Source organism: Thunnus thynnus, chromosome 14 (genome assembly GCF_963924715.1).
Source record: "Thunnus thynnus chromosome 14, fThuThy2.1, whole genome shotgun sequence".
In the NCBI taxonomy this organism is placed as follows: Eukaryota; Metazoa; Chordata; class Actinopteri; order Scombriformes; family Scombridae; genus Thunnus; species Thunnus thynnus.
In genome coordinates, this window is record NC_089530.1 from 30,899,941 (window position 1) to 30,957,902 (window position 57,962).

The window sequence follows — 57,962 nt, forward strand, 5'->3', positions numbered from 1 at the left end:
ATAAATTTTAATGTTTTAAAAAATTATATAAAAGCGCTGAAACATGTTACATTTCAGAAAAATACAAGCACACATCTGCTGAATGAGTTGCACAGATTGACAGTTAAATGGTTTTTAAAGCACAAAGTATGCAGCAGTTGAAACGCAGCAAAAAACGTACAGAAGACGGAATAAGAATAAAGACTGAGAAGAACAACGGATATATTTGGTTGAAGACTAAAAGACGTCTTAAGAGTTTTCCTGAGTTCTTGGAGGCCAGCTCAAAGAGGAATCTCTTTGAGGCTGTTTTTATAAGTTAGAATAAGATGGGAGGAGTTTTAGGGATGTTCTACAGGGTTTCATGCCAAATTATTGATGAATATTTGATTTCTTTGTCTTAGGGGCATTAGGTGTGGCTGGTGGTTTGCAGCCTGTGTCTCCTGAAATAAAGGAATTTGGGGAAATCTAATTCTGAGTTTTTACATGCAAAAACTCACTTCAAGTCACTGTTGCTTACCATTCCACATTAAAGCTGTAAACACATTCTTTTCATAATGTCCAAGCAGTCATGATATTTCTGATTAACAACGGTCCTGTCAGCTTGTATCACATTTGTAAAACTTATGTGATAAGATTATTTTCAGAAACACATTTAAATATAAGTTGCTAAACTCTTACTTCAAAATATATATATATTTTAAATATAACTTTAAAATATATATATTATTTTTTCCTGCTATTTACCACCAGGGGGATCTACAAGAGGACGGGACTTGGTTTATTCCTTGGATACTGATGTTATTTACTTATGTGGAGACTTTAATAGTCGCATCTCGGAAAAAGATGATTGTTTAAGCAATATTGATAATGTTTCATCTAGAGTGGCCATAAACCTAAGCATAAACAGTCATGGGGAATCACTCCTTGAATTTCTCAGGGACTGTAAATGTTGTGTTCTAAATGGCAGAATAAATCCTGCTGATGACAACTTTACATCTGTATCATCAAGAGGAAAAGCTGTTGTGGACTATATAATATGATTGTCTGGACACTTGTATTGACCTTAAAGTGATCACCTCATCTGAGATTTTGAACAATAACCCTGCATGTATTGACCTTATAGAGGAGAGATGCAGGTTACTAGACCATTCTTTGTTAATGCTTAAATTCAAAATGATTGCTACTGCTGTGTGTATTATTCTGAAGTTGATAGTAGGGTCTCTCCAACTAAAAGACGACCTAGATTATTTCCAGAAAATTTTCTTTCTTCTAATGTGTGCTGCCTTGCTTTGTTGGAACTTATTAATAAATTAGAAGGGCGTGAGAAAACACAAAATAATATTGATAATTGGTATGGATTATTTTGTGATATGGTGCTCAATGAAATGAACACAAAAACTGATGTTTCAAGCAGGAAAGGGGTATATCAGCAAATGAGTAGGACTAAGCCATATTGGAATTCAGAACTTAAAAAACTTTGGAATGATAAAAGACAGGCAGAGAGGGAATTTCTAAAATGTAAGGACTCACTGGCCTTACTTAGGGGACTACTTAGGGAATGATACAGGCAAACTCAGTTTACTTTTGATAAGAGTTTATGGATCTATAAAAGGCAATTTAGACGAGGACAAGCACTAGAGTTGGATCAATTACAAAGTAACAACCCACAACAATTTTGGAAATAAATAAATAAACTGGGCCCTAAGAAATTAAAGAAAATCCCAGTGGAAATTATATTAGATAATGATGATATTGAAAATAAAAAAGAGGCAGTGCTTGGAAAATGGGAGAAAGATTTTGCTGATTTATTTTCAGGAAATCATATTCCACCTGGTTTTGATGATACACTCTTCAATGATATTTGTGCTACAAAATGTAAGCTGGAGATGTCTATGAATACACCAGGATATAGACCAAATACATTTTTAAATCATGATATTACAATAGGAAAAGTTAAAAGGGCTGTAGATAAAGCAAAATTGAAGAGGGCATCCGAAATTGAAGGTATCCTAAATGAAGCTTTGAAATCCCCACATTTCTTAGAGGTCCTCAGGACAGTATGGTACAAGTCCATTATTAAGCCTGTTCCAAAGTCATCCAAAAATGACCCCAGGATACCCCTTAATTATAGAGGCATCAGTCTTCTTCGTACAGTTTATAAATTGTATTCTAATATACTGAACAACAGGCTCACACAACATTTAGAAATGGGACAGTATCTTGTCGATGAGCAGAATGGATTTAGAAAGAAACAAGCCTGTATTGATCATATACATTCAGGATCGACTGTTATTAGAGCTAGAATTGCCAAAGGTAAATCTACTTTCACATGTTTTTTTGACTTTCAAAAGGCGTTTGACTGAATTAACAGAGATCTGCTTGCCTTTAAACTTATGGACGCAGGCGTGGATGGTAGATTTTATAGAGCAATACAGACCTTGTATAGTTGCCCAGTTGCCTGTGTTGAGATCAATGATATGTTTACTGACTGGTTTGACACACCTTTTGGAGTAAAACAAGGAGACATACTTTCCCCAACTCTTTTTGCATTATTTGTGAATGACTTAGCCCTACAGATTAAGGAATCTAATTTAGGTGTATGTATAGGTGACATTAAATTGGGTATTTTAGTATACACAGATGATGTAATTTTATTGGCTGAGTCTGAATCTGATTTACAGAATATGTTAAACATGGTTAGTTTGTGGTGTTATAAATGGAGATTAGCAATAAACCAGAGTAAAACATAAATAATGCATTTCAGAAAGAAAGGTATAGAAAGAAGTACACAAATACTTAGTTTTGGTTCAGTCGCCTTAGAGTATGTTAGTGATTCACTCAATCTTCGAGGAAGTGGATATGCTGTATGGATATGTAGCTCTATAGGAATAACCTGTGCTGTAATGTTAATTCCATTAAAAATAAGCTTTTACTGAAATTTGAAGAAAAATGGTTTGAAAATGTTCTGTCAAAGCCAAAATTAAGAACATATATGAAACAGAATTTTGGCCCTTAATTATATGTAACATCTCGTTTATTTAGAGGCCAAAGATCTTTGGTTGCACAGTTGAGAGCTGGTATTCTTCCTCTGGCCATTGAGATTGGTCAATTCAAAAATATTCTGGAGGAAAACAGATTGTGTGAGAATTGTGATTTGGGTGAAGTGGAAAGTGAGTCCCATTTTCTATTGTACGGTACAAATTATGATGACTTAAGAGAGCTACTGTTTCATGAAATTGCTTGACTAAACCCTGAAATACTTTGGTGTTCAGATGAGCAAAAACTAGAATGGTTGTTTAATTTTGATGTATTTAAGTTGGCTAACTTTATCTCAAAAGCTTGGAAAAGAAGGCAATATAGATTGTTTAATTAGTGTATACCGAGGCTTTTCAGTAATATATGGTAAGCTTTTTACAGTAAATTAGAATATCTGTGCTATTTAATGACGGTCTCTGGATCTGAAGGCGAAAGATTTTCTTTTTACAATATATACGTTGTACTCTGGTTCTGGATTGTTGGGATTCATGGTGTCTTGTAAGCCCATGCGGGCTGGGCATACAGTTGTATGCATGACACAATAATAAAAATTTCATTTATTCATTCATTCATTCATTCATTCATACATATAAAAGCATTCAATGTGACTATTGTTTTACAATACGAGAAAACTTTAAACTCAAATCCCTCAAATATTATCTTTACATTCTTATTATTTTAGAAACTTCATTCTATCAACACAACTAATTTAACTACTAAAATATGATTGTCTATGAGGTTAACAGATCACAAGTTAAACACTTAAAATATAAATACATGATATACATTAATTCATGAACTCTTAACATAGGGGAATTTAGCCCTTGGCAATAGAAGGCAGTATGGTTACCTGTAGTATGAAAGGTTAATAAAATCTAAGTCCTGTATCTCTTTAGTAGATAGTCATATATATATATGAAAGTTATACCATCCTTCTTGTATTTACATGACAAATAACATGATATAAGTTGCCTAATGATCAGACATTTAAGTTACATGAATTTCAGGCTCGCCTCAGATTTACAGGGAAGCTTCACGAAGTCCTCAGCAATGTGGATTAGTTTATGGCGTTGTTGATAAGAGTCTGTGCTCCATCTAAGGTGGGAGTTGTTTTCCTCCGGTCCAGGTGGCCTTTAGGGTCAGTTCGTGCTCTTAGTTCGTGTCATAATTCAACTTATCGAAATGGTTTATTAGGTCTCTCTGAGTCTGTTGAGCATCACTGATCAAACCCCCCACTTAGGGTTACAAAGGTCAGTTCTGCAGGCCGAGGGTTTGCTCTTACAAACTTAGGAATCCAGGGAGCCTGTCTCTTATTTTCCTTACGAATCAACGATTGGTTAACAGAATTGAAGAACAAGCGGTTGTCCTCTTACGGGCGTGATGGGGTCAGGGTCAGTGACATCAACTGACATGTATCCTAGCGGTTTTGAGTTTAAGATCCCCTCTACTTCCACTATGGTTGTGTGTAGGACATCCTCTGAAACCGCTTGCAACTTGAAGACCAGCCTTGATGGAACAAACTTCCCTCTCCCATGCCACACCAACATGGGGAGCGTTCGGTGGGTTAAATTGGAAGTTGATCTGGTATTCTGTCAGCTGTTCTTTCAGTTGTGGTTCCATGGCTGCAAAGCTTTTCGGAGTTCCTGCTCAGCCCCATGGAAGTTTGTACCACAATCTGATAGTATCTCTTTTGGTTGGCCCCGTCATGCGATAAACCAATGACGAGCAAGGAGGAAGACATCCGCATCCATGGAGTTGAGGAGCTTGGAGTGAATGGCACAGGTCATGAGGCACTTGAAGATAACACCCCAGCACCTCTCCGTCCTCCTGCCTATCTTGACTAGGTAAGGCCCAAAACAATTGACACCTGTTGAATAGAAGAGTGGACAGAGAAGTCTGAGGCGCTGCAGAGACAGTTCCGCCCTCTGAGGAACCTTTGGCTGAGCTCTCCATCACTGGAAAGATGGACAGTTGAGTTGGTGATGTCTGACAGCCTGCTGTCCATGCAAGATCCAATCATGCCTGTGTATCTCTGCATACACCTGCTCTGTGCCTGTGTGAAACAGACGTTCATTAATGTCTTTGATGAGGAGAGGAGGGGTGCCTTGAGTCTAGCACAATGGGGTGGATCTCTCCTATGCTTGGGTTCTGCAGTCTTCATAGCCTCCCTCCCAACTGGAGCATGCAAGTTGAAGAATCCCACTCTGGAGCAAGACTGACCAGACAACTGTGGTTTGGCACAGGTTTCTGCGCTTTGAGGGCAGCAACTTCTTCTGGGAAGCTATGGGCTTTAAACCCTCTCAACAGGAGGATCTCTGCATCTCAGTGACTAATGAGCTGACTGTTTGTTGGGTCCACTGCCGCCCCATGAGCACCCTGACATACCTGCTGAGCTGCTTCCACTAATTCCCTCCACATACTGAATTGAGAGGCATCAGGAATGCTGATGTTGGGCTCTACAGTTGAAAAAAACAGGCAATGCTCAGCACTCTGCTTCAGGAATGGAGGCCCTTGACTCCAATGACTATACTCTACTAGAGCCAGGAGAGGCTTACCCCTTGTTATGCCCTCAGCCAGATGACTCTGGGTATCTATGTACCGCCTGTCTGTCAGTCAGCTCCTGTATCTCTGACACTCGAGTTCCAACAAGAAGTTTATATCAACAGGAGTATGATTGGAGCCACACCAATACCATGGTGGAGTCAGACCACAAGGTTGTCAGTTATATGGTGAGTGTCAACTCAGTCTCTATGAGCTTGGCCAGTTGAGCACCAGTCACTGTGGCACAGAGCTCCAAGTGAGGTACAGACTGTTGTCTCTTAGGAGCAAATCTTGACCTAGCCATCACAAAGCAAGTGTGGATGACGTCTCCTACTGGTATAGTGAGGTAGGCCACAGCCCCATATGCCCGTTCAGAGGCGTCACAAAAGATGGTCTGTCCTCAGGCAGGAGTCGGACCTGATGAAACATGGAGCGGATGTCTCCGCTCATAGCAACCTGGTGTTGCCTGAATTGTAGGAGGACACCAAGCAATGACAGACCAAGCGTAGGCCTGGGTAGGAGTAGGTCATTCATTGAGGTGGCCTTGTACCTGTAGGAGCAGTTGAAGACTAACCGTGATTTGTTATTGTGGCAAACAAGGTTATGGGGGAGATACATGCCTCTGTAGACTGATCCACCTCCTTAGGCCCAAGCTTATTGACATATTCTGCCTGGATAAGCTTGCTGATCTCAAATGAATACAGAGCTGCCTTCTCCGCATCTTTCTTGAGCCGCTTCTCTGTTGCCCTCAGATGAGCCATGACAGAATGTGGGACACTATTAAGCTTAGGTGCACCTGTCTTCCTCAAGAGAGGGGTGGCACAACGCTGGACTCCCTAAATGTTGACTTGCTGGGTTTTGGTTTCAAGAAGGTTCATGGCTTCCTGATCCTCACGAGAGCAAAAGAGCAGCACATTGCCATAACCTTTCGACGTTTCAATACAGGAGGTCATCGGCGCCAGCAACTGTGGTAAAGAGGCACTGCTGCACTGAGGTCTGTTCTGGTGCCCACCCGTCACCTTGCAAAGTCCATACGAGGGCAGTGGGTCCACCATTAGCTCCTCTGAGAACTGGCTTAGTGGCAGTAATGAGGTGTACATGATCTGACCCGAGTAACACCAGTGGAACGCACATTGATGAATGGCTGCAGTGGGACTCCGCGTAGGTGAGTGTGCTGTCTTTGCTCCACCAGGTCTAGACCTGAAGCGGTGAGTGCACTCTGCAGTTTGTAGCACTTCTGCGGATTACCTTTTGGGGGAGATTTCAAAGTTGACCTTTGACCCAGGGAGTTGTGTAATGTCTGTTTGCGTTGTGGGTAAGGCAAGAGTCTCACACTCGACTTTCTGAGGCTCTTGACTGTGGATCAATGAAGCGACATTGGGCTGCATCCTGTAGGACCTGGAGGTGTATGCCACCGCATTCGCCACAGGGCTTCTTGAGGTTACATGACTCAGACTCATGGGCTTGTGCACACTTCCAACAGCGCCTTCCTTCCTCTTGCCACTTCACCAGGGTTGTCACTGGCTGCTCTTTAATGTTGGGACAGTGGCTAATATATCACTCCTTGCTGTCACAGAAGAGGCAATGTATCTTGAATTGTTTCTTTTTATTGGATGGTTTGGGATTACTGGAGATGCTGGGTTGTGTGGGCTCTACCCCATGACATACAGCTACACTTTGACCTTTGCCCTTAGACAGGGTCTTCTCCTTCCCATTACTTGGAAGTTTCTCCTGTTGGTAGCGCTGCACCAATCAGTTGGACAGACGCTGCTGCTAGGCTTTAACCTGAAGACATCCATTCAGATCCTGCAGGTTGTAGGGGTTAAGGCTTGTGCTGTTGAGCTTGAACTGCAGCTGCAGCTGCGATAAACCCGTCTCTGTGCAGCTTGAGATGTTCAAGTAGCACATGATATTTGTACTTCTCACTCAGCTCCGAGTGAAGCTCAAGCAGGTTATCTAAGGCCATCTTCAAATTAGCAAACTCCTTTTCACTATCTGTGGAGAAGTCTGGGATTTTGGGTTGCGGTACGCCATATACGAGCGTGGTGGTAGGCCAAAGCTGAATGGGGGGACAGTGTGACTAGATCGCAGCTGTGGCTGGACAGCTAGAAGCAAAGTACCTACTTCTGGAGCAGATAATGGATGCCGAGGTGGTGCCATCGAGAAAGGCTCGGGGACATAGTGACGTGGGCCACAGCTTGAAGCCTGAGACGTCACTTGTGTTGGGTTATAGTGCAGTGCAGCAGGATAAATGTAAGATGCAGTGGTGGGCTTATAGGCAGGGGCCACTACTACTTACTACACAACCCAATCCCCCCCCCACAAATACACTCACTTTATTAGGAACACCTGTGCAATCTAATGCAATCCAATACAACAGCTCTGCCATATATTCTACAGTTACAAAGCTTTTACAATTTCAGTTTTTGTTCACATTTTCAGAAAGGTGATAATTAATAAACTGAATTGATACACATGCAAATTAAAATAAATAAATGTGAATTAAAGCTGCAAACAGCGTTGAATGGGCTTCTCGAAGGGCTTCTGTCCCGAGCATGTAGATGTCTTCAGACCCGGGCTGTTTTCAGACAGTGCGAGAAGGAAACAAACATCACTTCCTTTGTCCACTATTTTTCCTGCTGTTGGGGCTGCTTTGCTGAAATTTCATGGGGGGCGCTATTCAGCCAGTTTGTATCACTGATGGAATATTGTCATGTAGACGTATTCAGGACGGGACTCTTGCAACTTCCTCTGTCATGGCGAAACATCAAATCTCAACGGTGTGAGGATGAGAATTTTATGCAGGGTGAGACATGTCTGTCTTGCTCACACCTCTGTCATCAAAATTATGCACGTTTTTGGCCCTTTCACTTGAATTTCAATTAGTAAATTGAAAACCCTTGAGGAGTTCAGTTGTAAAAGAAATTAATTTCCTAATTTTCATCAAGTCTACTTTTAGAAAAGTAAAGACTTTTAACCCACATGACTTGGTCAAAGTTTGATTGACATGTGTACTGTCAGGTGTGTGGAGACAACAAGTAACTGCAGCTAGAGAACAGAAAAATACTCATTTATTTGAATGGAGAGTGTGAGTGAACCCACACCTTGCTGAACATTTAATGCTTCCACATAGTTTTAGATACAAACTTCATTTGAACTTTTAATGAGTCACGAGACTATGACCTACAAATCTTGAATTTACATGTGCTTTCTATCTTTTACTGTTTTTGAGATATCAGAGTCTGAGTTTTAAAGTTTTTTCTTGCTCCTCCTGTGATTTTATAATGAGTGTGTATTGCAAAATGTGTCACAGCACTGAGGGAGTGACATCACCAGGAGCAGTTGGAGAGGATTTTAGAGTACACGTCTTGTGAAATCTCCCCATAAATCCCATGACTTTAGCCAAATCTTACATTAAAAATCACATTTTTTTTGTAGGAAATTTCATCATTGATACAGGTTTGAAAGTGGTCAGACTTATAGTTTAGACGTCAGAAGCCTCTGTTTGACACAAAGTTCATGCCCATAGATTGCCTCCCCATTGGTTTACATTGTAAGGGTGATGTGGCACTGAAACTTTCAGAGCTTATTAAATCCAAACCGTTCAATTATTACAAAGTTTTTAACAGTTTTTGTTCAGTACAGTGTCATAAGTGATGTAAATAACCCAATTTATGTCTTAGATCTAAGGAAAAGATAGCCCTGTTGAACATCATTTTGTTACAATATGTTTTTATTACATATTTGATCTGTTTCAGGTTTGTAGTGCCTTATTTCCTATTTTGATTAGAAGGGCTTTTATTTTGAAGGCAGCATTCTGGTACTCGCCCAGTTCCTGCTTCATGCAACAGAAAAGATAAACAGTAAAGATAAACAGTAAGATGAAAGAACTAAGAGGGAAAAATGCAATGTTTTAGCACCCCCCGAAGAGGCACAAGGTTAGTATTTAGTGTAATATTAATGTGTGGTTAGTTCTTAAAGTAATTTACGTAACGTTATATTACTGTTTGTTTAACTAATTGAGTTAGCTTTAGCTTAATACGAGCTAATGTTAAGCTATGTAAGGTGGCTAATATATTGTTTGTTTTGTGATTTGTACCCAGCTCTTACGTTGGTTTTGGGATTGTCATTAAACCTAAAATCATCAGTTCAAGTGTCAGACCATCTTTCGGTGGGGTATGCTAAAGTAAGAGCTTCGCCTGTACCTGCTACACCATGCTGCCTATGTAATCCACGATATGACGGCACGACACACAGAGCAGCAAGTTGCAGCACTTAACGTTATGGTCAAAGGAGACGTTAAGGAATACAACTATGCTCAAAATGGATGACATAAAGGAACAGATACACAAGCTACAAACGGAAATACAGGAAAGTAGGAGCTTACTACATCAAGAGGAATATAAAGACATATCAAGGCAGGAATTAAAGGAGACAATTGAAAGCAGAGAAAAACGACTAGCTGAGCTTCAACACAAAATGGATGACACTGATGGGTTAACATTACCACGTCGTTCAGAACGTCCTAGTGTGCCCACAGAGAAAATGCTAGCCTACCAAAAGGAGGAATTGAGTAAAAAAGAAAAAAGACTGCTCAGCATGTATGAACAATGGAAAATTCAAATCAGAAAATCCAAAGAAAATTTAAAGAAAGACATATCAGAAACAAAATTGGCTGCAATAGCAGACACCATTGAAAAAGGAAAAGATGGACTCATGAGAGCTTACAATGAAATAAGAGAGCGTGCCACACCATCTACTGAATTAAGACGCAAAATAGATGCATGTGAGGCTGTAACTAAAGACATTATGAAAATAGTCTATGAACGCTTATCAGCAATAGATGGCTATTTTGATGCAGAGCGTGAAAGACACCAGCTCCATCAGCTACTAGCCCATGACTATGCTTACTCCATATATGGTACTGCCTCTTTGTCAGGTGCCAGTCACCACTCTGAATCAACAAGCATAGCTGCAAAAAGGGCTGATGCAGCCGCAGAGCTAGCTGCAAAGGAGGCTCAATACAAAGTAATGCAAGAAGAAAGAAAGCAAAAGGAAAAAATAAGAATAATGGAGGAGCACCATAGGAAGGAATTAGACATGCAGAGGTCTGAATTAGAGCGTCTACAAGCAGAAAGGGACATGGAGGCAGCTCGTGCCAGACTGGATATCTATGACAGAGAAATTAAACAGAGCCCCCCTGTATACCACCAAAACCCTTACACTGTCGCACCAGCACCCCCTACAGACTTGTCCTATCTGGCCCAAGCAATTCAAGACAGCATAGCCATAAACAGACTCCCGAAGCCAATGCCCACAGTGTTTAGTGGAGATCCAATCCACTACATTGAATAGAAGGCTTCATTCAAGTCACTTGTAGACAGAAAAGGTATTTCTTCAGCTGATAAACTTTAATACCTGAAGAAGCACGTCAGTGGCCCTGCTCACAAATGTCTTGAAGGCACCTTTTATCGAAACGATGATGAGGCATACAGAGATGCATGGAATAAGCTCAACCAACGCTACGGTCAGCCATTTGTCATCCAATGAGCTTTCAGGGACAAGCTGGCAAAATGGCCAAAAATACAGTCAAAGGATGCAGAAGGATTAAGAACATTCTCAGACTTCCTAAATGCCTGCCTGCAAGCCATGCCTCATGTGAAGGGTCTAGAAATATTAAGTGACTGTGAAGAAAACCAAAAGCTGATACAGAAAGTTCCTGACTGGTTAGCATCCCATTGGAATCGTCAGGTCACAACAGCCCTCATGGAAGGTAAGGAGTTTCCCACCTTTGAGGATTTCGCTAACTTTGTCTCAGTAGAAGCAGAGATAGCATGCAATCCAGTCACTTCCCTACATGCTCTTCACTCTTCTAACTCATTCCAGGACAAAAGAAACACAAAGGAAGTAAAGGGAAGCAAGGCCAATGTCTTCAACACTCAAACTGCCATAAACAGTGTTAAATCAGTATCAAGCAGCGGAAAATCAAGAATCCCCTGCATGTGGTGCAAAGATGACAAGCATCAACTCCCAAAGTGCCCAGACTTTATGGAAAAGTCTCTGGAGGATCGGCGAAAACATGTGAAGGACAATAAGCTGTGTTACGGATGTGTGAAACCCGGTCACACTGCCAAGGAATGTCGTCACCGCCACACTTGTGATATATGCAAGGGAAGACATCCTACCTGTCTCCATGATGAGAACTACAGAGGACGTGAAGGTAGAGAAGGGCTTGTAGCTAATGTGAACACAGCCTCAAACACAGTAAACGAAACCACAGCAGCCATGGCACTCAATGTCACTAGAGGGGGTCAGTCATGCAGCACTTCCATGATCGTCCCTGTATGGGTGTCCTCTGCTACAAACCCATCTAAGGAACAGCTTGTCTATGCATTATTAGACACTCAAAATGACAGCAGCTTCATCGACAATGGAATAAGTAATGAATTACGAACAGATTCCCACCCGGTGAAACTGAAACTTACCACTATGCTCGGAGAGAGCATGATCATGAAGAGTCAAAGGGTGGCTGGACTCCGTGTGAGAGGCTACAACTCATGCTTTCACATCGACCTTCCTCCTTCATATACAAAAGACTGCATTCCTGGGAACCGTGACCATATACCCACTCATGAAACAGCAAAGAGATGGCCTCATTTAACAGCAATCACCGATAAGGTGCCACCTCTCCTTAGCTGTGATGTAGGACTCCTAATTGGATACAACTGTCCCAGAGCACTAACCCCCAGACAGGTATTAACAGGAAAAGACAACGAACCCTATGCCATTCTTACAGATTTGGGGTGGAGCATTGTTGGCTGCTCAACACCATGCATTAATGAAACAGACTCTCATCTGTGTCACAGAGTCACAGTAAAGGAACTCCCTCCAGTAACACCGATGGATGTGATAAGTGTCCTGGAGTTGGACTTTAAGGACACTAAAAGAGACGACAAGACTGTCTCACAAGAGGATCTTCTTTTCCTGAGCAAACTAAATGAAGGCATAAGGAAAAATGACCAGGGACATTATGAGATGCCTCTGCCCTTTAAGCAACGGCCACACTTACCTGACAATAGGAAACTCGCTGAAATCAGGCTCAGTCATCTACGACGGACGTTCTACAGGGATGAGAAATATAAAAGAGACTACACAACATACATGAAAGAAATCATTGAGAGAGGTGATGTTGAGGAGGTATGCGAAGATGGAACTCCCGGTGAACGATGGTACATTCCCCATCATGGCATCTACCACCCTAAAAAGCCTGAAAAACTGCGTGTCGTGTTCGACTGTTCTGCAAAGCACGCCAGCACAAGCCTCAACGAACACCTTCTTCCAGGGCCAGACATGATAAACAACCTAACGGGCGTCCTCATACGGTTCAGACAGCATCCCATAGCTCTCATGTGTGACATAGAGAAAATGTTTCACCAGTTCCATGTTCAGGAGGATGACCGCAACTACCTGCGTTTCCTGTGGTGGAAAGATGGAGATACAAACACACAACCTCAGGAATACCGAATGAAGGTACATCTTTTCGGTGCTGTGTCATCCCCTGGCTGTGCAAACTATGGCCTGAAATATCTAGCCAAGGAAAACAGTCTTTCACATCCAATAGGATCCCAGTTCATCACCAGAGACCTTTATGTGGATGATGGAGTCACAAGTACAGACACGGTGGAAAGGGCCATTCAGTTGGCACACGAGGCAAGAGAGATATGTGCCAAAGGTGGTCTCCGTCTTCATAAATTTGTGTCAAACAACCATGCTGTTCTACAGAGTGTACCCTCGTCAGAATGTGCAATAGACGCTAAGACAAAGGATTTGACCTTCAACGTTATACCACTGGAGCAAGCGCGAGGGATTCACTGGAGCATAGAGGGGGATAGTTTCAGATTCAACAACACCTTGAAAGACCAACCAGCAACACGTAGAGGCATACTGTCTACTGTTGCCTCCATATATGACCCCCTCGGCTTCCTTGCGCCTTATGTTCTCAAAGGAAAGAGGATCTTACAGGAAATGTGTCACCAAGGTATTAGCTGGGATGACCCCCTACCAGAGATGCTGAAGCCACGGTGGGAGAGCTAGCGTCACGACTTTGCCAACCTGCAGAAAGTAAACATAGCTCGATGTTATGTACCTGCCAATTTTGGAGAGGTCATAGATACAGAGTTGCATCACTTTTCAGATGCGAGCGCCAGTGGATACGGACAATGCTCTTATCTGAGAGTCAGAAACCAAAGAGGAGAGATTCACTGTTCTCTTGTGATAGGAAAGGCCCGTGTTTCTCCCACAAAGTTGACTACAATACCAAGGCTTGAATTAACTGCAGCAGTGGTTTCAGTCACCATCAGCAATATGCTCAGAGAGGAACTTGGTTATGCTGATGGGAAAGAGTACTTCTGGACAGACTCAAAGGTAGTCTTAGGCTACATAAATAATGATGCACAGCGCTTTCACACCTTTGTCGCCAACCGGGTCCAGAAGATCCGCCATAGCACAAGTCCCCAGCAATGGCTTTATGTCCCCACAGATAAGAATCCAGTGGATGGCGCATCCCGGGGAAAAACTGTAAATGAACTGCTCACATCCAACTGGTTTACTGGTCCCATGTTCCTCTGGGAAAAGGAAATACCTGCACCTAGGGATGTAATACCAGACCTAAGCGTAGGAGATCCAGAAATCAAAAGGTCACAAACACTGCAAACAAAGACCACAGAACCAGTGAGTCTTGCCAATCTGCCACCTGCTGCCACCAGCCTTGCAGGCAATTTTTCCCAGTGGCCACTCGTGGTATTGCAGCAAAAAAGGAAGCTAGAAACCTTTTTTGGCGTATGCGCCAGGCGAGCAACTCTTATAGGACTGAATGGGCGCCATTTTTAGTCCAGTATCCAGCTCTTATAATCATGGGCTGAACACTTCGCATCGTCTCCGTCCTCTCTACAGACAGCCCCCCCTAAAATCTGTCCTGGATTCACTCACAAAGTAAATCCATGTGAATTTTTCACATCAGTTTCAGTTTTGGTGATCAATAACAAGCCGTCCTGACAAAGCTGACCTGTGAGCGGACGGAGAGCCGGAGAGTCAAAATGGAGGAAGCCATCGTAGCTCATTAGCTGTGTTGCTAACATCCAGTTTTATTGAAGCTCTTCTGTTTGAGTAAAAACTTTCAGACTGTTTACACACAGACAGGAGGCCATGATGCTAATACAGTTTTAATAAACTGTGTGAAGTTGTTGTCCCATTAGCGACTTAGCTAAGTTTAGTTTGGTAACTCACTGTTTGTTATTTTTTCCCTCTTCAATAGCTGTTTATTGCATGGATTGGTTTTCACTGGTGAACAAAATGTTGGGGGGAAGTAAACAGAACAGTAGAGCGAAAACAGAGAGAAAGTAGCTGTCAAAGGACTGGAGCTTCCTCTTAGCGGTTAGCTTGCCAGCTAGCAGTTCCCCAATTAGCCCTGCAATTTGCCACCAATTTTGATGTAGCGACTAATTTTAACCTATTTTATGAGAGTCACTAGAGCTGCAACAATTAATCGATTAATTGCCAACTATTAATTCAATTCACAAAACAAGACATTTGAGGACTTAATTTTGGGCTTTGGGAAAGACTGATCAACATTTTCAGCTAATCAATTAATCAGGAAAATAATCAACAGATTAATCGATAATGAAAATAGTTGTTAGTTACAGCTCTTAAAGTAACTTTGTGGTGTGACCGCTGCTTAATAGTGCTGAAAATAGTCCTAAATGGAGGAAGCTATTGTAGCTTATTAGCTGTGTTGCTAACATCCAGTTTTATTGAAGCTGACAGACTAAAAACTGTTCAGAGACTGTTCACACACAGTTAGCAGACAGGAGGACATGATGCTGATATGTCTGTTCAACATTGACCTGTTGGTGACCAAGCTAACATATTGTGACTGACTACCATGTTTCCCTAGCATGGTTAGCTCACCAGCTGCAGTTCACCAACTAGCCCGAAGAATAATCACATCTTCATCAAGCTTCAATAACCAAATATTTCACAAAGATGAATTTCTGATGTGACCGGTCCTTTAGAAAATTCTTGAACCTGATGAAAACATGAGCTTCAGACATTATGAGGACACTTCTAACAGAGTTTCTTTGAACGAATGAACACACGCGTTTAGCTAATGTACTAGAAATGATGTATATACTGTATTTATAACATTTTCCAAATCCGCTGTTAGATTGATTTTCTTCAAGGGAACAGTTTCATATTTTGGGAACTCTTCTTATTCTCTGTCTGACGGAGAGTTAGATGTTCAGATTGATGAATATGAAGCTGAAGCCAGTTAGCTTAGCTTAGTATCATAGGATAATTGATGAGTTGAGAGAAATAATCTTCAGAGACACTGCTGATGCACGTTCAATGATTTTATTGAAATTAGGCATTACAAAAACTGAAGTACAGTTCAGAATTTCCAGTTCTGATTGAACACCCCAGCAGAGGAATCCCCAAAATGATGTTACGCAGAGGTCGACAGGAAATCCCCCTTTCCCCCATCTGCCAGGGATTTTTAAAGCCCTTTCTTTTGTGGGGCAGGCCACAATTGTTAAGTTTCAACATGACCATCTAAGTCCATTTCTTCTACTCACTTCATATCACACTACCTCTGTTGGTTACATTCTCGTTTACACTCTTGACCTTAAATGGAAGCAATCATATGCAATGACTTCATTCTCCCAAAAAAGGAAAAAGACCTCTCCATGCACTGTGGAGGCTGTGTATGGCCTCTCTTAACATGAGCACATTCACAGAGAGATATACCTCATATTCCCCCCTTGGAAGCCTTTTGGCTTACACAAAACTGGAGTATCTCAAAATGAACACAAAATACATAGCAAGAGTAATAATGAGTGAAAACTAAGCAGTATCAGTATTCCAACTATCCTTAGCTCCAAACAACCAGTCAATTTAAGCATTAATCCAAACAGTTGTGATAAGAGCTTATGCTTACACTAGTTCAAGCCTTGCAGTACACAACCAAATTAGTGTTAACAAACACCAGTGAATAACATACTTTGTGAAATATCAGTGATCAATCTATAATTTCCAAAACATAAAACAATGGTCGAACAGTCCTCTTCGTTGCTTGATTTACCATCACCTGAGGGTCTAAGTTACTAGCACTTGACCCTACCGTTGGAGGTCAGTCTTTACCACTGCCTCGGGCTCAACGATAGAAAAAAGGGGGAAGAGAGACAAATAGAAATGATAGCATAAAGACAGAGGTACAGCCTCCATCTGAGATAAAGTATCTTGTGGGCCGCTGGTCATCTGGTCCTGGAGACATCCTTCATGGCCAGAATGATGTGTCAGATGGAGATGTAAATTTGATTGAATTTAAGGTTGGATTGTCACTCTTTGCACTCCTTTCACCCCTAATGTCCCAGGGATCGTTGGTCTCTTCACCAGGGTTGAGACGAGCGTGCCTAGAGCAACAGCCCCCCTTTGTACCTGTTCCCCACTGAGATGGTAGGTATAGAAGACTCCAAGTGACACTCCACACCAACACATGGCACTCTTTCCTGCAGGGAATCTCATGAATCCAGGTTCAGTAGTGCTCCATGCTTTTGTCCACGTTTCCAGTGTCTTGTCTGAAACTCAGATACTGTTCTTAGTCATAATCAGATAAGCTGTCTGGATGTTGGATGTTCATTGCTTTGGCTATGCCTTTTGAGATTAGTCCTTTTATGATGGGGATGCAGCAACAGAACACTAGTCCCAGTATGATCAAAGCAGATAAGAGAACTGCTCCTATCTTGACAAAGAAACCACCCCAGCATCCCAGGTATGTTTCCATCCATGTTGTCAATTCATAGCCAAAGCCAGCATTTTCTGTGAACGCTTTGTGAAGGACATTTTGTCCACTGCCTTTGAGAACTTCCCATCAGAAGCAGTGGTGTTGGGTATGAAAGTACAGCATTGATCGTCGAATAACTCACAGACTCTACCTCTCTCCGCCAACAGGAAGTCGAGTGCTTGTCTGTTCTGCCAGGCCATTTCACTGGTTGCTGGAAGCTGTTCCCCCAAAGCTCCCAGGGCTTCCTGTGTTGTATTCATGAATGCTTGTTGATTTTAATAGATAAAATTGATCCAGGCAGTGTTAATATTCACACCCACCTGGGGTAAAAAGAAAGATACGACTCCCATGAGGATGTCATTTATTCCTTTCTTTTTGGCTAGATCACCCACAGGAATCCCCATCTTGGTTATGTAGGCCTTATTATCAGACAGGTCAATCTGTTGTTGAAATCTGGATTTTTTTCAGTGCCTCCAGATCTTGGATGAGGATTATGACAACAGACTGAATTGCTTGGACACGGGCACATCTTCCTTGCCAGTCTTATGGTAGAGTAGTGAGCAGAACTTCTTCACCACAAAGCCAGAACTGGAATGCCACAGCCTGTGTGGACAGACATTTGGCACAGGCATAGTTCGATTTCTCTTCTTTAGGTTTAATGCCAACTCTCATCTTGATCTCTTCCCAATTGTTGCACACTCAGCATCATAAGTGTTAGCAGTTCCTGGGCTCTGGTGAGAGAGATCACAGATAGTTTCACATATGCTCCATTTCAACCTTCCCACATTTTTTGTTCCTGTTTTTTCAAAGCACTCAAACGGTCCTACTATATCCAACTCCTTCCCTGTGGGTACTGTCCTTAGTTGTTTATCCCCTTGCACGTCTAGAGCCATGCACAGGTCTCCCACTTTCTTCACAGGTGATGTTAAGTCTTTTAAATCTATATACACTATGGGCCAGTCCCATTTCTTTATTTTCACCCCTACTCCTCTTTTTCGAGTGCCCCTTGCCCCTTACAATAAAGTTACAAGGGGTAGGGGTTGAAATATTCCCCTATGAAATGGGACAACCCTTCATACCCAGAAACGTCATCATTAGTCATCAGTGACGTTGTAAACGGACACGATGATTTTTTTGCCGGGAAATCTCAAAATGCCATCTTCACCTGTGGTGATTTCTCTTGCGTGGGCTATAGGCATCTATTTGCAGTTGTCAGCAGCAAATCAGAAGAATGTAAGGAGAAGAATGCGTCTTCGATGCCTGGGAGCGCTAATGAATCAGCTTGACGTATGTATGATAGACCGTAAACAATTTTTGTTGTAGTTAGCCAACAGGAAGTCGAGTGCTTGTCTGTTCTGCCAGGCCAGAAGCATTGTGTAGCTACACAACATGCTAGCAAGCTAGTATAGTGGTAACGTAAATATTGGATCAACCTGTTTGTGATACACATGTAATGTCAAACAAACAATCATTGACTTTATTGATTTTTGTGTTAATTGTGTGATATATGTGTGCAGGTCTCATAGGACAGAATACCATACACATACATTGTATGTAGCTACTAATGTGTTTATGCCATATGCATTTGGTGCGGGGGACATTTTCCGCATTTTAACAAAATACAAGTTTTTCCAATTCACACTAAATAAATAATGTGAACTTATTGCTTTTTCCAGACTGGTCATCCCATGTCCTACTGCAAGCTCAATCACAATGTAACTGTTGTGGATTTTCGGAGCTGATGCACTGGCAGTTGTCAGTTTGAAGAAGAGAAGACCAAACCAAACTTCGTATGATGATTCTGGGAAAACTTTAATGAAGAACCTTGCAAGGGAGAGCGACTCAAGGGACACCTCCTGTTCGTACGGTGTCCCCAAACTCGTCTGCCCCTCACAGTCCAAAACCAGCCTTTAAGCCAATCATAGAAACTAGTTCGTCAGTTCCGAATCATAAACCTATGACCTAAATCTGTATCTTTGGTTTGTCTTGTTGCGTCTGATGATGACCTGCATTCTGGCCTTGGTTCGCCTGTGAGGCTCCTGGTTTATTAAACAACATGTGTTATCTTCTGTTTGAGAGAACAGAAGAGTACAGCTTGACATTCTGTTGTCCTGGTCAGTTATGGAATATCCATAACAATCCCCTCTTATTGATCAAAAGATCAATACAAATTACCAATTTATGACTGGACTGGTGGACTGTAAGGGCACAAACAGAGTAGAAACAACATCCGCACAACAGATAACAATTCTCACACAAAAGTAATACAAGAATCAACAATTGCATTGAACAAAATCAAAAGTAAAATCATCAAAACACATAATCATTTAAACACATAATGCAATAACAATAAAAGCAAACAATCAGTAAATTAGATAAAAAAAAACCCTCTTATGTACCCCTTTAAAACAACTGTCATGTGACCCATGAGTTCTGTCTTCCAACCACCAGGGGCAGTAGTGAGGCAAATCCTCAAAGAAGATCTCCTAGAACACCAAAGCGTTAAAGGAGGTCATTGACAGAGGTCACCAGTCACATGCGCAAACAACCTAAGACAAGACACTTCCTGCCTCTTACTAGATGAAATCCTAGCAACTTAAAGGGGAGTCATACAAACATTTGATTACATCATAACAATAAAACAAATCAATCACAAAGTGAAGTCTTCAACCCATGCACTTTGCGTACAGTAGAGGGCCATCACCATGGAGAGGTTACTAGCACATACGATGCATGGTGATGTGGAATCCATCCTCCTGGAGTGATCCTCTTCGTCGACGTGGATGAACTCTGCTTCGTCTCAAACAGTGTTTTATCATATGTAGACCACCGCCATCTACCTCGAGAAAAAGTAAAGTGTTGTAGAGTCCCAATGGGCTCATTGATTTGTCCGTATGTCCAAGATCTGGCTCTTGGTCTGCATTTTCTGGATCATTCTGCAAAGGGCGCCCCTGTCCATGGGGCACTGGGTTCATGGCACCGACTGTGTCATGAGAAGGAAAGCCTTTCCGCTCTCCTTCGCCTGGAATCAGAGAGACTCCTGTCTCTCTCTCATTTGGACCGACTTGACCTGTCCCCTGCCCGAACCTACTAAACAGGAGAGAAAAAAGGAGTAACCATCCGGTTACCTGCCAGGGCTCTGCTCTCCTCCGCCAGTGGTTGGGGGGGCCAGTCTGCACCTTGTGGCGTGGATCCATTCTGCTCTGCCTTCGACCTTCAGGGCCGTCCTAGTAGTCAGCAGCACCTGGTATGGACCTTTCCACCTAGGAGACAAAGACACTTTTTCCAGAGATTTGATTAATACCAGGTCACCTTCTCGAAAGGAATGAATTGGTTCTTCCGATGGTTTGGGGAGTCTGTCAGCCACCTGTAAATGATACTTTCTCAAAATCTCTGTTAGTCTTTTCACATACTCAGTCATGAACTCATCCGTCCAAAGCAGAGTAGCTTTGTGTGGTGTCAGTGGGGGACTTGTCCCTGTGGACATTGGTCTTCCCATCAGCACCTCGTGAGGACTCAGTCCTGTAGTTGCACTTGGTGCACTCCGAATGGAGTACAGCACAATCGGCAGTGCATCAGGCCATTTCAGGCCTGTGGCTAGGACTGTTTTGGTCAATCTGTCTTTGATAGTTGCATTCATTCTCTCAACTTGACCTGAACTCTGTGGATGATAAGGAACATGTAACTGCCACTTAAATCCTAAGATTTCTGACAGTCCCTGAGTGATTTTTGACACAAAAGCTGGACCTCTGTCGCTATCTATTCCCTGCGGCACTCCGTACCTAGGGATTACCTCTTTTAGCAGACACTTTACAACTGTTCTTGCATCTTCTTTTTTCGTTGCAAAAGCTTCTACCCACTTCGAGAACCTGTCGGTTATGACTAGCAAGTATTTGAAGCCTTGTGAGCTTGGCATATGTACAAAATCTATTTGCATATTTACAAAAGGACCTGATGGGGGTTCTAAGTGGTCATGTTTCACTGTGCTATTCTTTTTTCTGGTCTGTTGACATATCATACAACTATCCACAAGTGTTTGTGAAACTTGAGTAATGCCTGGAGCAAACCACTGTGAGCGAATAACATCATTCATCACCCCTCTTCCAACATGCGCTGGACCATGCGTCACACGTGCCAGTACATGAAGGAGAGCTCGAGGGCAAACCGGTCGACCATCAGGGTGGAGCCACAAGCCAGACTCCGCGTCAACTTTACAACCTTTACGCAACCAAAGACTTCGCTCCCTGTCATCAGCGTGATTTTGCATTGTCACGACATCATTAGCGGAAGGAACTGGAATTGGATTGGTAGGTTGTGTGGAGGCACATTGAAGTACCAAAGAGGGAGAGGAAAGTGCCGCTTGTTTGGCTGCAGTGTCAGCCATTGCATTTCCTCGTGAAACAGGATCAGTTCCATTCGTGTGAGCAGCACATTTGATGATTGCAAGCTGAGATGGGCGCAAAATAGCATCTAACAGGTCATTAACCAAAGTGTGATGCTGTAGTGGTTTTCCAGAAGATGACACAAAACCTCTCATCTTCCATAACTGGCCAAAATCATGAGCAGCGCCAAATGCATATCTTGAGTCAGTGTAAATAGTAGCCACCTTACCAGAAGCAAGAATACACGCTCTAGTTAGAGCATACAGTTCTGCTGCTTGAGCAGAGGTACCTGGAGGCAGTGCTTTTGCCTCTACTACCCCCCAATCGTTAACTACTGCATAGCCAGCTAGATGTGTGCTATCAGATGGTCTGCTAGCTGAACCATCAGTGTAAAAAATCAAATCAGAATTGGGTATTGGTGTCTGCAACAAGTCTGGCCTTGGGGATGTACACAGGTCAATAGTTGTGATGCAATCATGCTCATCATCTGTGTCAATCAATGGAAGGAGAGTAGCTGGATTCAATGGAGGTGAGCGTTTTAAAGTGATGTGTGGACTATGAAGAATGATTGCTTCATAGCCTGAACGACGTGCAGCTGTCATGTGTTGGGTAGCAGATGTGTTCAAGATGTGAAGTACTGCATGTGGAACGTGCACAACACAGTCATGAGCCAGTACAATTGGAGAAGATTTCTCAATCATGATGGCAACGGCGGCCACCGCTCTTAAGCAACGTGGCATGCCAAGAACCACAGGGGTTAGTCGAGAGGAGTAGTACGCAACTGGACGGTAATGAGACCCATGTTTTTGCACGAGAATGCCTGTAGCAAAGCCATCTCGTTCATGTACATGCAGATGGAACGGCTGATGATAGTCCGGCAGCCCCAATGCCGGAGCCAAGGTGAGAGCATGTTTCAGGTCCTGAAAAGCTTTGTTCATGTCCTCAGTCCACTGCACCTTGGGAGGAGCTGATTGCAGTGTGGCGTTTCGCAAAACAGAGTCCATAGCAGCATACTCAAAGATCCAATGTCTGCAATAATTCGCCATCCCCAAGAACGAGAGCATTTGTTTCTTGGTTGTGGGAGGAGGCATGTTAACCAGCAGTTTCAACCTCTCCGGTGACAACAGGCGCTGTCCATTTTTCAAAACATGACCCAAGTATGTCACCTCAGACCGACAAAATTGCAGTTTGGCAAGTGATGCTCTATGACCACACTCAGCTAGTCTCTGTAGGAGCAAGATGGAGTCCGTTCGACAAGCTTCCTGTGATGGTGAAGCTATCAGGAGGTCATCTGCATACTGTAGGAGAGTGGAGCCCCCTGGAAAGTGGAGGTCATCCAAGTCCCGTTTCACTGCTGCTGCGTAAACTGTAGGACTCTCGACAAAACCCTGAGGCAAACGCTGCCAGGTGTACTGTTTTCCTTTGAATGTGAATGCAAACAGATACTGGCTATCTGGATGCAACGGGATTGAGAAAAAAGCTGAACTCAAATCAATGACTGTGTAGTGTGTTGAGTTGGATGGTAGTGAAGCTAAAATCGAATTTGTGTCTGGCACAATTGGAGCTGTTGGCACTACAATGCTATTAATAGCTTGCAAATCTTGTACAAAACGCCATTCATCTGGGCGGTTTGCTTTTGGAATGGGTAAAATGGGTGTGTTACATGGGCTTGTTGTTTGAACCAACACACCTTGATCCAGTAAAGACTGAATTACACCTTCAATACCAGCAATTGACTTGTGTGGCAAATTGTATTGCCTGACCATTGGTAGTTTAGCACCAGGTTTGAGTGTGACTTCGTGAGGTGGAGCCGAATTCACAAAACCCACATGGTTTTTATGTTTAGCCCATAAAATAGATGGAACCTCTGAAAGCTCTGATGGAGGCCCATACTGTGTGGGGAGGGGTGGTTGTTGCAAAACAAACCTACTCTGAGGTAGCTGGATGTGCTCAGTTAAAGATAACATGTACAGCTCAAGGCCCAAGTGTGTTATTGTTTGAGTTTGAGGAGTCTGCGCAGCTCCTCTCAATGCCTGGCACTGTGCCACCATGCTTTCCAGCTGTTGTGGGTCACAGCCAGGAGAGACAGCTACAGTGATGTATGGAAATGAATCTTTATCATTAACCAATTTGCGCTGTGCGTCAGATAACCGAATTGGAATTGCACATCCCTGTGGACCAACAAACAAACATTGTTCACACTCCAACCCCTCTTGTGTATTCAAAAACACATCAGCTAATTGTTTGTACACCTCTGGGGGGTTAAATGCTGCTGTACAGTGACACTGTAGTACAGGCCTCATGGCAGACATCTGTGTTGCACATGCTGGTGAAATTTGAGCAATTTTTTGAATGCTAGATACTGTGAAACTGGAAGCCATGTTAAAATCAGTCAATGACCAACAATACAAACAATCAGCAATAGTTTTCAAAAACTGAAATGCATGAGCAGCCTTCACATCAGGTAGGCTTAAAAACAATCCATCAGGTGTGCATTGAATGGTGGCATGTAGCTTGCAAAGTAAATCTCGTCCCATGAGATTAATTGGACTTTTCTCAGAAATCAGGAAAGAATGTTGCACATCTGAACCTTCAACAGTTATTTTAGCTCTCTGTGATAGTGGCTCAACAACAGGAACGCCGGAAACACCCACGGTGGTGACAAAATTAGGTGTTGGTGTACATACATGCTCATCAGCTTTAACAGTGGAAATTGTGGCCCCACTATCTACCATAATGTCAACTCTACTACCATTTACTTCAACAGGCATTATTGGATCTTCTGAAGGATCTTTTGAAAGTCGAATTACAGCTGCTTGAATGGGAAATGTTTTTTCTGATCCTGCCCCTCTATGGCCTCCCTATGCTTGATTGTAATATTGTCCATGATTCACATTATCAACATGTGGAGGAGGTGGTAGTGGTTGTTGTTGTTGTTGTGGTAAAGCAAGGGGGGCTGTTTGTTGGAAATTCCTTGTTTGGTGATCCTGGAATGGGTAATTTTGCTTGTTCTGACGACGACCACTTCTACACTCATTAGCCCAATGTCCCGCTTTCCCACATTTGTGACACTTTCCCGGTTTTCGCTTGTTATTGTTTTTGAAATGCTGTTGTCCACCCCCCTGTCGCGCATGCTGTAACATTTGTTTTGGGAAGGAGGCAGATTTGTCTTCAGCAAAAACTTCTGTATGAGCCAGCAAGTAATTGTTCAACATCAGGTATCAGACAGTTATACACAGAGCATACATATCTTAACCATCCCCAGTATTCATCTGGGTTTGTGGTCGGATTGGGGGCATTTTGTGTCATTCCAACTATCTCAGCAGGAGTCCATGGTTTGCAGACAGCTGTGTTGCCAACCATGATTTTTGGAGCATTTATTGAGGTGGATGTAATGTTTAGAGGGGGCTCTAAAATGTTAGTTTTCGATCTTGTATGTCTTTCCAGATGTGAATGTGTCATTCTAGTTGTACCTCGTCTCTGAGTTTTGCTACTTGCAGTGTGGGGTCGTCTCTGTGTCATCTTTGGCCTGACTGCAGGTTCTGTGTCGTCACTATGGTCTGTGTCAGACTCCTCCCCCTTACCTCTGGCTCCTTGTAACTCAAGTTCTACCTCACTTTCTCCTGAGCTGTCCTGAGTGTCTATCTCTGTTTCTTCAGCAACGGCAGCTAAATGTCTTTTCTTTTCCTTTCTTTTCTGGCTTTTTACCTGTTTGAATGACAAATTAGCTTTCTTTTCTTTTTCTGCAGCTTTCCTAGCTTTTTCTTCGTCGGCTCTATCTTTCTTTTCCTGTTTAACTCTTTCCCTTTCTCTAGCAGCCTGACTGTCTCTTTCCCTTTCTCTAGCTGCTATCTGCTCTTCTCTATTTTCTACTTCAGTCTGTAGTCTTTGTCCCTCAACAGCTGCGGCTAGTAAGAGAAATTCATCGTCAGTCTTTGCTTGTTGTGAAATGGTTTGATCAGTCATTTTAGCAGCTGAAAAGGGGTTTGAAGGTGAAAGTTGTGGAAAAATTGAAATCATTGTTTTGTTTGTGTGTGACTCTTGCAAAGGCACTCCAGCTTTGGATACAATGGTCAACAAAGTTTGTGGAGAGGGAGCATCAGTTTGCCGTTTTGCCCAACCGTATATGATAGCTTTGGAAATGGCCTTCACATTCTCACCATGCCTCTGTTTAATTTTCATCATTTCTGTAGCTCTGGTTTGCAACTCTGCTTCCAACATAGGCAAGTGACATGCTGTCACACATTTAACACAGTTCTCCACTGCTGCTCTGAACTCATCAGAAAAACGATCAACTCTTTTTTCATCCAGACTCACTCCACACCTCTGACGAGCAACAGTTAACCACACATTTACACAATCTTTCATATACGCACTATCCCAAGATGGATTTCCAAAATCTGGGTTAACATTGTACTCAGCAATCTGAAGCTTATCTCTATCAAACGCTCCTTCGTATGGCCATTCGCCATCTGTCCACTGATTCATAAGGGAAGAAAATGGAAACACAAAAGTCCATCCTTTCAATCTACCAACAACTCCCGCCGGAGATTGTGGAGAAAACATCGCTCTATATTGTGCATCTGTGAGTGTGTGGGGGTTTGCTTCGGGAAGCTTATCAATGGCAGATTGACCTTTTACTTCTGAATTGGTGCGTTTGTTTCCTACTGAAACAGATTTGTTCTTTCTCTTGTGTTTTGGTGAATGAATTAATTTTGTAGTAGATTGTGTTCTACTCACTGCTTTAGACGTGTTGTTGCCCATTTTAACACATTTACATTAAAAACATCACACAAACAAACACATCAAACACAAAACAGACACATCAAAACTTTCCCAGCATCACCGAAGTTCTTTTTTTTACACCTCTCTTCCTGGTGCAATAGCAGTGATCTGAAGCCAAACCGACGAAGCAACTCTTCGTCTTGTGTACACTGTTTATTGTTTGAAAAAATTTTTTTTTACCGGCGCCCGACTCTAGGACTTAGAATCCCAAGTCTGAAAACATTTCTCACAGGACACAGAGTGGATGATCCCCGATCTTGGCTTAAACGAAATAGGCCAAATCCTACCCCGAAAACGTCTTTTCTATAGTTTAAACCTCAGGTGGGTCCCCCTGTGCCGGACGTAGCCCGAAGCTAGCCCAGAAACCCCAGCCACTTTTGTGGCACTGCAGGAGTTAAGACTCACTTAACTCTGCCTTTTTTTACCTCTTCACAACCACATGCTTTGCACCTGCTTATCACTGCACAGTTTCAACACATTTTCATGTGTTTAGATTCTTTAACCATCAGCTTTTTGCTTTTTTTTTTTTTTGTTCACTTTGTGACCACCTTTAAAGTGAAAGTGATGCACAGTTTCTTTGTGATTTCGTCAAACGCAGACATGGTAAGGCACAACAATAAAATAAAATTATGCACTTACCACGTCTTTGTTGTGTTGAAATCCTGTTCGTGACGCCAAATTGTTGTGGATTTTCGGAGCTGATGCACTGGCAGTTGTCAGTTTGAAGAAGAGAAGACCAAACCAAACTTCGTATGATGATTCTGGGAAAACTTTAATGAAGAACCTTGCAAGGGAGAGCGACTCAAGGGACACCTCCTGTTCGTACGGTGTCCCCAAACTCGTCTGCCCCTCACAGTCCAAAACCAGCCTTTAAGCCAATCATAGAAACTAGTTCGTCAGTTCCGAATCATAAACCTATGACCTAAATCTGTATCTTTGGTTTGTCTTGTTGCGTCTGATGATGACCTGCATTCTGGCCTTGGTTCGCCTGTGAGGCTCCTGGTTTATTAAACAACATGTGTTATCTTCTGTTTGAGAGAACAGAAGAGTACAGCTTGACATTCTGTTGTCCTGGTCAGTTATGGAATATCCATAACAGTAACCATCCTGCGTTTGTGGTCTGCAGAGGCTACTCCAGAGGGATCAGGACCATGGCTTGGGTAATCATCTGGAAGTCCTGATCTATGTTTACTGGCTGGCTCATGGACTGTCCTATGGGGTTGTATCCAGTGTCTTCAATGTGCCAAAATCCACTGTCCACCGCATTGTCCACAAGGTTGCACAGCACATATGGCTCAACCTGAAGAGTGCCATCTGTTTCCCACAGGCAAGAGGGCTTCATGCAGTTGGACAAGGATTTGTCCAGCTGTCAGGAGGCCCTGCCTTCAGCAATGTTGTGAGTGCAATAGATGGCTGCCATATCCAGATCAAACCCCCTCTACAGCACCGAATCGACTATCTGAACTATAAAGTGTTCTTTTCAATAAACATGCAGGCGATTTGTGATTCAGATGGAAGATTCCTTGACATCTTTGTTGGCTACCAAGGGTCAGTTCATGACACTCGCATCATGAAGAACAGTAGTTTCCACAGAGCAAGATGGTACCCTCCTGCAGGTTACATCCTTCTGGGTGATGGTGGCTATCCTTGTTTGGACACCCCGATCTGCCTCATCACACCTTACAAGGAGCCTGTTAATGGACACATGCAGAGGCACTTCAATTATTATCATTCCAGGGGGAACAGCAATATTGAAAGAGCTTTTGGAATGATGAAGACCAGATGGAGATCCACCTTGTTAAGAACTTTGGAGGTTAAACCCACATTTGCACCTCTGATTGTTACGTCATGTGCCTTCCTGTGTGTCTGGATAATGGGGACATGCTGGAGCCAGATGCAGATGTTGACCAGGACATCCTTAACCCCCAACCTCCCCGTGTGCCCCTAGCAGATAACGAGAGCTCTGGGAATGCTACAAGGGATGGACTGGCTACCTTGGTCTCAGGCCATGTGCAATCTCCATAAATGTCTATAGTTTGTACTTAAGCTGTGTTGGAAATTTGTTTTTGTTGAAACTGTTTAAAACCACATGCCTTGTTATATCTTGTTATATATTATACCTTGTTATATTGCAATGCTGTCTGTGATGCAGGAATGGATAAATGTATATTGCTTGTATTTTAGCTTTGTTGGAAACTTGTTGTTGAATGTTTAAAACCGTGTTACTTTGTAATTTTGCTTGGATGCACACAGATGATTTATAAGTATTTTTTTTATTTAAATAACACTTAACTTTTTTTGTAATAAATCTTTTCATATTTATCTTTTCAACTATCTGTCTCAGGAATTTTACTGTATGGTTGTCTGTCTCAGGAATGTAACTACAATGTAACTACTAGCCAGGTGGAAAATTGTGTTATGATTACATAAGAAAAAGTGTTATTCATGCTCACATTCTGTTAGAAACAAAAATTGCATTTTATTATTCTATTGACATCAACAGAAATATATACAGTATATTATGAACAGTAAAAAAGTAAATATTGTGAACAGTATTAAACTAATTATGAACAGTATAAAACAAATATGTACAGTATAATAGTAAATATGAACAGGATAAAAATAATTATTTACAGTATAAAAGTAAATATGAACAGTATAAAACTAATTATGTACGGTATAAAAGTAAATATTATGAACAGTATAAAAATATATATTAATATTGCAATTAAAATATAAACAAATCAACCAACATGAACAGGAGCCTGTGTGATGAAAATATTGCACATAACAGCCAAGCGAACGTGAACTTAATTGTTTCGCATTTTGTTGATAAGGCACTCAAACAGGTTTAGGAATCGCTCGGTTTTTGCCTCACTCTCCTCATGGCTTTTCTGCTCCTTTGCACTTTCTGCCATAAGAAAATCCACTATAGGATTTGTCCTCCTCTTCTTTTTAGGAGAAGGGGCTGGAGGGCTCGGGGAGTTTGAGGTAGTCATGAGAGAGGCTGAGGTACACGGTGCCTCAGAAGATGTGCCTGAGGTGGATGGGCTGGGCTCTGTGGCACTAGTTGTGGGCTCGACGATCTCCTAACAGAAGAGAACAGAAATTAGAAGAAATTATATGCTGGAACTGGGTGATATGGCTATTTCTTGTTTATTTAAAGTTGAATGTATGTATTTATGTAAATGTGATTGTAACTAATCTTAAAACCTTACCAAAAGAATTGTTGTGGGATCAGCATCAGGACCAAAAGATGCAACCACAACAGGAGGGTCCATTGAAGGCCTGGCACCCAACACCTCATGCATGTCCCCAAAGAACTGTCAGGTGGCAGCTGTGACTTCACTGCCATCAATTCCAGATCCTGTTTTGTGGTTTTTAAGCTCCTGCAATAAACACACATACAGACATAGTAACTCAATATTACAAATAATGACAAGAATTACAAATAATGCTTTGAGGCTTTTTATTTTTTACAGTAGACCTTGAGTAATTGTGGTGGAAAATAGGTTAAAGAATACATGGACACATGAACTGTCATGCAACTCTGTAAGTTAGAAACAAATTTCTCTGATTACCTTATATTTTTTCTTTAAATTTTAAATTTTTTGCTTAGTTGCTTTCTACATTTACTATCTTTTTCATTGTAATATGATGTTGTCATTGCTGTTGTTTGTCATTATTTTTGTTTGTCTATTTGCTTGAGTTGTCTTTTTTTATTTTTTTATTTTTTGTTTTTGTTTGTATTGTTTCCACTATGTCTTGTCAACAGTATCACCAATAAATTAAAAAAAAAAAAAAAAAGTAAAAACAAGAACAAAACACAGATGTTTGTATGTGGTAAAGCGACTTTAAAACAAATGACTCACTCCCAAATTGGTTTGGCAGCACTTTTAGATCTTTGCAAATGCTGCTCATTATCTGCTCTATACCAACTAAGCTATCTGGTTTGCCGAGGAGTCCCTGCGATGATGGAACATAAGTATATTATTGTAACATTGTTCAGATTTCAAAGAAATCAATGCTATTGCTTGCAATTACTATAAACTATGAGGGTGACAAACCCAGATTATCAAAATAACAGATATGTTGATTTTGTTGGGCATGACAGAACAGGTCAATCATACTGAAAATAGACAGGAACATTTTTCAGGTGGTGTTTTCCTTCTTTGCCTCCCTACTATGACAATAATGGTATTATCACAATGACATTTGCCATTTCTGATCGAGATAGATGGACGCTTCATTCACAACTTATAGTTTCACGATACAAATTGATCATACAAGTCGTCAATCAAAAATTAACACTGCAAGGCGACTTCATGACAGAATAGCCAAGCTCTGTGCTAGCAACCCGTGCTCTGACCGTGCCTTTGTTTACTGATATTAGAGGAGCGGTAACGTGCAGCAACTTTGCTGCTGGATTTTTGGGCGTCATATGCCATCAAAGGAGGGAAATACTACATGTAAATGCACTGTCATGCACTAATCAGCCTGAAAACAACGTATAACTTTAGCTCTTTAGCTAGCATACTGACGATACACACACACACACAACTAGCTGTTTTTTCTGTTATGCTTATTATAAAAAATGTATATGATACATTGAAATGACATTTCCGATGGCTATCATAGTTTTTAAATCTTTATTTATGAAAAAAAAATACTTACATTTAGGGTTTTCTTTTGTTGCCTGTGAAGCGTTCCCCACCATCTTGCTGGTGATTCACAAGGCATTCTGGGAGATTTATCGTAGCACTCGCTTTGGAGTGTGCCTCTGAAAAAAACTCAGTTTGGAGGGCCATATAGCCCTAGCACTCTGCCCTTCCCCTCCACCTCAATAAGAATTGGGACATCCCTACCTCTATGCATGAACGCGCAAAACTGAGGGGTAGGGGGTGTATTGGGATTGGCCCTACACCTCTCATCATGGTGTCATTAAAGTATTCTGTGGATCCCAACATCTGAAGGCACTCCGCCTCACAGAGTGGTGACAAGTAAAAATCAAGGTTAATCTCAATCTCACTCCTAGGTGCTCCCATGCTCTTCATCCATTTAGATTTCATGTTCTCACAGTTCTTCCAGCTGTATTTGGTGTTCATTACTACCAAAGAGCTTTCCCTAACTTTGGAACACATATAAAAGTCTTCTTTCATGTGAATCTTCCCGGTGTAATCCATACATTGATATACCAGAGATTTTTCTTTGCTCACCTCTACAACAGATCAGTCAGACGCTGCATCCTTACTCATGTCCCGGAGTCTGTCTCTATTTTTTCCTCTTCTTCTCCAACAGGTCCTGCTCTAGTTGCTCTCTTTCTCCCCTCAGTTTCCTCATTTCCCCCCTTCTTGTCTATGGTGAAGTACTAAGGATTACAGTTGTTGACATAGCAGTGGTAGTCTCTGAGGGTTCCTGTGTTATACTATGAGTCTCTGAGTCTTGATAAGGGCTACGGGTTTCTGACTCAGAAGTATTCCAGATAGAAGTTACCTCAGATGCTGGCATAAGTTCAGCTGTAGATGTGGTAATTTCAATCATAGTTGACTTAAGTAAGATGTGCTCACTTGTACTTCCAACAGCTGAGGCTGGCATGGTGGTGATTTCAACTTTGGTGATTGGCTCGGACTTGAGTGTAACTGTCTTTAGTTCAGCATTCTCTATAGTAGACTTCAATTCCATAACAAGTTCTAGTCTTGTAGTTAAAGACTCTGGTACAGGGGTTGTTGGTACTGGAGTGCTTTCCTTTTCCATTACTATAATTTTTTCCCACCGGAACATATGATTAAGTTGGTTTGGATCATAGTAGACACAATAGTAGGACCCTTCATCTTTTTTTATTAAGATTCTGTATTAGGAGTGAGCAGTTTCCATTCTCTTCTTCATCTAGAAAACGTCTCCTTTGTAGAGAGTGTGAGGTTACTGCTTCCAGAATTTCTCCTACTATAGCCACAGCTGCCCCTTCATTTTGCCATATAGCCAGATCATAGTCACTCTTGAATCCTATTGGGCATGCACAAGGGAGCGAGACTGAACTCCCTATCTCTCCTTTAACTATAGTCTTTGAACCGAATCGGCTCGACTCTCTCCCGAACTGACCTCGGGCTCCTTGCTTTGGCTGACTGGGGACAGCTACCTGGCTCTCTGGGCGGCCTGAGGTTGAATTTCCTGCTTTCTCTGGCTCCTGTCTTTTTGGAGCATGTTGGAAGTCGATATTGTTGAATCTTTCACACAGTTCAGGGTCCAGGACATGGTCCCTGGCACCATTTGGAGTAGGTATATGGTCATTATTGCTTTCATCATCATGGTTGCCTTGGTCATTGACCATCCGTTCCTCTTGATTTTAATCCCGGAGACCCTCTTGCTCCTTGTCGCTTTCCACATTCCCCTGTGGCTGGAGTTTGTCTCTGGCGTCTTGACTTCATCCAGGAATTGCATCCTCCTCTCCACTATCTCTTGGTGCTTTGACGCAGTGATTAAAATGGAACCAAGTAGGTGACCCTTTGATCTGGATCGCTGTCCCGGTGCTGCGGACAACTTCAGAAGGTACCTCTCTATGAGCATCAAACCACTTCCTCCCATAGAATTTCACAAACACCTGGTACTATGGTGTCTCCTCTTTTTACCTCCTGTTCCTCCTTTTCGTCTTGTTCCTGTTTCTGGGAGACATAAGCAGAAATACTCCGGTGGAGGTTAGACATATTTTACATAAGCCTTCGTGTCATTTTCCAACAGGGATAGGTTTGGGCCCTTTCCGCTGGTGTGCAAGCTAGGCGTTGTCATGCGTCTGCCAATAGCCAACTTGTGAGGTGTCAATCGTAGCTCATGAAGCTTGCTAGACCAGCAGACCATTAGTGCAAGCGGAAGCCCTTCAATCCAATTAAGCCCAGTGTGTTGGCAGATCTTAATGAGGCAATTTTTAATTACTCCGTTCATTCTTTCACATATACTCTGACTTTGTGGATGGTACACAGCTCCGAAACGTTGTTTAATCCCAAGCTTTTGTAAGATAAGTTTCACTTTTTCATCAACAAACTCCTGACCATTATCTGATGAAATTCTATCGGGCAGGCCCCATCAAGGTATTATCTCCCTGCAGAGAAACTTAGTCACTGACTGCGCTTCCTTTCGTTTAGTAGGACATGCTTCCACCCATCTACTAAATCTGTCAACCACCACTAGCATGTATCTCTTACCTTCTACAGGGTGAATCATGTCCACATAATTTATGACCAGTTCTCTCATGGGACCATTTGTTGTCGGAATGTGTCCTGGCAAAGTTAATACTCCTCTTCTGATGTTGTTCCTCAAACAGATTGTGCACCTTCCTAAGGCATGGTCAATCTGTTCTAGCAAATACAGTGCCCAAAATCCATATTCCTTTGTGATCTTTCTCCTTACTTCCCCCCTGGCTACATGGGCTTGCCCATGAGCCTCCTGTATCAGCAAGCCTAACAGGTCTGGTGGTGCAACCACCAACCCCTCATGGTTTCTCCACAATCCTGTGGCATCTTGACTTGCTCCCCTAGCTAGCCACAATTGTTTGTCCACTGCATTGGCCTCTTCCTGCATCAACAATATGTCTTTAAGTGTGATGTTGTCTTCTAACTCCACTTCATGTGTTACTAAAAGGACTTTCCCTGTTTTATCTGCACCAGCAGCTGCCTTTGCAGCCTCATCTGCTGCATTGTTACTTTGTGTACCTTGCGACGCATCAGACTTATATGCTACACATTTAGTTATGGCTATTTCCTTAGGTTTCATCACAGCATTTAACAGTTTCATGATTTGTGCATGATGATGAATGGGAGATCTGTCGGTTTTCTTAAAACCACGGCCCTTCCATACTGCTGCAAAAAGGTGTCAAACTGAATGTGCATAAGCTGAGTCTGTGTATATAGTGACACGTTTTCCTTCAGCCATTATACAAGCTTGCATCAGGGCAATCAACTCAGCAAATTGCACTGAACATGGTTGTGGAATCACTCCAGCTTTCTCAATTACAAAGTCAGAACCTTCCGCTTTGACAATGGCATATCCTGCACTCAATTTTTCTCCAATCCTATATCAGTCCAGTATTCAAATCTGGCTCCCAAAGTGGGAGAGCCTGTAGGTCAGACCTAAGCTTAGAATACCTCTCAGCTTCTACCACACAATCATGTGGTTCTCCATCATCAGGAAGTGGCAGAGTGTCAGATGGATTAATCGTGCTGCACCTGGCCAAAGTGACATCTTCTTGTTCTAACAGTCTGTGATAGTCTCTAATCCTGGGCATAGTCAAAGTGAACTTGCCATGACTTAGAAGGTTTCTAAGACTGTGGTGGGCTACAATCGTCAATGGGTAGCCCACCGTAAGGGCTGACGCCTTTTGATACATCATTGACTCCCACCAATGCTCTGTAGCATGGCGAAAGGCCCATCTCTACCTCTGAATAGGCAGCAGAATAGTATACAATAGGTTGAGGACTTGTTTCCATGCCAGTAGGCTGAGCAAGAACAGCACAGGCATGTCTTGCAACTTTTGTTTGATTGTTTCAAATGTCAAGTGGCCTTCTTGTGTCCAGGTAAGATTACAGTGCTACTGGCCACTTCCTGTTTCCTTGATCATAGCCCTCAGAGGTCCTGTGATCTTGGTGTAGTTTTCAACCCATGCTGAACTATAACCTGCGATCCCCAGGAACTTCATCATCTCTCTGACTGTCCTAGGTCGTGGCACTGTCCTTATGGCTTCCAAATGGCCATCTGAAAAGCTGCGGTGTCCTTGAGTTATTGACTGGCCTAAATATACCACCTGATCTTGGCAGTATTGCAGTATTTTCCTTGAAACTTTGTGTCCTTTTTCTGCCAGTATTTGTAAGAGCTTGATTGAGTCCTTATGACATGTCTCCTTATCGGTAGAGAAAACAATTATGTCATCCACGTAATATATGATTGTGCTGCTCATTAGCGCCCCTACCCCTTCTAAATCATCCTTCAACACTTTGTTAAAGATGTGGGGGCTATTTTTGAATCCCATTGGCGAATGAGTGTATTCATAAAATTGATCTTTGTATGTAAATCCAAATAGTCCTTGGCTGTCTAAATGGAACGCTAAAGAAGGCCCCACACAGATCTAAGACAGTGAAGCAAGCTGCTTCCGGTGGAATCTGGGCTAACATGGTATGTGGGTCTGGCACATCAGCTGACAAATCAGTTATGACTTCATTTATGGCTCCAAGGTCATGTACAAGGCAATAGGACCCATCAAGTTTCTTCAGAGGCAGGAGAGGCATATTGCTTTGAGGATTTTTGGTTATCTTCAAGACTCCTGCATTCATCAGCCCCTCCATCTGAGATTCGATTCCTTGGATGGCTTCTTCTTTTAAAGGGTACTGCGGTCACCAGGGCGGTTTAGTCCATCCTGAACTGAGTTGAACTTGCTTTGGTTGGTTTTTCAGCCACGCATCTGAATCTGACTTTATAGGATCCTTGAAATATTGGAGCATGCAGTGGGGTGTATATTCTGGTGGTCTGGCACCAGGCAGGGTTGCAGAGATGAATTTCCCCCACAGTACTGCTGGTTCCATCAGATCCTGACTGAGATTCCCAATCCAGTATACCACCGGTGCTTCAGCCTCTGCTCCCATGGTTAGCTGGCTGTAACATTCATGAGGCACCACCACCTTTTTTGCACATTTTATGGTGCAATTCAGCTTGCACAAAGCATCTCTTCCCAGAAGTCCAATAGGGGTGTGTTCTGAAACGAGAATTGGTATGGTGGTCTTTTGGTTCTTGTAGTGGAGCTCCACAGGTTATGTGGCAGGTATCAGCTGTCTTATTCCCTCAAACCCAATTGTCCGAACACGCTTGCCGGACATAGGGAGGTGTGTGGCATCTTGAGGCCGAATGCAGGTAAATGCAGCTCTGCAATCTGCCATCAGTTTTAATGGACGATTGTTTACTTTTACCGGGATGGTTGGGTCATCTTCTGGCTTAGACACCACTAGCTGACACCCCCCTTTTGAGTTATCTGGGAACCCCTAAATCTCAGGTGCCGGTCCCCTATAGGGGTTTACCGGTCCCATGGGTGGCTGCTGATGTTGTCCATAGGGTCCAGGCACTTGAGATGCATATCCTCCTTTGAAATATCTGTCCACAAATGAAACATCATCCTGGAGGTTGCTAGAAACTTGCATTTCCACCTCCTCTTCCATCTCATCCCGCACTTCCTCTGCCTCCTCCTCTCCATCCCTGGGGTTGTCCATACACAGGTTGAGGGTATGGAGACTGGGCAGTACCTTGTGTGATTGGTAGTAGTTGTTGTGGTAGTTGAGGTGGGTTTGATGGCGACTGGCTCTGCAAGACTAGGGCTTGTTTCTTTTCCTTATTTTTCGGTCCTGCCAGCTGAATTTGGTTAAGCTTCCTGAGTGTCTGTTGATCTTGTTCTTGCTGGGTGTATTCTTTCTTGTGATGCAATTCCACCTGGTGAGCAATGTGATCTGTGTAGACACCCTTTGTCATGCTGCTCAGTCCAATAACTTCTGCCAATTTACTTCTGACTGGCAGTCCCTGTTGAATCTTGTCTCTCATAATGGCCTGTTCCAATTGATTGATGTCTGGGTCCCTTCCAGTGACATTCCTCCACTGTTGGTGAGCTCTGGCTACGTAGGCTCGTGGGTTTTCTTTTTCTCCTAATGGGTAAATGAGAATATTGTCAGGATGCATGTTAGTTGGATACATATCTCTCAATGCTTTCCATAAGTAGCCCCTGTTGGCAGTGAAAAGTTCAAATCAATTTTTGAATTCAATTTTATTTATATAGCACCAAATCACAACAAAAGTTGGTAACACTTCATTTTATGGGTCCACAAATTTCATGGTAATTAGGTGGTAATTAGTAAGTGACTTCTAATTTCTTCTGAAATTTCTTTGAAATTACCCAGAAATTTACCTAGAATTTCATGGTAATTAAGTGATAGTAAGTAAGTAACCTCTTTAAAATTTTCTTTAAATTACCCCGAAACATTTTTCCAATTTCATGGTAATTAGGTGATAATTACCAAGGAACTTATTTGAAATTTTGTTGAAATTACCCTAGCATTTACCTCGAACTTCATGGTAAGTAAGTGAGCTGTTGCAGCTTAATTTTCAAGTAGTTTCTGCCTAACTTCCGTGGATCATACCAGCTTAATTTCCACCTACTGTCTGTGTAATTTCTACTGAGCGGACCCCTAAATTGAAGTGAGTTGTTGCCCCTTAATTTCCAAGTAATTTCTGCCTAACTTCCGTGGATCATACCACCTTCGTTTCCAACTACTTTCTGCCTAACCTCTGCAGGCCAGTAAGTTGAAGTACATTTTTAACCATTTACATTCTCACTAATTTCTGTAAAATTTCAGCAGATCAGTCCAGCTGTGTACCAAATTTACTAAATGTCCATTTTGTAGATTGTAGATGTCACTTCAAATGTTCCTTTAATGTTGTTTGTCAACCTTGAGTTTCTTTCTGACATTGTAGATTGTAGTCAGTTTTCAGTTTGCCTTGAGCCCAAGAAGAAAAAAATAATCTGAGATCTCAGGAAAAATAAAAATAAAACAGAATACTCCTTAGTTTGGTTCTCTTTGATTTTGTTCCTATTGCCCACTTGGAATGGTGCAACATCCACATATCAGCATCCCGACAAGATGAAGGCATCCACGAGCAGTGATGACGATCTGAATGGCAGACGAAGCAGCTCCACTCAGATAGAAACTACTTGGAAATGAAGCTGGTATGATGCACAGAAGTTAGGCAGAAACTACTTGGAAATTAAGGGGCAACAACTCACTTCAATTTAGGGGTCCACTCAGTAGAAATTAGACAGAAACTACTACAACAAAATTTCAAATAAGTTCCTTGGTTATTATCACCTAATTACCATGAAATTGGAGGTATGTTTCGGGGTAATTAAAAATTTTTTTAAAGAGGTTACTTACTATCATTTAATTACCATGAAATTCTAGGTAAATTTCTGGGTAATTTCAAAGAAATTTCAGAAGAAATTAGAAGAAGTTACTTACTAATCACCACCTAATTACCATGAAATTTGTGGACCCGTAAAATGAAGTGTTACACAAAAGTCATCTCAGGGCACACACATGGTCTAGACCATGCTCTTTAATTTACAGAGAGAGAGACCCAACAGTTCCCCCCATGAGCAAGCACTTGGCGACAGCGGTAAGGAAAAACTCCCCTTTAACAGGAAGAAACCTCAAACAGAACCAGATTCTAGGTGGGCAGCCATCTGCTTTGACCAGTTATGTCGGGAGTTCCGGGTCATGAGTTGGTATTTCTGTGGAGTCCGGCTTTTTCCAGAATTTCTTCCATGGTGGGCACTCCCAATAAGTTGGCTAGAAGCGTCTTCATGGTATGGGATGGTATCGCTGGAATACAGCTGTGGTATGAGACAGTTGGTCACTTAAGCTCCTCTCAGCTTTAGTGAGTTTCTTCATTGTCTTGTCCACTTTTCCCATGATCTGTTCTTCAACCAGTGGTAGTTTTTCCATTGATTCTTTTAAGGGCGTTAGCTCCTCTGGGGTATCGGCCAATTATATCTCTTTCCACAGCTGATCTTTTGCATTGTTGATTTTCCTTAAATCTTTTTTCATGGTGTTTATCTGTGCATCCACATGTTCCATCATGCGCATCTCCTAATCCAGTCCTTTATCATTTTCTTGACCGGACACTCTTTACCGAGTGTGGGCACATCACTGTCATCGTCACTGTTGCTTTTGCTGTTGTCTGATGTTCCTTTTATCTTACTGACTCTCTTTGCCTTCTCTCTCCACACTGGCTATTATTTTCTTGATTGATGTGTCATATCCTCCAATGCACTTTTGCCTGTCACTGGGACTCTGTCTGGGACCTCTCAATTTTCTCCCACACTCTGTTGCTCCCTTCAAACCTGTCCTGAAAAGGCTGGGACCTCCACTAGCAGATGAGGGCGTTTGTTGTCTTTTACTCTTAGTCTCTGGAGTCATCACTATGGGTGTCTTTGCTCTTCCAGTTTCAAGTAGTTGGCAGTCCTCATCCTCCTCACTCTATCTCCCTTCGGTGGTGAGGAGTGGTAACTGTAGATACAGTGGCACATGTTCTCTTTTCCTTTCGTAAGGCGGGGGAGCTGTCACAGCAGGAGCCATGTATGAGAAAGGGGTGTTGAGTTTCTCCACTAATTTTGTGGCTTCCTCGAGGTTTCTCTCCAGGCTTTTATCCATTCTAGCCTTTGCCACCTGATTGAACAACTCACAAATTGCTGTTTCCATGTCCCTTTTGTCCTTCCTTTCCTGTCCTTTGTTGCCCTTCTTTTGCTCTGCCTTGTATGTTTTAATGAACACTTGCAATGTTTTAATCACTTCTGCATCAAAGGTACCCTCTGATGGCCATGGCTGTTCAATTTCCGCCCATCTTTTATTCCATTTTTTAGATACTTTATCAATCCCTTTTATCAGTGGATTGTTTTTCTTCTCAATCTCCACAGGAGTTATTGTCTTTGCCACCCTTGTCCCCATAGTCACTCTGGGAAGATTAACTCTTAATTGTTTTACCATTTATGCAAGCAATTGGAAAGCACAAGTTTCTGATCTTTGCTTCACACAGTCAACCCCCTTGAAACCCAGAGTGTTGACCGATCCCCAAATAGTTGACTTTTCAGAATTATTTATTCAAACACCCTCCAAGCTGGATGCCCCTCTGGACTCGTTATTTTAGTGGTTTAATAAATTTAGACTCAACTTGAATCAGGCACAAAGTGAAAACAAATATAAATCAATCAAAACTACTAGTGGGATTCAAGTAGTGCTGGCACACATACTGTGCTGCGATACTGCTGTACACAATGTGTATGAAATATGTGTTTGTGAGTACTGGCTATGCAAGTCTGGTCTAAGTTCTTTTGTCAAAGAGAAAGGTCAATCAGCAAATCAACTGATCAATCAATAAATCAATTCATCAACAATTAACTGATTAATAATAAGTAAATCAACAATCAATTACTCAATAATTAACCAATCATCAATCAATCAGTCAGTCAATATCAATTAATCATCAATATCAACTTGATCAATAACCTCCAACCAAATCCTAGATAAATGTACACTGGTCGCTCTAGGCGACTTACAGTTATCAACAAAGAATCAAAAAGTTTAACAGCACTTTCTCATAAACAGCCCACTCTCAGATACAAGCCAAAAACCAACACTACATTTAGAAAAAACTTAAAGTATAAACAGTCAGGAAAAAGAGCGTGTAAAATTTAAGACAGAAAAGATAGAGAGAGAGAGAACTTTGAGCAAATGTTTATGTAAGGGAAAGAGAAGAAAATATAAGTGTATTTGTGTGTGTATGAGCGAGACAGGGCCTGACTGCAGAAGGGAGAGAGGGAGAGAGGAAAAAAGGCAAGTAGGCTACGCCGACCTTATGTCGTCTTGTCTTGAAGATCAATTTTATTGTAGATCAGACCTTTTTGGAGAAGTCCTCGCGTCCACCCAATGTGAGGAGGAGAAAAAACAACAGCTGTTTAATTTCCTGTTAAAACTAGTTTAATTAATCCTCCTGCTAGTACCAAACAAACAATTAACCACATAAAAACCATGAATCCAAGTGTTACACCACTCATTTCTCTTTATCAATCAACAGATGGCCTGCATCTTTTTTTGTTTTTTATTTTTCTAATTTCTATTTTTTTTTTATGAGCTCAGTTATTATTTGCTTGAATACTTACACAATTCAAGCTTCACCGGTACTTTTTATTCTACTTCAACAACATCATTACTAGATTTTGATACTAATCAGGTACAAATCTTGCAATGTTTCAAAATTCTAAATTTGTACCTGTGACTTCATAAAAAATTCTCTTTTCTTCAATACCAAACTGCACACGCAATAGATGCCAAACTTACCAAACTTGCCAAACTTGTCACTAGTGTTTATTCTCCACTTATTATTTATCAAACAAACATTAGAGTCTGCCAAACGGGGGTTCTCTCTTTAATTTAGAACAGGTCCTGAACATCCCCTCTCACTCAAAGCACGGTTCTTTAAATTTGGTCAAAGCCATAATTTACCATCAGCTTCTCCAGCCCCAGTGAGGACAGCCACACAAACAAAATTTCAGACTTACCTTTTCTGAAAGATTGTTTTCAGCAGGCCAGGCTGCTTTGTTCCCCATCCTCGTCCTGGGCTTAAAATCCGTGGCTCTTTTCAGCTTCAATTCTCAAATCCTATTTGTGACGCCATCTAATGTCGTAGGATAATTGATGAGTTGAAAGGAAGAATCTTCAGAGACACTGCTGATGCATGTCTGCAGTACAGTTCTAATTGAAGACCCCAGCAGAAGAACCCCAAAAATGATGTTACACTGAGGTTGACAGGAAATCTCCCTTTCTCCCATCTGCCAGGGATTTTTAAAGCCCTCTATTTTGTGGGGCAGGCCACAATTGTTAAGTTTCAACATGACCATCTAAGTCCATTTCTTCTACTCACCTCATATCACACTACCCCTGTTGGTTACATTCTCGTTTACACTCATGACCCTAAATGGAAGCAATCATATGCAATGACTACATTCTCCCAAAAAAGGAAAAAGACCTCTCCATGCACTGTGGAGGCTGCATATGGCCTTCTCTTAACATGAACGCATTCATGGAGAAATATACCTCATTAGCATAAAGACTGAAACAGGGAAACTGCTAGCCTCATACAAAAACTGGAATGTAAAAATGTCACATTGTGGTTTTATGGGGGGTTGTGCTGAACTTTTAAAACTATTTCTCAAATAAACATGACTTAACATTTGCTGTGATGGATTATTTCTCTGCTGGTTGATTTTCATAGAAACAAAATGGCTGCCTGGAAGGAAATCAATCTAAAAAGTGATTGATGATTTGGAAAATGATCAGCAGGATTTGTATTTACTGGTTTCCGAAACGTTGGGACATCGCGGTCTGGTCCTTTTCTAAACGTGTCGTTCTTTAACCCCACAGACTCCAGCCCCCAGATGGTCTTGCTGACATCAGGTCTAGGTGAGAGCTTATTGGCTGAGACTGAGATGTGACCCCTCCCAAAAAAACCGACACTTCCTGTTCACCTTTTAAATGATTTTTTTCTTTTGGTTTGGTCTGAATGTTCCTGGTTTATTTCTCTGCACTGCACTTCTCTGGGTTGTCAGATCACCTGATGGCTGGCAGCCAATCACATGCTCTGCATGGTTTGATGTAGCACCTGTACATAGACGAGAACAGAGCGACACAAAACCTTAACACACTAAGTGACTTCTACACAGACAGGTGTTTGTTCAGCAGTGTGTTTCTGATGAATGTTGGTTTGTTCTGCTGCTCTGATGTCACAATAATAAAACTGTTTACAGCTTCGTACAAACCGACGACTCAGCGTCTTCATTCACTGTCAGTGACGGACAGACATTTGACGTTTAACGATGTTTAACATTTTCACACATATTAAGGTGTGTCAAAGACAGTGATGAAAGTGACTAAGTACATTTACTCCAGTATTGTAGTTAACTACAGTTTTGAGGTACTTGTACTTTACGCTTGCTCATGCACACACACACGCACGTGACTTCCAGTAAAGAAGAAGGTGGGAGGAGCAAACAGGAAGTAAAGTTGAAAGTATTCAGTCATTCTCCATTCTAAAGTCAACAGAGCAGAAGGAGGAAACAGTCTGAGGCAGGGTGAGTGTTAATATCAGAGCTACAAATAATGATTACTGTCATTATTGATCAATCTGTTGATTATTTTACTGATTAATTGTCTGGTCGATTAAACTGTGTCAGAAAAATATGAAATTACAGTTTTGAGGTCTTCAAATGTTGTTTCCTCTTTTCTCCTCTTGGTCAGAGGAACATCGGTGACGCAGTGTGAATGTTACAGTATTATGATCATTATTTCACTGTCAGAGGGTCTAGTTTAATCTTCCTGTGGACTGTAGATGCAGATTCATCTGTTTGACTTCATCTGTTGACACAGAACACACGTTTACTGGAGAATAACTGTATTTAGTACGATGAGGAAGTCTGTGTGTCTGAGTTTGTACCTATTTGTACCTTCCCCATACTCCACATATGACCTACTGCAAAAAAAGAGAATTACCACAGCTGGACACATAGTACTTCACAATACAACAATGGCTCTAGAAAACACACACACACACACACACACACACACACACACACACACACACACACACACACGACTTCCAGTAAAGAAGAAGGGTGAGGAGTTAACAGGTAGGCAGTAAAGGTGAAAGTCCGTCCAGACTCCATTTTAAAGTCAACAGAGCAGAAGGAGGAAACAGTCTGAGGCAGGGTGAGTGTTAATATCAGAGCTGCAAATAATGATTACTGTCATTATTGATCAATCTGATGATTATTTTTTGGATAAATTATTTAGTTGATTAAACTGTGTCAGAAAAATATGAAATTACAGTTTTGAGGTCTTCAAATGTTGTTTCCTCTTTTCTCCTCTTGGTCAGAGGAACATCGGTGACGCAGTGTGAATGTTACAGTATTATGATCATTATTTCACTGTCAGAGGGTCTAGTTTAATCTTCCTGTGGACTGTAGATGCAGATTCATCTGTTTGACTTCATCTGTTGACACAGAACACACGTTTACTGGAGAATAACTGTATTTAGTACGATGAGGAAGTCTGTGTGTCTGAGTTTGTACCTATTTGTACTTATTTGTACCTTCCCCATACTCCACATACGACCTACTGCAAAAAAAGAGAATTACCACCTTCTTCTGAACCTGAACACATAGTACTTCACAATACAACAATGGCTCTAGAAAACACACACACACACACACACACACACACACACACACGACTTCCAGTAAAGAAGAAGGGTGAGGAGTTAACAGGTAGGCAGTAAAGGTGAAAGTCCATCCAGACTCCATTTTAAAGTCAACAGAGCAGAAGGAGGAAACAGTCTGAGGCAGAGTGAGTGTTAATATCAGAGCTGCAAATAATGATTACTGTCATTATTGATCAATCTGTTGATTATTTTACTGATTAATTGTCTGGTCGATTAAACTGTGTCAGAAAAATATGAAATTACAGTTTTGAGGTCTTCAAATGTTGTTTCCTCTTTTCTCCTCTTGGTCAGAGGAACATTGGTGACGCAGTGTGAATGTTACAGTATTATGATCATTATTTCACTGTCAGAGGGTCTAGTTTAATCTTCCTGTGGACTGTAGATGCAGATTCATCTGTTTGACTTCATCTGTTGACACAGAACACACGTTTACTGGAGAATAACTGTATTTAGTACGATGAGGAAGTCTGTGTGTCTGAGTTTGTACCTATTTGTACCTATTTGTACCTTCCCCATACTCCACATATGACCTACTGCAAAAAACGAGAATTACCACAGCTGGACACATAGTACTTCACAATACAACAATGGCTCTAGAAAATACACACACACACACACACACACAAACATGCACACACACACACACACACGACTTCCAGTAAAGAAGAAGGGTGAGGAGTTAACAGGTAGGCAGTAAAGGTGAAAGTCCGTCCAGACTCCATTTTAAAGTCAACAGAGCAGAAGGAGGAAACAGTCTGAGGCAGGGTGAGTGTTAATATCAGAGCTGCAAATAATGATTACTGTCATTATTGATCAATCTGATGATTATTTTTTGGATAAATTATTTAGTTGATTAAACTGTGTCAGAAAAATATGAAATTACAGTTTTGAGGTCTTCAAATGTTGTTTCCTCTTTTCTCCTCTTGGTCAGAGGAACATCGGTGATGCAGAGTGAATGTTACAGTATTATGATCATTATTTCACTGTCAGAGGGTCTAGTTTAATCTTCCTGTGGACTGTAGATGCAGATTCATCTGTTTGACTTCATCTGTTGACACAGAACACACGTTTACTGGAGAATAACTGTATTTAGTACGATGAGGAAGTCTGTGTGTCTGAGTTTGTATCTAACAGCCAGCGAACAGTCAGAAAACTTTTCACAAAGCTCTTAAATTAAATTCAACACTCGCACTTTAAGCTGTAAGTGATTCTAGAAGCTCAGAGCGACTTTAAATGGTGACTAGCAAAACTGCTCTATGATTACTGCCTCACCTATTTGTAACTATTTGTACCTATTTATACCTTCCCCATACTCCACATACGACCTGCTGCAAAAAAAGAGAATTACCACAGCTGAACACATAGTACTTCACAATACAACAATGGCTCTAGAAAACACACACACACACACACATCCACTCATACACACACACACACACACACGCACGCACACACACACGCAGGAACGCATACACACACATGCTCGCATGCACGCACACACACATGCACGCACACACATGACTTCCTGTAAAGAAGAAGGTGGGAGGAGCAAACAGTGAAAGTGAAAGTATTCAGTCATTCTCCATTTTAAAGTCAACAGAGCAGAAGGAGGAAACAGTCTGAGGCAGGGTGAGTGTTAATATCAGAGCTGCAAATAATGATTACTGTCATTATTGATCAATCTGATGATTATTTTTTGGATAAATTATTTAGTTGATTAAACTGTGTCAGAAAAATATGAAATTACAGTTTTGAGGTCTTCAAATGTTGTTTCCTCTTTTCTCCTCTTGGTCAGAGGAACATCGGTGACGCAGTGTGAATGTTACAGTATTATGATCATTATTTCACTGTCAGAGGGTCTAGTTTAATCTTCCTATGGACTGTAGATGCAGATTCATCTGTTTGACTTCATCTGTTGACACAGAACACACGTTTACTGGAGAATAACTGTATTTAGTACGATGAGGAAGTCTGTGTGTCTGAGTTTGTACCTATTTGTACCTTCCCCATACTCCACATATGACCTACTGCAAAAAAAGAGAATTACCACAGCTGGACACATAGTACTTCACAATACAACAATGGCTCTAGAAAACACACACACACACACACACACACACACACACACACACACACGACTTCCAGTAAAGAAGAAGGGTGAGGAGTTAACAGGTAGGCAGTAAAGGTGAAAGTCCGTCCAGACTCCATTTTAAAGTCAACAGAGCAGAAGGAGGAAACAGTCTGAGGCAGGGTGAGTGTTAATATCAGAGCTGCAAATAATGATTACTGTCATTATTGATCAATCTGTTGATTATTTTTTGGATAAATTGTTTAGTTGATTAAACTGTGTCAGAAAAATATGAAATTACAGTTTTGAGGTCTTCAAATGTTGTTTCCTCTTTTCTCCTCTTGGTCAGAGGAACATCGGTGACGCAGTGTGAATGTTACAGTATTATGATCATTATTTCACTGTCAGAGGGTCTAGTTTAATCTTCCTGTGGACTGTAGATGCAGATTCATCTGTTTGACTTCATCTGTTGACATAGAACACACGTTTACTGGAGAATAACTGTATTTAGTACGATGAGGAAGTCTGTGTGTCTGAGTTTGTATCTAACAGCCAGCGAACAGTCAGAAAACTTTTCACAAAGCTCTTAAATTAAATTCAACACTCGCACTTTAAGCTGTAAGTGATTCTAGAAGCTCAGAGCGACTTTAAATGGCGACTAGCAAAACTGCTCTATGATTACTGCCTCACCTATTTGTACCTATTTGTACCTATTTATACCTTCCCCATACTCCACATACAACCTGCTGCAAAAAAAGAGAATTACCACAGCTGAACACATAGTACTTCACAATACAACAATGGCTCTAGAAAACACACACACACACACACATCCACTCATACACACACACACACACATGCACGCACACACACACGCAGGCACGCATACACACACATGCTCGCATGCACGCACACACACATGCACGCACACACATGACTTCCTGTAAAGAAGAAGGTGGGAGGAGCAAACAGTGAAAGTGAAAGTATTCAGTCATTCTCCATTTTAAAGTCAACAGAGCAGAAGGAGGAAACAGTCTGAGGCAGGGTGAGTGTTAATATCAGAGCTGCAAATAATGATTACTGTCATTATTGATCAATCTGATGATTATTTTTTGGATAAATTATTTAGTTGATTAAACTGTGTCAGAAAAATATGAAATTACAGTTTTGAGGTCTTCAAATGTTATTTCCTCTTTTCTCCTCTTGGTCAGAGGAACATCGGTGACGCAGTGTGAATGTTACAGTATTATGATCATTATTTCACTGTCAGAGGGTCTAGTTTAATCTTCCTGTGGACTGTAGATGCAGATTCATCTGTTTGACTTCATCTGTTGACACAGAACACACGTTTACTGGAGAATAACTGTATTTAGTACGATGAGGAAGTCTGTGTGTCTGAGTTTGTACCTATTTGTACCTATTTGTACCTTCCCCATACTCCACATACGACCTACTGCAAAAAAAGAGAATTACCACCTTCTTCTGAACCTGAACACATAGTACTTCACAATACAACAATGGCTCTAGAAAACACACACACACACACACACACACACACACACACACACACACACACACACACACACACACACACACGACTTCCAGTAAAGAAGAAGGGTGAGGAGTTAACAGGTAGGCAGTAAAGGTGAAAGTCCATCCAGACTCCATTTTAAAGTCAACAGAGCAGAAGGAGGAAACAGTCTGAGGCAGGGTGAGTGTTAATATCAGAGCTGCAAATAATGATTACTGTCATTATTGATCAATCTGTTGATTATTTTACTGATTAATCGTTTAGTTGATTAAACTGTGAGATCAAAGTGTCGACGTCTTCGGTTTCTGCGTCCTCACAGTGATGTAACGTGACTCACTGCTGCAGTTAAAATAGAGAGAAGTCACAGTTAAGAACCACACAGATGTTTATCTGAAGTCTGTTTGTTGGATTTAAACCAGAGTCAAAGATCCTCCAGACTTCAGTAATGAACCTGGACCCTCAGACACAAAGTAAGAGACTGTTTCTACTATAAACTGACCTGAAGATGATTCAGTGTTGAAATGTCATTTAAAAACAAACCCACACTCTACTACAACCATCTCCATCAGTTATTAGTGAGAGTCTGAAGATCTTCTGCAGCAGGTTTAGTCATCTAAATATAAAGTGGCAGCTGATGTGTTTAACAAAGCTGCAGCTCATAAAATGTCTGTAAATGATACAAACTACATGCAGGCATCAGACTCTACAAACACATTGTGAGTTTACAGGAGACAAATGTTCAGGATGTCTTTAAAGTGGGGGAACATCCAGCTTTACCTATATAACCTTTAACCTCCTTCACTTTTCCAGCTGTTGGGGAAACAACAGACGTGACTTTTCTTGGTCTTGAGAAGCTGCAGCATTTATTAACTGACACACTGTAGTCTGTACTCCCTTAAAAGCAGCTACGCTACTAAGTTTCCCAGGCAATGACACAGTCAGGTTAACTCACATTTCGGATCAGCACTGCACAGAGGCTCCCAAACACTATTGATTTTAGAATGAATGGATATTATTGGCATTGAAAAAAAAAAATTTCAGCCTGGTGGCCCACCAGACCTATACAATTATAGGGCAAACATTGAACTTCCTTGTATGAATCAGTACATATATGTGCAATAAAATCTAATGTTTTTGCCCTTTTGTTCATGGTGTTGTAGATATTTTGAGCAATGGTCAGCAGTGGAGAAAGGCGCACACGAGACTTTTGATGTCTTAATGCTGAAAATGTTTATTGAAAGCACTCGGCCAAGTGGAGAACCAAAACAGTAAACACCAGAGTGTTCTGCTCCAATGCGGTCTCTTTCCGTTCTGCCCTCTGAAAGTCCGAGTCCGAGTCTTTATCAGCCTACAATATGAAAAATTAGTCTGATTGGTTCACTAGTTTCTAAACAAGGGACTGCACTTTACCTGTGACAGTTTAAGTCACGTTGTATGTAATTTCAGCAGTTTTGGTTTGAGCGTCTGACTGTGTCATCCACCTATCTGTGTTGTTTAGGGAAGCCTCCTCTGACCTTGGTAACCATGGCAATGCTGATATACCCTCTATCAGAGAGGTTTCTGCCTTCCCCAAAACATCAGACAGCTAAAGTCTCAAGGAGAAGATATCTTCATCTCTGATTAAGAATTACAGTGTGACCTCAAAGCCAAGCTTGACCCAATGTAACCCAATTTGTAACCTCTAAAGATGGAAAAGTCCATTACACATGTCAGTTATGACGATCATTTTTTATGCCCCCTGTTGTTACCATGAACTTATAGAGCAAGTAGTCTGTATTTACAGAGTAAGAACAGGAGAACAGCACACACCTTGTGGTTTCTGAGTAATTAAAGAATAAAATCATTTTTCATTACTACCTGCATACCTTATTATTGTGTAATTAAATATATACTATGTATATTATGACATTACTATATTATTATTTTTTCATCCTCAGGTGACAATACAAGCCTTCCATAGCTGTGCACTTGAGAGATGTAAGTTTGGCTGTTATGAGCTGCTGCAGTGCTGGACCAACATGGCTGCTAGGAGCTAATTTTCAGCATATGACCCAAGTTTAAGTATAGACCCATTTCTCCACCTTATTCAAATTCATTCAATGAAGTAGAAGATATATAAATCTCTGGAGTGTGGGTGAAACTTGCCTGCCAAACACACAAGCATAAAAAATGATTGTCATAACTGCCATGAGCAGCAAAAACATTAGAATTTATTGCACATATAGATGATGAAGGACCACAAGGGTCACGGAAATAGTAGTAAAGCATTTCATTAATTAATAACTAATTGTACAATTAAAAAGAGGAATTTAAAAAAGAATTTACAAATGAAACAATTATCCATATATAAACTGTTCAAATTAAAAAGGGATTTACAAGCGCAACTTGGAAATAGTCAATAAAGTTTGTGATTGGTGCTAATCATCAATTAGACAGTCGGGGAGAACGGGGTAACATGAGCCACTTTTTACATTTGATGATTTTACTGCAAAATAAAAATATATTTGTGTCAAATAATAGTTATTATATATACCTCAGGTTGTTTTGTTGCCATGGAAATTAAAACAAGGTATCTAATTATTACAGTTTTAGAACAATGCCCCATTTTAAAAAGTTAGTCCTGTGGCACAACTTGACCCAAGATAGGGGTAAAATGAGCGCTCTAGGGTTAATTAGTGCTACCATTAAATACTGATATAAAAATGACACAAAATCAAACAATTTTGAGATAATTTTGAACTTTATTAATGCCATCAATTTAACAAAGGTAAAAACTCATACTTTTAATTAAAACCATATGTTTGTTTCCTGTTGTTCAACATGTTAGCTAAAGATATTCAGTAAAAATGAAATTGTGATCTTTGTGTGTTACTGTAGCTACAGAAAGAATGTGTGTGTAAATGTGCTTTTGTGTATACAGACAGGTGACAAATTAAAGGAAAAACTGGTCCAGGTCTGAATGTTTGACCCCTACAGTGAGAGGGCCTGGGGGCTCTGTTATGCTGTGGGGGGCATTTTGCTGGCATGGTTTGGGTCCACTTGTCCCCTTAGAGGGAAGGATCACTGCTAATCAATACAAAGTAGTTGTGAGTGATCAGCTTTATCCTTTGATGAAACATGTCTATCCTGATGGGAGCGGTCTCTTCCAGGATGACAATGAATGGTTTGATGAGTATTAAATGATGTGAATCATATGCTATGACCTTCTCAGTCACCAGATCTCAACCCAGCTGAACACCTATGAGAGATTTAGGACTGACGTGTTAGACAGCGCTCTGCACCACCATCATCAAAACAAGGGAATATCTTTTTGAATAATAGTGTTCATCCCTCCAGTAGAGTTCAGAGACTGTAGAATCAATGCCAAGGTGCATTAAAGCTGTTCTGGTGGTCCAACACCTTACTGAGACACTTTGTTGGTTTTTCCTTTAATTTGTCACCTGTCTGTATGTACAGCATGTTTGTTGTACATACAGTAACTTAACAGTTGTCAACAATTAGGTATTTATTCATCAACATTGTAACACTTGTAACAGTGATCAAACATGAACACGAACAGTGTCTCTAGTCTCTAGAATATCAGAAAATAATTTTTGGGGGTAAATTGAACCATTGACTCAACTTGCCCCAACATCACTGGCACGTTTTACCCCACAACCTCCATTATGACAAAACTGTTTCACACAGTGGCTCAGAAGTTTATGACCTTGTTTTGTAGCTGACACTGACTTAAATTAACATGTAATAATGTTCAAAACATATCTATTTTAATTAAGAAACAAGACTGATAACTTCAGTAACATGATAAATTCACTTGGTATGACAATATATACATAGATAGAACAGAGATTTTAAAAATATTTTTTTTATTTAGGAATTCATTGATGTATTTTCAAATTATGTTTTTATTGACTATTTTGAAGTTGTTTTTGTAAATCCCTTTCTAATTTCAACACTTTATTGATGGACAATTGTTTCATTTGTAAATCATTTTTATAATTCCTCTTTTTAATTGTACAATTAGTTATTAATTAATGAAATGTTTTATGACTATTTCCGTGACCCTTGTGGTCCTCCATAATAGATATGTACTGATTCATACGAGGAAGTTACACTTTAAATCCCAAATTGTTACTCCTTTGTCTCTCATTGTCTTGTTTTCTTGCACTGTACCTACATTTAATTACCAGTAAGAACCAATAAGTATTTTATATGTACAGATTCATAAGAGGAAGTTACACCGTTAGTTCCAGGAAATTACATGGTAAGTGACGGGAACGTAAAACGTGGGTTGTATTATAAAGTGTTACCCCAGAAATATGCAGACGCATTCTTTTAGTTTTTTAGACATCTCAGTTATTCTGGAACTGGGCACCCATGCATGAGCATCATTTCCACTCCCACAATGAGTCATAAATGGATGAAGACACACACTGAACCAGCTGTTTTCATATCAACATGATGCCTGCTCCACCAGTCTGTACAGTTGTCAATGAAACAAACTGGAAATAAAAAGTGCAGTTTAGGTTCTGCAACAGCAGAACAGTTGTCATTACAGGTGACCATTATGCACAGCTGTGCAGCTCTTTATAGCGTCCATATCATTAATTCATCATGTGGAACTGTAAACCATCATCATCGTCATTTTCAGCCAATTTAATAAAGGTAAACACAGTGAACAGCCGTGCATAACGGCCCTGCACTCTGTCACAGCTTCTCAGAGGCTGCAGATTTATTAACTTATCAGTCCTGCTGCCTTCAGATGCTGCAGGGATTTAATGAACCGAAGGAGAAGCTTTTCATAAAGTATAAAACAGCTGTGGACAACGGATACTGTAAGAATCACTCACATTCATTTATAGATCAGTACTGATGCTTTAACCACATTAAATGTTATTCACTGTTGGTTGGAGAATGTTTAATTGAAGTTACTTATTTAAATTTGAAGCACTAATCAGTTATTTCAGCACATTTACAGGAAGTATTTAGTTTGCTCTTGTTGATAAAATCACCAAGTGGAGGCGGAATGACTTTGCTCCAGAAACAGACTGAGACATCTAAGACCCATTTCCCACAAAAACACCAACATCTCACTTTGTGCTGCCTATTTGCGCGTCTCCCTCTGGCAGTTCACACAACACCACACAGACGGGCAAAGCAAATTTCAAGGTCAGGAAAATACTAAACTGTCCGTGTGCTGCTTGCACTGGTCATTGCAATATCGTGAAAAATAGGCCCAATGTTAACTCTGATTATTTTAACTGGTCTGAACTGGCTGCCATCATAGGCTACTCACAGTCCCCTGTGTTCTGATTATGATTGGATTTAAAGATCCAACATCCTAGAGTAGACTTAGACAGTATTGCTGTCAGTATCTGGCTTGGACGTTACCACTTTATCACCAAAACACCTGAAAGTGGGAGGACAAAAAGTCTCACTGTTCCCCGTATTCTGGCACCAGTGTTCACAGTTTACACATGTAGAAGTTCAAATCTCTTTGCTCTCACATGTTTTCAGCTGTAGATAAAAAGAAGCACAGACCACATATTCATAGTGTGTACATTGTTTTTGTTTTTGTTATTTTTTGTTTAAACACGTTTCTGAAAATACTGTAAAGGTTTGATGTCCCCTGAAATGATGAAGGCTTTAAGGTGGTTCAGCATTAACAGTTAGAAACAAAAGGTCCAGTTCTGACACAAACACCTAACGGTGTTGGGGAGTAGTTAACTACATGTAGTTCAATTACTAGTTTAACTACAATCTCCAGCAGTTGGGTGGTAGTTTAACTATTTCAGTAGTTAACCACTATGGTTCATGTAGTTTAGGTAGTTAATTACAAACTACATATTCATAGTATTCTCATGATGTTTTTTGCTGTGCAATATGGCACAAAGCCACAGCTCATTGGACACAGTCTGTCATAGCAATCACCTGCTATTTGATTAAAATCACCTGTAGTTTGTGACCAAGATGTCTGTGATTGAATAGTATGAAATTCCTTGGAAATTTAGCATTTTCCTGATTCCACCTCAACAATTGCTCCCAATCGTCTCCTTAAAACACATCCTCAGGCTGCCTAAGTGAGGATTGGCCTGCCCTGCGGTCTCATTTATAAAACAGTGCATAGGATGCATACTAAAAGTGTATGTGCGCACAAAGGCCAAAAATGTCGTGCGCCAAAAAATAATCAGATTTATAAAACCATGCGTTCGCACAAATGCACGTATATATCCCTTTTTAAATCACAGTCCACCTGGAAATGTCATGCATGGATCTGCCTCATATCCTGCCTCTACATGCCCACATTCAACCATAAATGGTTGATGCAAGTATTCATGAATATTGATGTACATGTGTTTCTTTTGCCACACCAATCAGTCTCTCTGTCTTTAGACGCCTAGCCAATCATTGTTGAGAGCCAGTGTATTGACCCTCTCGCTTGTCACTTGCACTCGGGCAGGTGAATGAAAGCGACAGCATGGACCGACTTTTACTGTTTTATTTCCCGTCTTGAAGTTATGTGTGTAACCCAAAACAACCATATACAACTTCAGTAAACATTCCTGTGGATTATAAAGTGTAATGGTTTAATGTTTGCCACACCCTGCAGCAGGCCAGTTTCCAGTTAACCAGCATAAATAGTTTTTACACCACACACTCAATATCTACAATACAATAAACACGGTATTCGTTTATATTTACTCCAAAATCCAGCATACAGGTGTTTCTCTAATTTACACAGTGAGTGCAGGTGGTGAAGATGTGGCGGTGAGAAGTCAGTGTGTGTGTGGCAGCCAACGCGGTGTCTCCAGTGTCTCTGCGCTTGACATAACAGTCATTATTGTAGCGATTTTACACATATAAACTACATGGAAACTTAACTCATATCTGGTGATATATGCACAGTATAACGAAATATTAAAAAATCTTTTAACGTTCCGTCCTCCAAATATGTTTTAGTTATGTTAGTTTAAGTTAAATTATTTGATGTCATCTTGCATTTCTACGTTTGGCAAATATCGGAGAAAGGCAAGCCAGACTTTGCAGAGTCCTGCCACCTGCCACATCCTGACATTCATTTCAGCAGCTGCTGCTCCACAAATGACTCTCCTTTATGCTCCGGGTGAGATAGCGCTGATTAAATGTTGAGTGGACTTTGAGATTTGATTTGGCTTATATATTTTCAAATTGAAAGATGTTTATGGAATAATGATGGCTCAAAATGAGCCCAAGTACAGATAACACTGCTGGTTTTAATGTTTATGATAATTTGGATCTATAATTAATGTTTGATATTAAGTGAAATTAAATGTCTGACAGGATTATTATACAATCTGGCTTCAATTCACCACCTCACCATCTGAGTCGTCGATTTCCTGTCTCCAATGTTCGTACACATGGGTCAGAGTTTACTAGCAGGTGCGCACATTCTCCCATCAAGTTTGTTTTTATAGATCACAACTTTTGCATGGGAAGTGGTGTACACCTTTTTCAGGCCCCATTTTGTGCGTACGCAACAAGTAAATGAGACCCCTGGTCCCTAAATCAAACACACCTACACTTTACTCAGTGTCAGTTCAGTTATACCTCTGTGTAACAATATGAAATTACAGACTCAGATTGTGATAATTTCCTGTGATGTAGTTTGGATGTAGTTGAACTACTTTTTGAAAGTAGTTTTAGTTTGACAAGCTGAGTGTTTCTGACAGTAGTTAAGATGTAATTGAAGTATTTTTCATTGTGAAGTCAAGTTGGAAATCAGAAGAGAACACAGATCGAGACCACCTCAAAACTGAAACCAATGTCCGCTTTCCGTTTCAACCGACAAAAGCGAGACGTCAGGACATTTGCAGCCGTTTTTTCTGGCGAGAAATCTGGCTTTTTTTTAGTGAGACATCGGCCGTTTTTATTTTATTTTTTATTTTAACCCAAACCATGATCTTTCCCTAACCCTAACCAAGTGGTCTTTGTGCCTAAACCTAACCAGACCTTAACCACAGCGTTGTCACACCATGAAACATCATTATTCAAGGGGTAGAAATGTTAATATGTTACGTTTGTAGAAATGTTGATATGATACATAATTCACGTGTTGAAACGTGTATATTCAACGTTTCTGTGGTTTGCAGAAACGTTAAATGCCAACGTTTTCCTCTGGTGACTGGGTTGTACTATCAGCATCATTAGGACTAGAACGTGATTTATCATAACTACACTGTAAAAAAAATTCCATTGTTTTTACCGAAAAAAACTGGCAGCTGTGGTTGCCAGAACAATTCCATAAAAAATACAGTAAAAATGTGAACAACTTTACTGAACCTGTAAATTTTACAATTTAAAACTGTTTTAATTTAAAAACAACAATTTAAAACCAGTAAATCCAACAGCCCTTTTCTGCTAAATTAGCATAACCATGCTGCTTTTAAACCAACTCTTTCAGTAACATTTACATGTAGTTGTCGCTTATTATACACTGAATCCCATTCAATTTTACTCATAATTACCATAGAAACAACATAGTTTAACTGTACAAGCCTCATTATATGACTATGACTGTCATTTAACTGAATTTTCCTGCAAATTTTACTTAAAAGTTCTTTATAAAGTAGTGTCTTTTGCAGTATTAATGACAAGAGTTTTACATAAAAGCATTATCTTAAAACTGAATTTTCTGTAAAATTTATTCATTACAACCTCAAAAGTGTATAATCCTCACTCAATCTCAAATATAAACTGACGAACTGTCAAAAAAGTAATTTTCATCGCCTGATACAATTATTGCTCAGTGAAAAATAGAAACTGTTTTGCTACTTTACATGCATATTGGGCACCTCTATCTTAGACTATTTCATTTAAAATCCACTGGCTTCTTACAGATGACTTTTACCAGAAATGTGAAAAATGTAATCCAGTGTACACAGCACTTAAAATTTGAAAAGCAGAGCTAGATATAACTAGTGTTATTTTACTGAAAGATTTAAAAAATAATAAATAAATAATAACTTGCTTTTCCAAAAACGTATTCTCCTTAAAGCAATGAAAAATAACAGCCCATCCTTTCTTGCATACTTATTCATAATATGTGCTTTACAAACATTACAATGGAGAGCCTGTGACAGATCAGTGATCATCTTATTGGAATTGAATGAGGAAAGATGGAGGGAAAGAAACAAAGATGAGAAAATGTCAGGGCAAGAAAGAAAAGAGGAATAGACTTTTCTCCTAAGAATAACGGGACCATTATGGGGTTATTTTTTATTTTTTGAGTTTTCTGTAAAATTTAATCATTATAATTTGAAAGCATAAAATCCTATTCTATGACTCTTATCTAATATCAATCTCAAATATAAACTGTCTAAAAGTAATCACCTGTTAGGATTATTCCTCAGCGAAAAATAGACACAGTTTCTCTACATTACAGGTATACTTTTAGATCATTTAATGTAAACTGCACTGCCCTCTTGCATTGCATTTGAACAGCAAAGCTCGTAATACCTTAAGAGTTACGGTACTGAAAGATAAAAAAAAATCCTTAAGTAATTTGTATTTCCAAAAGCTAACCTCAGACCAGTAAACAATAACATATGTCCTCTCTCAAGGAACATACTCATAATATGTACTTACAAACATTACAATAGAGAGCATGTGCAGATTAGTGCTAATCTTACTGGAACTGAAAGAGGAAAGATGGAGGGAGAAAAACAAAGGTGAGAGAAAAATGAATGAATGAAAGTAAGAAAGAAAAGACTTTCCTCCTGAAAATATCTTAAGGACAATTAAGGGGTTATTTTTATGAATAAATGTAAGAATTTTAACATCCTTTAGATTACTGTATTACTGTACTGATTTCCTCATTATGAAAAACAGAACAAATGGACCAGTATATTCAAACAAGCTCTTCAAATTGAGGTACAGGCATGCAGATAATAAAATAAAACAGCAATAAAACTC

General features: G+C 40.8%; 1 protein-coding gene and 2 long non-coding RNA genes across 3 annotated transcripts; 2 read left to right on the top strand and 1 right to left on the bottom strand.

The window, feature by feature from the left end:
- The first annotated feature begins 9,220 nt into the window (after nt 1-9,220).
- On the top strand, nt 9,221-13,650 carry LOC137197575 (uncharacterized). Its single transcript, XM_067611069.1, has 2 exons — nt 9,221-9,494; nt 9,660-13,650. Exon 2 carries the CDS (start codon nt 11,206-11,208, stop codon nt 13,648-13,650), a length of 2,445 nt encoding a protein of 814 aa, XP_067467170.1. The 5' UTR covers nt 9,221-9,494; nt 9,660-11,205.
- A 2,292-nt stretch (nt 13,651-15,942) lies between these two features.
- LOC137197500 (uncharacterized) lies at nt 15,943-42,955 on the top strand. The gene is made up of 2 exons (XR_010931444.1): nt 15,943-17,067; nt 42,561-42,955. It is a non-coding gene; the product is annotated as an uncharacterized lncRNA (long non-coding RNA).
- On the bottom strand, nt 19,189-26,162 carry LOC137197496 (uncharacterized). Its single transcript, XR_010931439.1, has 2 exons — nt 25,251-26,162; nt 19,189-24,304 (listed from the first exon to the last, which is right to left on the bottom strand). It is a non-coding gene; the product is annotated as an uncharacterized lncRNA (long non-coding RNA).
- Nucleotides 42,956-57,962: the final 15,007 nt, after the last annotated feature.

What these genes read in the sequence shown, in the direction of transcription:
- LOC137197575 (XM_067611069.1), top strand. Translation starts at nt 11,206, where the DNA reads ATGCCTCATGTGAAGGGTCTAGAAATATTAAGTGACTGTGAAGAAAAC.